At 33.7% G+C, this 72,089-nt stretch overlaps 5 protein-coding genes across 5 annotated transcripts; all 5 read right to left on the minus strand.

Annotated features, from left to right (window-relative positions):
• Positions 1-9,548: 9,548 nt before the first annotated feature.
• Positions 9,549-10,240, minus strand: LOC131864360 (putative germin-like protein 2-2). The gene is made up of 2 exons (XM_059215204.1): positions 10,183-10,240; positions 9,549-10,084 (listed from the first exon to the last, which is right to left on the minus strand). Exons 1-2 carry the CDS (start codon positions 10,238-10,240, stop codon positions 9,549-9,551), a joined length of 594 nt encoding a protein of 197 aa, XP_059071187.1.
• Positions 10,241-22,240: 12,000 nt separating this feature from the next.
• On the minus strand, positions 22,241-22,932 carry LOC131864361 (putative germin-like protein 2-2). The gene is made up of 2 exons (XM_059215205.1): positions 22,875-22,932; positions 22,241-22,776 (listed from the first exon to the last, which is right to left on the minus strand). Exons 1-2 carry the CDS (start codon positions 22,930-22,932, stop codon positions 22,241-22,243), a joined length of 594 nt encoding a protein of 197 aa, XP_059071188.1.
• Positions 22,933-34,932: 12,000 nt separating this feature from the next.
• On the minus strand, positions 34,933-35,624 carry LOC131864362 (putative germin-like protein 2-2). Its single transcript, XM_059215206.1, has 2 exons — positions 35,567-35,624; positions 34,933-35,468 (listed from the first exon to the last, which is right to left on the minus strand). Exons 1-2 carry the CDS (start codon positions 35,622-35,624, stop codon positions 34,933-34,935), a joined length of 594 nt encoding a protein of 197 aa, XP_059071189.1.
• A 12,000-nt stretch (positions 35,625-47,624) lies between these two features.
• LOC131058064 (putative germin-like protein 2-2) lies at positions 47,625-48,316 on the minus strand. The gene is made up of 2 exons (XM_057992098.2): positions 48,259-48,316; positions 47,625-48,160 (listed from the first exon to the last, which is right to left on the minus strand). The coding sequence occupies exons 1-2, from the start codon at positions 48,314-48,316 to the stop codon at positions 47,625-47,627; spliced, it is 594 nt and encodes a 197-aa protein (XP_057848081.2).
• Positions 48,317-60,316: 12,000 nt separating this feature from the next.
• On the minus strand, positions 60,317-61,008 carry LOC131058060 (putative germin-like protein 2-2). Its single transcript, XM_057992096.2, has 2 exons — positions 60,951-61,008; positions 60,317-60,852 (listed from the first exon to the last, which is right to left on the minus strand). The coding sequence occupies exons 1-2, from the start codon at positions 61,006-61,008 to the stop codon at positions 60,317-60,319; spliced, it is 594 nt and encodes a 197-aa protein (XP_057848079.1).
• Positions 61,009-72,089: the final 11,081 nt, after the last annotated feature.

The raw sequence follows: 72,089 nt of genomic DNA on the forward strand, positions 1-72,089 counted from the left end.
TGGTTTTAGGTACTTTTCTATGTGGAGGTGATACAAATAGGCATGGGTAGCCTATGCGGTTACAGATGATTGTGGTTCTTCCATCAACGCTATTCTCTTTTTTATTGAATGATATGGTGTAATAGAAAAGTCAAGAATATACAACTAGCAATTGCACCTTGGTGTGCAATATGTACGCCGAATAGATGTGGAATGATTATTAAAAAAAATTGATCTATTTTTTCATATATTTGTGCAACACGTGAGATAAATTAGCAAACCATTTAGTAAATGATATTATTTATTCAACAAAGGTCTCAACATTTGAAAAAATTATAGATCCAAATCAACTATGCATCTACTTAAACGGACAAATGCAATCAAACAAAACCCTTAAACCGGGAATATAATCGAGTTCCATTACCAATATTCTTATGTTTTGTTTGAAATAGGGAGAGAAGGAGAGAGGGAGATATAGGGATATAAAGAGAGAGATAGAGGAGGAAGAGTGAGGGAAAGATAAAGGAGTGAGGAGATAGAGTTAGGCGATAAATATAGAGAGGAAGATAGAGATCGAGATTGATATAGATATGGAGAAGAATAGGGATATGGATATGAGAGGAAGAGATAAAGAGAGAGGAGAGAGAAATAGATAGAGATAGAAGAGATAAATATATAGAGAGGGGGAGAGAGAATGAGCGAGGGATAACTTTGAATCAATTGTGCATTCATTAATACAAACCAAACATAAGTGAAAGAAAACCTTTCAATCAAAAGATAATTGAACTCCATTACCAATAGGCTCATGTTATGTTTGCAATAGTGAGAGGGGAGAGATGAATAGATAAAGAGAGCGAGACATGTCTGGAGATAGGGTGACAGAGGAAGAGAGAGCTAGAGATGGGAATGAAGAGAGGGAGGTGGCAAAGAAATAGATGGTTAAAGAGAGTGAGACGTGCCTAGATAGAGTGAGAGAGGATGAAAAGGACAAATAAAGAGAGATATAGTTGTAGAGGGATAAGGAGAAATTAAGATAAAGATTAGGAGATAGAAACAGATAGAAAAGAAGAGATACAAAGATACAAAAGGGGAGAGAGAGAGAGAGGGAGGGAGGGATATTTTTGGGCCAATTTGTAATTCAAACTCGTTAATGAAGATGTTAACATAGGTTGACACCTAGTATGGTGGTTATACCTTTTGTAAATCTTTGAACCAATAGTAATAGTATTAACATAGTATTGAATTATTTGTAATTGCCATGTATAACCTCATTTTGTGTGTTTTGTCACGTATGCACTATCCTTTAGTGCATTATCCACTTATACTTCTCAGTACATAATACATCTGAGGAATTTTGTAGATAGAGTGGCAAGGGAAGAAGTTACATAGAAGTTGTATACTTCAACACTTCTCTTGTTTGTATTTATTTCTCACATTTGGGAGTCTTAAATTACACACTATAATTATTTTCTCGATATCCATACTTGCCTTGCTTTAGCTTTACAAACAACCTTATGACCACACATAATAAGGTCAAGTCATCCTAAAGCCCATACAACCTTGCATCCCTCTAATGACATGTGTGGTTAATAATCACATTCTAAACTGAATTAACAATAGCTTCGATTTTATGTCCAACGACCATTAAGTTTAATTTAATCTAAATTGTTCTATTGATCTAGATTCTCCTTTAAATAAGAATAATATTTAAGAAGTCATAAACATATAATTTAATATTAAATTTTTTAAATACATAATTAATTATTTTAATATTATAAACTTTTAAAAGCAATAAATATTAATAGATAAAAATTTCAAAATAAATTAAAACAAATTATTTTTAAAATTCAAAATATAATTTAAAAATAATAATATATAGAACTTTTTACATTTTTAAAAATACTAAAAAATCGAACTATTTCAACAATGAGGTTTAGACCAACCATGCACTACAATTTGCAATCAACAAATAACAAATGGTATGAGCACTAAGTAATTCATCATATATCTTCGCATTTCTCCATCATAATCAGTAAAATTCAATTAACTTTGAGAAGTAACAAGAACCCATGCAAAATGTAGAAAGACAGCACAAACATCCACCATATCTTCAACAAAACTTATGTATTAATTTCAACAAGTCTTGGAAACAATCTCTAGCTTCCTCCTCCTACTCTACTTTCTAACAGTTCTGCTCTACTCTATTATCCACCTATTAACCTTTAAAAATGAGAAGGCAAACCTTATATAGAAGTCTTGATACAAATGAATGTCCGAGATTGATTTGAATTTAATGGCCGAGATTTAACCATGAAACCCTAATTAGGGCTAGTTATAACAACAACCACTTTAACCAATGAGAAAACTACAACACTTTGGGCACATGTCCCTCTTTGAATGTGGATCAATGAGAAATGAGATTAGGTACATTGAATAATATTTGATGTAATGCCATATGTCACTTGCTCCTCCTTTGATGAGTTAGGTTCAATACACCTACAAGAACTGACTTGGCATCACTGAATTGGTCTATGATGATCAAGCACCACCTTAGCTTGCATGTCTCCCTAGCAATATGTCGACACTCAACATCATCCAATTGCTTGATGTGATGGTTCATATTCTCAAATTGCATCCTCTTGAAAATCAAGTTTCTAGCTTTGATTAACTCTTCTAAAACTATTTATAACATGTAATTTTTTTCATATCAGTTATCTTTTTCTTGAATAATATTTTAGGAGATTGACAAAATACCTAGGTTTACATTTATTATACTTTTAGTATTGTTATCTATTCTTTCATTGTGGTAGATGTAAAATGTTTCTATCATAATTTTGTGGGATACATATATGACTAATCCATTACAATACAAGGAACATTTTGGAGCACCAACAACAACTACGTATTTAGACTTTGTTAGTGTATCTGAATGTTCCTTCTAGATAAATTTTAGAGTTGATATTAGCTTGTTAGGATGTTGGTTTCTTGGGATTCTATGCCTGTGTGTGATGACATTTCATTATATTAATTAAAATATTTCTAATTGATAGAGTTTCTATTTTATTTATGATTTTAATATACATATTTATATAATTTATAAAAAACTTTTCAATAAAATATTTAATATATTTATAAAAATCTTTATCATAATAATGTATATTTAATTCAAATAAAAATTTCTATCTTAATTTGTTTTAAATTTAATGAAAAATAAATAAATAAGTATAAATTATTTTGTAATTTATGAAATAGGCTCATGACAATAACTGCATAGTTACTCTCTAGTTGGTATGATGTCAAAAAAATTAGATGCACGTAACATCATTTGGCTACCAGTTGGAGGAATTGTTGAAGAGATTGTATGGTTAATTAGTAACTTATATTTCATAAGTTTTATTTTTCAAAAAGCTTTGAATGAAACCTACACTAGATGTGTGTGCATGTAACCACCCAGATGATGGAACTTTACTACATTTTGTGTAGTATAATTCACGAAATGATACTTCATCATTAAAATATGTGAACAATTTTTAAAATAACCAAATTGGAAAGAGCATAAACAATACGGGGGCAAAAAGAACACAAAATATGCACTAGGAACTATTATTGTCTTCCTCCATAAAAGCCTCCACAAAAAAGTGCTTGTAATAGGAATAAATCTCTGGAAGCAATTATTCTCATCCAAAATTCATGTAACAAAGATTCATAGTTGACAAAGGATCTTTTCATCAGCAATGGAACAAGGGACACTATAGCCTAAAAAGGCAAACGTGACTACCAAAATAAAGTAAAACTAGATGAGGCCATGAGGCAAAACAAAATCTCCACATGCCCTCTAATGCTAGATAACTGGTCTAAGTGGTGCAAAACATGACCTTGAAGAACTCAAGTAACGGTAAAAAAAGGTTAAAAATTAGACCAAGAAGGAGTCTTGCGGCCTTGTAAATAGCCAAAATGACATTCATGCAAGGAAAAATTAATAGAGAAAGACAAAACAGTTTTATTCAAATTGTTCAAAATTCATGCAAAAATAGATAAGCAACATATGCAACTCTAAGATTGACCAAAAATTGATTTGATTTGACAATATTTATGTTAACAACAGCCAAGAGGGAAGAATGAGAGGGGGGTGAATCAGTCTTCACCGGAATAACAAACTTTACCGCAAAACACAGATTTGATAAACTGCAGTAATAAGACAGATAAGAAAATTAATAGCACAACACACAACACTAAGATTTTGATGCGCAAAACCCAGTTAAGCGAAAAACCATGGTGGGAACCTACCCACAGTAAGATGATACTCTACAATAGTATGTGAAAATATTACAATGAGGAATGCACATGCATTCAGGCACACTGCCTAGAGCTCACTGCTCAAATAATATTTGCTCGGAAGGCTACAACCCTTAGGGAAGTCTCACTGACTCGCAATAAGATTTGGACTACAATTCGAAAGAAATGAACGGAAAGAATAGCATCTCCAAATAGAATCTCACCACAAACTCAACATCGAAGGATACATCACATGTTCGCACACAAACCTCTCTCTGATAATGAAGACACAACATCAAACAACCAAATTACATGACTATATCACCTATATATATAATTTATCAACCTTGATAACAAGGTCGGCTAAACCCTCGACCCTCAATTAAAAAATTACATCACACGATACAAACACTGACCACCAGACCAATATAGTGGTTTACATAGCATAGCATGGTTCTAGGTCAAATTCCCAAACACATAACTCCACCGAAAATCACGCAAAGATCAATCGCAACACGCTACACCACCAGAAATGGTGCATAACACACAAATCATCACTGGTTGATAGAAACCACCAAAAACTCACACAACGATAAATACAGATTGCCAAAACAAATAGGACATAATTAAAAAAAATACCAGCAAGCACATTAGAATCATCCACAATAGCTGCACCAACACTACTTTTCAAATCTTCATCGGTCAACGTCTGAAAGCTAAAGAACACAACCAATCAACAACGGCCAGGAAGAAAGATAACTTGCGGAGAACCAAATCATGATTCAACTGAAATTAAGATACACAAGACCTTCCCAAGAAATATCCCAAAATCTCAGCACCAGATCTGATCACACCAAAATATACCAGAGGATATACCGAACTCTGCGAAACAGTGATCAACAAAGCATCGCTACAAACCGGATCAGAAAATCTTCCCAATCTGCAATCACCAGAGAAAATCATAGGAATATGTTGACATCAATGACCACAACATATCCTAGCATGACCAACAATATCCAACAATTTATGCCAAAACAACCACTTTATATCACTAGTTCAAATCAAATATCTATGCCAAAAGATCAGCCTATGCAAATTTTACCACACCAGAAAGTGCCAAAAAGCCAGCACACAAGGATCGGCTTTTTAATAAAATATCCCAAACCTTTACACATGCAGATTGACCATAGTAAAATAATTGATCGTCTTATTAAAATTGAAGACAAATCATCTTTTAGCTAATTAAGCGCTTCCACTATCCACACAATAATGTGTTCCTAAAAAATCGCCCTACAGTAGAGCTTCAAATTTGTCAACTTGGTCTCCATGATCAACAATTTAATAAAAAATATATATAATTTAAAATACACTAATCAACCATGAAATAAAATCTCCTATTTTTATTTTATTATTTATACGATGAATTTTATAAACTTCAATTCATCGGGATTTTTAAAATCACAGTAGAAACACCTTCGGATTATCATGTCCTCACAAGAACACAAAAATATTATGGCACAAATCCACATTCCTTTCAGATGCTCAACCTCAATCAAAACCTCTATAAATCTGCAGTCATAATTAAAATAAATTACAAACATGTGAGTACCAAAAAACTAGTGGAGCTCAAAAAAAGAAAATGCACAGATTGAGATGAATGATAAGCTCTTAATATCTTTGATCAACTTAGGGGTGATTAAAAATACATATCTAATACAGTTCCACCTATAATATCAGATGCTATCTAGAATCATGTAATGTTTCATGGATAAGATTAACATAACCAGGCATTATTCTAACAACTAACCATCTAGCAAACTTACATAGAAGAATATTCTAGTTAGAATATCATACACTAACAACACATAGCTTGAAAAATTGGCGTAGGCTATTTTGGGTTCATGGAGGTGCGAGAAAACGTTAATCTATAGTAAGTGAAATTGCTCAAACCCACAAAAAGGTCATTTGGAGCTCGTCGATTTTGCACAAGTCACGAGTTTTCTCTTGCACAAGTGTTTATCCTTTTGTAGACTACGGTCTTCTTCAGCATGGTTTTCTATGTGGTTTTCTTCTATTTTTTTGTGTGTGCCTGGTTTATTCGTGTGTGTACCTAATGTTCAGATTGCTTTGGAAAACCAGGTTATTTCCCCTGTTGGTGAACTTTTAACTAGCACATTTTTCAAGGACTAGTGCACCCAACACCCCTATTTTGCTAAAATAGGCTCAACTGTTGAGAGATGAAAGTGGACCTTGTAATTTGCATGAATCTAATTTGTTTTGTTGTCCCATCACAACAAAATGTTTCGAAAAGGTGTGAACTTCATATAAACACAACTCCCTTTCCCATTCTAGGAATCAATGTACTCAATATAGAAAACCAAAAAACCTAGTCAATCAAGCATTCAGGGAGCGAAACGATAAAGAAGTCCCAATTTGATTATTCAATCATTGAAATATATGCTATAGCAATTATGATCAAGTGTATTATGTAATTCGTACCTAAGATAAGGTGTCATCATTTCACCATTTATCATTTTCTTAGCCTCTTTTCTTGTGGGGGCATGCATCCTATCTCACCATTATCATTGTTGAAGAGAGAACACTAATACGCGGTTTGGATAAGGTAATCCCTTATATGAAATAACCATTTCTCCCAATTTTCTCTATCTACAGGTCCAAATCCGATAACAAGAAAGTTAAAGAAAAGTAGACCAGACATTAGCAGGCATCACAAAACATTGATTGAACGAAAACCCTAAGAACAGGGCACCCAGCAGTCATTGACCCATATTTTTAAGAGGCAAGTGATCAAATATTGTCGATTTCATTTTCGATCATCTCTCAATTTTCCCTCAACTTTAGACACGGATCTCCAACGTTTCTCTCTAGTACAATTAGCTTCATATTACAGTCCCAATTTCCTCTCTATGTCTCCATCTCAGATATGTCTTACTCTTTCTATATTTCATCTTGTATCTACTACATTCTATAAAACTTAGTCATTTTACCATTGTTAGACTAGTTCATCTATAGACACTTCACTGTCTCCATCTCATGCAACAAAAGGAACAGGAACCTAATTTCGTATCCCTTCCTTAAAGACAACAACTAGTCCTATTCTTATTACTAATTATGTTGTGTCAACTAAGATCTTCTAGCTTACATTGGTCAATCGTAGGATCTTGTTTCCTCCATTTCAAGGTTTACATTGATTTATGAGATGGTATGATTATATATGCTACATAAACCAACATTTTTTAAGGTATGATCCCATATTGTATTGGTATAAAATTGGTGGTACTGAAACCAACATTGATATAGAAAAAAATAGACATTTTTATTTCTAACGTGTTTCCATCTACATCTTTCACTTGTCTTGCAATTGTGTACATTCTCATGTAAATACCAACGATGTTATACTCGCGCCCTTTTATGCTTCATACCATAATGTGACTCCTCTAATTCCATAAGACCAGGAGTGCGCAAGGAGTGTAATGCTTCGTGTGGTTCATGTAACTAAACTCGGCTTCTATTTGTAGATATGAGCAAAGGTTGTGTTTTTATCACTTAAAATGTGCTTTATATGTTTTCTTAAATGCTCACATATACATACTGGTGGCATAAAATGAAAGTAAGCGTGTAGGACTCAATAGAATATAAAATAGTGACTAGTGATTTAGATCTTTCCTTGGTGTAACCCAATAAAAAATATTGAAAAGAATGGAGTTGTACCCTCATCTCTAGTATCAATTAAATGCAAGATTCACAAGCCAACTTCTCAATTTGAGTCTTAAATACAAAGTGGACATTACCTAGCACTTATGTAATTTCGTACAATATTGTATTCTTGTGGAAAGAGCTTGCTTAACAATATGCTCGAGTTCTACGCTCATTGACTACTTCTCTCCAATGACAAAACTTATGTTTCCATGAGTTGAAATCTAGAATCTCCATTTCCAAGTGTTGCACCATCTTATTACTCGACGTTTTTCTTCATCCAAATCTATTGATTGATATCTTCATTATTTTATAGTCTCTCTTTTCAATGTCTTCCCCCAAGCTAAACTATGCAACCAAATAGCGTTCACTTCCTTGTCAACCTCAATCAAAACCTAGAATAAAAAACATGCACCTAGCTATCAAATATGGAATAAAATGCATGCACTTGTCTAAAACAAATTAGCACTTCCCTAAATAAATCATGTAGAAAACTTTCTCCAATACCAACCGATCGATAATCAAATCGAATATTCCATTCTAATCTCACCATCGCTGATTTTTGTTCTCTTCACCTATGTGCCGATCCAATGCACTATGCTACTGATGTGAACATTCAGAAAGCCAAAATTGGTATCTTCTACATCTACACCTTCCACTTGTCTTGAAATTTTGTATGTGGTCAAATTTTGTGCCTACAATGTTATACATAATATTTCGCACCCCTTTGTGATTTATAACAATATGTCACCCCTGTAATACCACAAGACTATTTAATAAAGAGTATGTTGATTGAATAAGATTTATGTATTTGAAATATGCTTCTTTTTTGTTGTGAGCATGTACTATGTTTTTCACCAACTCAAGACATTATTGTTGCAGTTTCTTAAGAATTTGAGTATCTGCAGTAGTTGCATAGAATGAAAATGAGCAAGCTTCAAAGACATAGGTTATATAGACATCGAAGGCATGAAAGAAGAGGTCGTGAAGCTTTAGAATGAACTGATGTATGAAGCTCTATTTTATTAGATCATTTATAAATGCATGGGAAAAGTAGAAGATTATGATATTTGCAGATCTCACTGATAATGTATGAGTTATATCTATTATCTTATTCTTGATGGAAATGCGATTGCCAATTTCTCAATATGACGACACTTTTATCTTCTTCGTATCAATCAACAAATACCTTGAGATATTGGAAATTATATTCAAAATGCGCTTACAACTTACCTTAAAATGTGTTACAGCAAAGTGAAATTTTAATGTTGTCATCAAAGGGACAAAACGACATCAATATTTAATTTTCAATCTTTGGAATATGATGAGGACATACTGATGTCCAAAACAGATGCTATGAATGGCACAAGAGGACGCCAATAACCCTAAAATGATAGTTTTATTCAACGGTTAATTTTCAATCTTTGGAATATGATGAGGACATGCTGATGTCCAAAACAGATGCTATGAATGGCACAAGAGGACGCCAATAACCCTAAAATGATAGTTTTATTCAACGGTGAGAAAAAAGAATTGGGAAAGACGGTCTTCATTGGGAGACCTCTTGTTTGTTTTGTTTAGTATGCGAATTTCTTTTGAATGTAATTCACCAGTTCCTGGGTGATGCGGAAGGCCTTGCTCAAAACGGAATCGGGGAGAGGGGGATTCGCCGCAAACAGAGAATTGGCGATTGTCTGAACTCCGGGAAACTGGCTGCTCAATCCAGCTATGGCCACTGCATTTTCATGCCCCACATTCTGCTGGAAATGAACAAGTGCCTTTGGAAACACAAACACATCTCCCTTCTCCAAAGTTTTGCTGAAAAATTTGTTGCTGGTGTCAATGAAACCCACAAGAAGCTGGCCTTCCAGTAAAACAAGAACTTCGGTGGCTCTTGGGTGTGTGTGAGGAGGATTTATTCCACCCACTGCGTAGTCGATGCGGACCAACGATATTCCAAACGTATTGAGGCCTGGTATCTGTTTAACGTTCGCCATCGTTACGTTGGAGCCCACATCATTGTCGGTGTTCCCTGCCTGCCCAAGTCCCCGGAAGAAGAAATCGTTTGCTGAAACTTGCATTGGGTCTTTGCAAACGAACCCGTTCACCAAAACTGTTTAAAACAAGATCAAATCAATCTGTCTGTTAGTAACTCGACTCGTCTAATAAGCAAATCATTATCATTGTTTATGTATAAATATTCTCACTCACCGTTGCTTTCCTCATCTGCAACGCAGAAATCTTGCAAGGGATCCGGATCCCCTGCCATGACCCTGTCGCTGTAACAGCATATCAACAGAAAAAGTCCCAACGTGAAGTAAATCATGCGGTTAGCCATTGTAATAGAAACGCAGACACAAGAGATCAGGATATGAATGTCTATTACAAACCCATTACACGCTTTATATAGCCCAAACCATAACTCTCCGCAAAGACTAATTCATCTTGACTCCGTATATTTCACGGATCCTTCCAGAGTTGTTGCTCTTTTCCTTACGTCACACTAAGTCTTACTGCATGTGGTTGTCTCGCCTGCTACCGCAGATGTATTCTCACCATCCTTTCATTAACGTTGAAATTTTCTATCTTCTCCCTGCCCTGCTGCGTATGCCTATCTCAAGATCAACTTACCTCCTGCCTTACACGTATTCTCGCCATCGCCATCATTTTAGTAATGTGGAATTGTTTAGACTTAATTGGAACGGTGGGCTTCTTCAAAGGAAACAATATATAAATCTTTCTCCACCGTGGGAGAATCGGTATGAGAGGAAAGTTTCTTTCTTGGAGTTGGATATTGGCCTAAAGACTGTCCATGCTTTGTACCCTTTTTCAATGAGATTTTTATCTCTCGTCATTTAAATTAATTTATGTTATTCAATGTTTATTTCTCAGATTGTCTATGTTCTAGGACAGAAAAACATTGCTCAAAATAACTTATGTTCATTTACTTTACATTGAATGCGTTGATTAGAATATCTATTTCACATCCATCTACAATTTTGAAGTCAAGTAGGTGTATTACTTTTCTTTAGCAGTTTTGGAGACCTAAATTATAGGTTTAAGACAACATATGCAAACATAAGAACCAATTTATGGAGGATAAATGTATAAGAAGATAGATTTTGGAGAGGTATTCTACAAGAAAAAAAACTTTTTGGTGGTGTTGAGAATCCCATCTTGGAAGAGACCATGTTGTCCAAGGGATCTAGTATTTAGAATTATTTAAGATCGTTTTATTTTTCCAAACCCTAGAGGGTAGATGGGTAGCGGAAATAGAATCCGGTTTTGACATTACAATTCACTAGAATCCATCACCTCTATAAGATATAACCTTATTAAGACGTTGATGTCTGATTTTCAGAATGTCATGGGTGAGTAGTTTGAATGCATCTTGAACTACCTTGGGTCAAGGTACAACAGTGACTAAAAATCGTACCGCTTCCAATACTCATAACTATAATGAATGTAAACCGCGATATTTTAGAGAAAAGAGCCTTCATTCTCAAACTGTTGATGGGTGCGAAAACATTGCTCACGTTGCGTTGAGTGCGTTGCTTAGATTGTCTCTTTCACATCCATCTACAGTTGAACTCGGCCAAAATTTAATCTTTAGGTGAGTGTGTTGTTGTAAATGAAGTGCATTGTTGTAAATGAAGTAGGTGTCTTTTCTAGCAGTTTTGGAGATCAAAATTTTACCTTTAGGTGAGTGAATTCTCTTTAATAAAGTAGGTTTACTACTTTTTCTAATGTTTGAGATCTGTCTATTTCCATTTTTCGACACCAAAACTTTTCGTCCAGTTGACTGCATTGTCCTCTCGATTCTCCTTTTAACAAAGTACATACAGTTGATTTAGATGATTTATTTTTTATTATTTTTGTGAGATATATGTTTATTTAATATTTTTTTTAACTTAATGTTTTGATGAATTAGTTGTTTGGGGTAACTAAATAGGAAAATATAATATTAAAGATTATTTTTTTCCTCTTACTTCAATCAAATATATGAGAAAAGTATTTCATATTGATTAGACATTTCATTTTATTTATTTTTATTTATATTGATTGAATTTTCTTTTCTTTTATATCAAATAATATGACAATTATAAATAGTTTATAAAAAATATTCAATTTGAGAAGTAAAAAATGCGTTAAAAGTGATATATTGGGATGATTCTTGGTTGGGAAACGTTTAGTTCCATGATCCCTTGTTTACCTATCAAGAATTATCTTTTTACTCTCTTTGGATAAGGGTGGCTAACTAATGAACTTTTTACAATTAAGAAATCAAAGTGATCAACAATCGAATATAAGGAACAAATAGAGTGAGAGGGGGAATAAAATTCTACACCTGATCGATTCATGATTATAATAAGTGGTTCATATTATAGAAGAGCAAGTCAATAAAACAGTTTGGTCATATTTTACGCTAGTATAATCTCAGTTTTCTTGATAACTACTCGAGTACATTTTTTTTTAATATCTCTCATAGGTTTTACCTTGTCTTTCATACCACACTCACAATCTCCAATTCCCCATTGAGTTTCCACAAATGACTAATACGAAAGGTAAATCTACATCCATGTAAGAGCATGGACACCGGGAGTGATCTAATATTGGATGCAATTAAGTGAGGAATATTTTTTGAATGAATCCCTATACTTTTGGACCCTTTAATGACATGGTTTGCATAAGTAAGAAAATGTTTATTAATGTAGAGAGCATGGTTTTAGGTACTTTTCTATGTGGAGGTGATACAAATAGGCATGGGTAGCCTATGCGGTTACAGATGATTGTGGTTCTTCCATCAACGCTATTCTCTTTTTTATTGAATGATATGGTGTAATAGAAAAGTCAAGAATATACAACTAGCAATTGCACCTTGGTGTGCAATATGTACGCCGAATAGATGTGGAATGATTATTAAAAAAAATTGATCTATTTTTTCATATATTTGTGCAACACGTGAGATAAATTAGCAAACCATTTAGTAAATGATATTATTTATTCAACAAAGGTCTCAACATTTGAAAAAATTATAGATCCAAATCAACTATGCATCTACTTAAACGGACAAATGCAATCAAACAAAACCCTTAAACCGGGAATATAATCGAGTTCCATTACCAATATTCTTATGTTTTGTTTGAAATAGGGAGAGAAGGAGAGAGGGAGATATAGGGATATAAAGAGAGAGATAGAGGAGGAAGAGTGAGGGAAAGATAAAGGAGTGAGGAGATAGAGTTAGGCGATAAATATAGAGAGGAAGATAGAGATCGAGATTGATATAGATATGGAGAAGAATAGGGATATGGATATGAGAGGAAGAGATAAAGAGAGAGGAGAGAGAAATAGATAGAGATAGAAGAGATAAATATATAGAGAGGGGGAGAGAGAATGAGCGAGGGATAACTTTGAATCAATTGTGCATTCATTAATACAAACCAAACATAAGTGAAAGAAAACCTTTCAATCAAAAGATAATTGAACTCCATTACCAATAGGCTCATGTTATGTTTGCAATAGTGAGAGGGGAGAGATGAATAGATAAAGAGAGCGAGACATGTCTGGAGATAGGGTGACAGAGGAAGAGAGAGCTAGAGATGGGAATGAAGAGAGGGAGGTGGCAAAGAAATAGATGGTTAAAGAGAGTGAGACGTGCCTAGATAGAGTGAGAGAGGATGAAAAGGACAAATAAAGAGAGATATAGTTGTAGAGGGATAAGGAGAAATTAAGATAAAGATTAGGAGATAGAAACAGATAGAAAAGAAGAGATACAAAGATACAAAAGGGGAGAGAGAGAGAGAGGGAGGGAGGGATATTTTTGGGCCAATTTGTAATTCAAACTCGTTAATGAAGATGTTAACATAGGTTGACACCTAGTATGGTGGTTATACCTTTTGTAAATCTTTGAACCAATAGTAATAGTATTAACATAGTATTGAATTATTTGTAATTGCCATGTATAACCTCATTTTGTGTGTTTTGTCACGTATGCACTATCCTTTAGTGCATTATCCACTTATACTTCTCAGTACATAATACATCTGAGGAATTTTGTAGATAGAGTGGCAAGGGAAGAAGTTACATAGAAGTTGTATACTTCAACACTTCTCTTGTTTGTATTTATTTCTCACATTTGGGAGTCTTAAATTACACACTATAATTATTTTCTCGATATCCATACTTGCCTTGCTTTAGCTTTACAAACAACCTTATGACCACACATAATAAGGTCAAGTCATCCTAAAGCCCATACAACCTTGCATCCCTCTAATGACATGTGTGGTTAATAATCACATTCTAAACTGAATTAACAATAGCTTCGATTTTATGTCCAACGACCATTAAGTTTAATTTAATCTAAATTGTTCTATTGATCTAGATTCTCCTTTAAATAAGAATAATATTTAAGAAGTCATAAACATATAATTTAATATTAAATTTTTTAAATACATAATTAATTATTTTAATATTATAAACTTTTAAAAGCAATAAATATTAATAGATAAAAATTTCAAAATAAATTAAAACAAATTATTTTTAAAATTCAAAATATAATTTAAAAATAATAATATATAGAACTTTTTACATTTTTAAAAATACTAAAAAATCGAACTATTTCAACAATGAGGTTTAGACCAACCATGCACTACAATTTGCAATCAACAAATAACAAATGGTATGAGCACTAAGTAATTCATCATATATCTTCGCATTTCTCCATCATAATCAGTAAAATTCAATTAACTTTGAGAAGTAACAAGAACCCATGCAAAATGTAGAAAGACAGCACAAACATCCACCATATCTTCAACAAAACTTATGTATTAATTTCAACAAGTCTTGGAAACAATCTCTAGCTTCCTCCTCCTACTCTACTTTCTAACAGTTCTGCTCTACTCTATTATCCACCTATTAACCTTTAAAAATGAGAAGGCAAACCTTATATAGAAGTCTTGATACAAATGAATGTCCGAGATTGATTTGAATTTAATGGCCGAGATTTAACCATGAAACCCTAATTAGGGCTAGTTATAACAACAACCACTTTAACCAATGAGAAAACTACAACACTTTGGGCACATGTCCCTCTTTGAATGTGGATCAATGAGAAATGAGATTAGGTACATTGAATAATATTTGATGTAATGCCATATGTCACTTGCTCCTCCTTTGATGAGTTAGGTTCAATACACCTACAAGAACTGACTTGGCATCACTGAATTGGTCTATGATGATCAAGCACCACCTTAGCTTGCATGTCTCCCTAGCAATATGTCGACACTCAACATCATCCAATTGCTTGATGTGATGGTTCATATTCTCAAATTGCATCCTCTTGAAAATCAAGTTTCTAGCTTTGATTAACTCTTCTAAAACTATTTATAACATGTAATTTTTTTCATATCAGTTATCTTTTTCTTGAATAATATTTTAGGAGATTGACAAAATACCTAGGTTTACATTTATTATACTTTTAGTATTGTTATCTATTCTTTCATTGTGGTAGATGTAAAATGTTTCTATCATAATTTTGTGGGATACATATATGACTAATCCATTACAATACAAGGAACATTTTGGAGCACCAACAACAACTACGTATTTAGACTTTGTTAGTGTATCTGAATGTTCCTTCTAGATAAATTTTAGAGTTGATATTAGCTTGTTAGGATGTTGGTTTCTTGGGATTCTATGCCTGTGTGTGATGACATTTCATTATATTAATTAAAATATTTCTAATTGATAGAGTTTCTATTTTATTTATGATTTTAATATACATATTTATATAATTTATAAAAAACTTTTCAATAAAATATTTAATATATTTATAAAAATCTTTATCATAATAATGTATATTTAATTCAAATAAAAATTTCTATCTTAATTTGTTTTAAATTTAATGAAAAATAAATAAATAAGTATAAATTATTTTGTAATTTATGAAATAGGCTCATGACAATAACTGCATAGTTACTCTCTAGTTGGTATGATGTCAAAAAAATTAGATGCACGTAACATCATTTGGCTACCAGTTGGAGGAATTGTTGAAGAGATTGTATGGTTAATTAGTAACTTATATTTCATAAGTTTTATTTTTCAAAAAGCTTTGAATGAAACCTACACTAGATGTGTGTGCATGTAACCACCCAGATGATGGAACTTTACTACATTTTGTGTAGTATAATTCACGAAATGATACTTCATCATTAAAATATGTGAACAATTTTTAAAATAACCAAATTGGAAAGAGCATAAACAATACGGGGGCAAAAAGAACACAAAATATGCACTAGGAACTATTATTGTCTTCCTCCATAAAAGCCTCCACAAAAAAGTGCTTGTAATAGGAATAAATCTCTGGAAGCAATTATTCTCATCCAAAATTCATGTAACAAAGATTCATAGTTGACAAAGGATCTTTTCATCAGCAATGGAACAAGGGACACTATAGCCTAAAAAGGCAAACGTGACTACCAAAATAAAGTAAAACTAGATGAGGCCATGAGGCAAAACAAAATCTCCACATGCCCTCTAATGCTAGATAACTGGTCTAAGTGGTGCAAAACATGACCTTGAAGAACTCAAGTAACGGTAAAAAAAGGTTAAAAATTAGACCAAGAAGGAGTCTTGCGGCCTTGTAAATAGCCAAAATGACATTCATGCAAGGAAAAATTAATAGAGAAAGACAAAACAGTTTTATTCAAATTGTTCAAAATTCATGCAAAAATAGATAAGCAACATATGCAACTCTAAGATTGACCAAAAATTGATTTGATTTGACAATATTTATGTTAACAACAGCCAAGAGGGAAGAATGAGAGGGGGGTGAATCAGTCTTCACCGGAATAACAAACTTTACCGCAAAACACAGATTTGATAAACTGCAGTAATAAGACAGATAAGAAAATTAATAGCACAACACACAACACTAAGATTTTGATGCGCAAAACCCAGTTAAGCGAAAAACCATGGTGGGAACCTACCCACAGTAAGATGATACTCTACAATAGTATGTGAAAATATTACAATGAGGAATGCACATGCATTCAGGCACACTGCCTAGAGCTCACTGCTCAAATAATATTTGCTCGGAAGGCTACAACCCTTAGGGAAGTCTCACTGACTCGCAATAAGATTTGGACTACAATTCGAAAGAAATGAACGGAAAGAATAGCATCTCCAAATAGAATCTCACCACAAACTCAACATCGAAGGATACATCACATGTTCGCACACAAACCTCTCTCTGATAATGAAGACACAACATCAAACAACCAAATTACATGACTATATCACCTATATATATAATTTATCAACCTTGATAACAAGGTCGGCTAAACCCTCGACCCTCAATTAAAAAATTACATCACACGATACAAACACTGACCACCAGACCAATATAGTGGTTTACATAGCATAGCATGGTTCTAGGTCAAATTCCCAAACACATAACTCCACCGAAAATCACGCAAAGATCAATCGCAACACGCTACACCACCAGAAATGGTGCATAACACACAAATCATCACTGGTTGATAGAAACCACCAAAAACTCACACAACGATAAATACAGATTGCCAAAACAAATAGGACATAATTAAAAAAAATACCAGCAAGCACATTAGAATCATCCACAATAGCTGCACCAACACTACTTTTCAAATCTTCATCGGTCAACGTCTGAAAGCTAAAGAACACAACCAATCAACAACGGCCAGGAAGAAAGATAACTTGCGGAGAACCAAATCATGATTCAACTGAAATTAAGATACACAAGACCTTCCCAAGAAATATCCCAAAATCTCAGCACCAGATCTGATCACACCAAAATATACCAGAGGATATACCGAACTCTGCGAAACAGTGATCAACAAAGCATCGCTACAAACCGGATCAGAAAATCTTCCCAATCTGCAATCACCAGAGAAAATCATAGGAATATGTTGACATCAATGACCACAACATATCCTAGCATGACCAACAATATCCAACAATTTATGCCAAAACAACCACTTTATATCACTAGTTCAAATCAAATATCTATGCCAAAAGATCAGCCTATGCAAATTTTACCACACCAGAAAGTGCCAAAAAGCCAGCACACAAGGATCGGCTTTTTAATAAAATATCCCAAACCTTTACACATGCAGATTGACCATAGTAAAATAATTGATCGTCTTATTAAAATTGAAGACAAATCATCTTTTAGCTAATTAAGCGCTTCCACTATCCACACAATAATGTGTTCCTAAAAAATCGCCCTACAGTAGAGCTTCAAATTTGTCAACTTGGTCTCCATGATCAACAATTTAATAAAAAATATATATAATTTAAAATACACTAATCAACCATGAAATAAAATCTCCTATTTTTATTTTATTATTTATACGATGAATTTTATAAACTTCAATTCATCGGGATTTTTAAAATCACAGTAGAAACACCTTCGGATTATCATGTCCTCACAAGAACACAAAAATATTATGGCACAAATCCACATTCCTTTCAGATGCTCAACCTCAATCAAAACCTCTATAAATCTGCAGTCATAATTAAAATAAATTACAAACATGTGAGTACCAAAAAACTAGTGGAGCTCAAAAAAAGAAAATGCACAGATTGAGATGAATGATAAGCTCTTAATATCTTTGATCAACTTAGGGGTGATTAAAAATACATATCTAATACAGTTCCACCTATAATATCAGATGCTATCTAGAATCATGTAATGTTTCATGGATAAGATTAACATAACCAGGCATTATTCTAACAACTAACCATCTAGCAAACTTACATAGAAGAATATTCTAGTTAGAATATCATACACTAACAACACATAGCTTGAAAAATTGGCGTAGGCTATTTTGGGTTCATGGAGGTGCGAGAAAACGTTAATCTATAGTAAGTGAAATTGCTCAAACCCACAAAAAGGTCATTTGGAGCTCGTCGATTTTGCACAAGTCACGAGTTTTCTCTTGCACAAGTGTTTATCCTTTTGTAGACTACGGTCTTCTTCAGCATGGTTTTCTATGTGGTTTTCTTCTATTTTTTTGTGTGTGCCTGGTTTATTCGTGTGTGTACCTAATGTTCAGATTGCTTTGGAAAACCAGGTTATTTCCCCTGTTGGTGAACTTTTAACTAGCACATTTTTCAAGGACTAGTGCACCCAACACCCCTATTTTGCTAAAATAGGCTCAACTGTTGAGAGATGAAAGTGGACCTTGTAATTTGCATGAATCTAATTTGTTTTGTTGTCCCATCACAACAAAATGTTTCGAAAAGGTGTGAACTTCATATAAACACAACTCCCTTTCCCATTCTAGGAATCAATGTACTCAATATAGAAAACCAAAAAACCTAGTCAATCAAGCATTCAGGGAGCGAAACGATAAAGAAGTCCCAATTTGATTATTCAATCATTGAAATATATGCTATAGCAATTATGATCAAGTGTATTATGTAATTCGTACCTAAGATAAGGTGTCATCATTTCACCATTTATCATTTTCTTAGCCTCTTTTCTTGTGGGGGCATGCATCCTATCTCACCATTATCATTGTTGAAGAGAGAACACTAATACGCGGTTTGGATAAGGTAATCCCTTATATGAAATAACCATTTCTCCCAATTTTCTCTATCTACAGGTCCAAATCCGATAACAAGAAAGTTAAAGAAAAGTAGACCAGACATTAGCAGGCATCACAAAACATTGATTGAACGAAAACCCTAAGAACAGGGCACCCAGCAGTCATTGACCCATATTTTTAAGAGGCAAGTGATCAAATATTGTCGATTTCATTTTCGATCATCTCTCAATTTTCCCTCAACTTTAGACACGGATCTCCAACGTTTCTCTCTAGTACAATTAGCTTCATATTACAGTCCCAATTTCCTCTCTATGTCTCCATCTCAGATATGTCTTACTCTTTCTATATTTCATCTTGTATCTACTACATTCTATAAAACTTAGTCATTTTACCATTGTTAGACTAGTTCATCTATAGACACTTCACTGTCTCCATCTCATGCAACAAAAGGAACAGGAACCTAATTTCGTATCCCTTCCTTAAAGACAACAACTAGTCCTATTCTTATTACTAATTATGTTGTGTCAACTAAGATCTTCTAGCTTACATTGGTCAATCGTAGGATCTTGTTTCCTCCATTTCAAGGTTTACATTGATTTATGAGATGGTATGATTATATATGCTACATAAACCAACATTTTTTAAGGTATGATCCCATATTGTATTGGTATAAAATTGGTGGTACTGAAACCAACATTGATATAGAAAAAAATAGACATTTTTATTTCTAACGTGTTTCCATCTACATCTTTCACTTGTCTTGCAATTGTGTACATTCTCATGTAAATACCAACGATGTTATACTCGCGCCCTTTTATGCTTCATACCATAATGTGACTCCTCTAATTCCATAAGACCAGGAGTGCGCAAGGAGTGTAATGCTTCGTGTGGTTCATGTAACTAAACTCGGCTTCTATTTGTAGATATGAGCAAAGGTTGTGTTTTTATCACTTAAAATGTGCTTTATATGTTTTCTTAAATGCTCACATATACATACTGGTGGCATAAAATGAAAGTAAGCGTGTAGGACTCAATAGAATATAAAATAGTGACTAGTGATTTAGATCTTTCCTTGGTGTAACCCAATAAAAAATATTGAAAAGAATGGAGTTGTACCCTCATCTCTAGTATCAATTAAATGCAAGATTCACAAGCCAACTTCTCAATTTGAGTCTTAAATACAAAGTGGACATTACCTAGCACTTATGTAATTTCGTACAATATTGTATTCTTGTGGAAAGAGCTTGCTTAACAATATGCTCGAGTTCTACGCTCATTGACTACTTCTCTCCAATGACAAAACTTATGTTTCCATGAGTTGAAATCTAGAATCTCCATTTCCAAGTGTTGCACCATCTTATTACTCGACGTTTTTCTTCATCCAAATCTATTGATTGATATCTTCATTATTTTATAGTCTCTCTTTTCAATGTCTTCCCCCAAGCTAAACTATGCAACCAAATAGCGTTCACTTCCTTGTCAACCTCAATCAAAACCTAGAATAAAAAACATGCACCTAGCTATCAAATATGGAATAAAATGCATGCACTTGTCTAAAACAAATTAGCACTTCCCTAAATAAATCATGTAGAAAACTTTCTCCAATACCAACCGATCGATAATCAAATCGAATATTCCATTCTAATCTCACCATCGCTGATTTTTGTTCTCTTCACCTATGTGCCGATCCAATGCACTATGCTACTGATGTGAACATTCAGAAAGCCAAAATTGGTATCTTCTACATCTACACCTTCCACTTGTCTTGAAATTTTGTATGTGGTCAAATTTTGTGCCTACAATGTTATACATAATATTTCGCACCCCTTTGTGATTTATAACAATATGTCACCCCTGTAATACCACAAGACTATTTAATAAAGAGTATGTTGATTGAATAAGATTTATGTATTTGAAATATGCTTCTTTTTTGTTGTGAGCATGTACTATGTTTTTCACCAACTCAAGACATTATTGTTGCAGTTTCTTAAGAATTTGAGTATCTGCAGTAGTTGCATAGAATGAAAATGAGCAAGCTTCAAAGACATAGGTTATATAGACATCGAAGGCATGAAAGAAGAGGTCGTGAAGCTTTAGAATGAACTGATGTATGAAGCTCTATTTTATTAGATCATTTATAAATGCATGGGAAAAGTAGAAGATTATGATATTTGCAGATCTCACTGATAATGTATGAGTTATATCTATTATCTTATTCTTGATGGAAATGCGATTGCCAATTTCTCAATATGACGACACTTTTATCTTCTTCGTATCAATCAACAAATACCTTGAGATATTGGAAATTATATTCAAAATGCGCTTACAACTTACCTTAAAATGTGTTACAGCAAAGTGAAATTTTAATGTTGTCATCAAAGGGACAAAACGACATCAATATTTAATTTTCAATCTTTGGAATATGATGAGGACATACTGATGTCCAAAACAGATGCTATGAATGGCACAAGAGGACGCCAATAACCCTAAAATGATAGTTTTATTCAACGGTTAATTTTCAATCTTTGGAATATGATGAGGACATGCTGATGTCCAAAACAGATGCTATGAATGGCACAAGAGGACGCCAATAACCCTAAAATGATAGTTTTATTCAACGGTGAGAAAAAAGAATTGGGAAAGACGGTCTTCATTGGGAGACCTCTTGTTTGTTTTGTTTAGTATGCGAATTTCTTTTGAATGTAATTCACCAGTTCCTGGGTGATGCGGAAGGCCTTGCTCAAAACGGAATCGGGGAGAGGGGGATTCGCCGCAAACAGAGAATTGGCGATTGTCTGAACTCCGGGAAACTGGCTGCTCAATCCAGCTATGGCCACTGCATTTTCATGCCCCACATTCTGCTGGAAATGAACAAGTGCCTTTGGAAACACAAACACATCTCCCTTCTCCAAAGTTTTGCTGAAAAATTTGTTGCTGGTGTCAATGAAACCCACAAGAAGCTGGCCTTCCAGTAAAACAAGAACTTCGGTGGCTCTTGGGTGTGTGTGAGGAGGATTTATTCCACCCACTGCGTAGTCGATGCGGACCAACGATATTCCAAACGTATTGAGGCCTGGTATCTGTTTAACGTTCGCCATCGTTACGTTGGAGCCCACATCATTGTCGGTGTTCCCTGCCTGCCCAAGTCCCCGGAAGAAGAAATCGTTTGCTGAAACTTGCATTGGGTCTTTGCAAACGAACCCGTTCACCAAAACTGTTTAAAACAAGATCAAATCAATCTGTCTGTTAGTAACTCGACTCGTCTAATAAGCAAATCATTATCATTGTTTATGTATAAATATTCTCACTCACCGTTGCTTTCCTCATCTGCAACGCAGAAATCTTGCAAGGGATCCGGATCCCCTGCCATGACCCTGTCGCTGTAACAGCATATCAACAGAAAAAGTCCCAACGTGAAGTAAATCATGCGGTTAGCCATTGTAATAGAAACGCAGACACAAGAGATCAGGATATGAATGTCTATTACAAACCCATTACACGCTTTATATAGCCCAAACCATAACTCTCCGCAAAGACTAATTCATCTTGACTCCGTATATTTCACGGATCCTTCCAGAGTTGTTGCTCTTTTCCTTACGTCACACTAAGTCTTACTGCATGTGGTTGTCTCGCCTGCTACCGCAGATGTATTCTCACCATCCTTTCATTAACGTTGAAATTTTCTATCTTCTCCCTGCCCTGCTGCGTATGCCTATCTCAAGATCAACTTACCTCCTGCCTTACACGTATTCTCGCCATCGCCATCATTTTAGTAATGTGGAATTGTTTAGACTTAATTGGAACGGTGGGCTTCTTCAAAGGAAACAATATATAAATCTTTCTCCACCGTGGGAGAATCGGTATGAGAGGAAAGTTTCTTTCTTGGAGTTGGATATTGGCCTAAAGACTGTCCATGCTTTGTACCCTTTTTCAATGAGATTTTTATCTCTCGTCATTTAAATTAATTTATGTTATTCAATGTTTATTTCTCAGATTGTCTATGTTCTAGGACAGAAAAACATTGCTCAAAATAACTTATGTTCATTTACTTTACATTGAATGCGTTGATTAGAATATCTATTTCACATCCATCTACAATTTTGAAGTCAAGTAGGTGTATTACTTTTCTTTAGCAGTTTTGGAGACCTAAATTATAGGTTTAAGACAACATATGCAAACATAAGAACCAATTTATGGAGGATAAATGTATAAGAAGATAGATTTTGGAGAGGTATTCTACAAGAAAAAAAACTTTTTGGTGGTGTTGAGAATCCCATCTTGGAAGAGACCATGTTGTCCAAGGGATCTAGTATTTAGAATTATTTAAGATCGTTTTATTTTTCCAAACCCTAGAGGGTAGATGGGTAGCGGAAATAGAATCCGGTTTTGACATTACAATTCACTAGAATCCATCACCTCTATAAGATATAACCTTATTAAGACGTTGATGTCTGATTTTCAGAATGTCATGGGTGAGTAGTTTGAATGCATCTTGAACTACCTTGGGTCAAGGTACAACAGTGACTAAAAATCGTACCGCTTCCAATACTCATAACTATAATGAATGTAAACCGCGATATTTTAGAGAAAAGAGCCTTCATTCTCAAACTGTTGATGGGTGCGAAAACATTGCTCACGTTGCGTTGAGTGCGTTGCTTAGATTGTCTCTTTCACATCCATCTACAGTTGAACTCGGCCAAAATTTAATCTTTAGGTGAGTGTGTTGTTGTAAATGAAGTGCATTGTTGTAAATGAAGTAGGTGTCTTTTCTAGCAGTTTTGGAGATCAAAATTTTACCTTTAGGTGAGTGAATTCTCTTTAATAAAGTAGGTTTACTACTTTTTCTAATGTTTGAGATCTGTCTATTTCCATTTTTCGACACCAAAACTTTTCGTCCAGTTGACTGCATTGTCCTCTCGATTCTCCTTTTAACAAAGTACATACAGTTGATTTAGATGATTTATTTTTTATTATTTTTGTGAGATATATGTTTATTTAATATTTTTTTTAACTTAATGTTTTGATGAATTAGTTGTTTGGGGTAACTAAATAGGAAAATATAATATTAAAGATTATTTTTTTCCTCTTACTTCAATCAAATATATGAGAAAAGTATTTCATATTGATTAGACATTTCATTTTATTTATTTTTATTTATATTGATTGAATTTTCTTTTCTTTTATATCAAATAATATGACAATTATAAATAGTTTATAAAAAATATTCAATTTGAGAAGTAAAAAATGCGTTAAAAGTGATATATTGGGATGATTCTTGGTTGGGAAACGTTTAGTTCCATGATCCCTTGTTTACCTATCAAGAATTATCTTTTTACTCTCTTTGGATAAGGGTGGCTAACTAATGAACTTTTTACAATTAAGAAATCAAAGTGATCAACAATCGAATATAAGGAACAAATAGAGTGAGAGGGGGAATAAAATTCTACACCTGATCGATTCATGATTATAATAAGTGGTTCATATTATAGAAGAGCAAGTCAATAAAACAGTTTGGTCATATTTTACGCTAGTATAATCTCAGTTTTCTTGATAACTACTCGAGTACATTTTTTTTTAATATCTCTCATAGGTTTTACCTTGTCTTTCATACCACACTCACAATCTCCAATTCCCCATTGAGTTTCCACAAATGACTAATACGAAAGGTAAATCTACATCCATGTAAGAGCATGGACACCGGGAGTGATCTAATATTGGATGCAATTAAGTGAGGAATATTTTTTGAATGAATCCCTATACTTTTGGACCCTTTAATGACATGGTTTGCATAAGTAAGAAAATGTTTATTAATGTAGAGAGCATGGTTTTAGGTACTTTTCTATGTGGAGGTGATACAAATAGGCATGGGTAGCCTATGCGGTTACAGATGATTGTGGTTCTTCCATCAACGCTATTCTCTTTTTTATTGAATGATATGGTGTAATAGAAAAGTCAAGAATATACAACTAGCAATTGCACCTTGGTGTGCAATATGTACGCCGAATAGATGTGGAATGATTATTAAAAAAAATTGATCTATTTTTTCATATATTTGTGCAACACGTGAGATAAATTAGCAAACCATTTAGTAAATGATATTATTTATTCAACAAAGGTCTCAACATTTGAAAAAATTATAGATCCAAATCAACTATGCATCTACTTAAACGGACAAATGCAATCAAACAAAACCCTTAAACCGGGAATATAATCGAGTTCCATTACCAATATTCTTATGTTTTGTTTGAAATAGGGAGAGAAGGAGAGAGGGAGATATAGGGATATAAAGAGAGAGATAGAGGAGGAAGAGTGAGGGAAAGATAAAGGAGTGAGGAGATAGAGTTAGGCGATAAATATAGAGAGGAAGATAGAGATCGAGATTGATATAGATATGGAGAAGAATAGGGATATGGATATGAGAGGAAGAGATAAAGAGAGAGGAGAGAGAAATAGATAGAGATAGAAGAGATAAATATATAGAGAGGGGGAGAGAGAATGAGCGAGGGATAACTTTGAATCAATTGTGCATTCATTAATACAAACCAAACATAAGTGAAAGAAAACCTTTCAATCAAAAGATAATTGAACTCCATTACCAATAGGCTCATGTTATGTTTGCAATAGTGAGAGGGGAGAGATGAATAGATAAAGAGAGCGAGACATGTCTGGAGATAGGGTGACAGAGGAAGAGAGAGCTAGAGATGGGAATGAAGAGAGGGAGGTGGCAAAGAAATAGATGGTTAAAGAGAGTGAGACGTGCCTAGATAGAGTGAGAGAGGATGAAAAGGACAAATAAAGAGAGATATAGTTGTAGAGGGATAAGGAGAAATTAAGATAAAGATTAGGAGATAGAAACAGATAGAAAAGAAGAGATACAAAGATACAAAAGGGGAGAGAGAGAGAGAGGGAGGGAGGGATATTTTTGGGCCAATTTGTAATTCAAACTCGTTAATGAAGATGTTAACATAGGTTGACACCTAGTATGGTGGTTATACCTTTTGTAAATCTTTGAACCAATAGTAATAGTATTAACATAGTATTGAATTATTTGTAATTGCCATGTATAACCTCATTTTGTGTGTTTTGTCACGTATGCACTATCCTTTAGTGCATTATCCACTTATACTTCTCAGTACATAATACATCTGAGGAATTTTGTAGATAGAGTGGCAAGGGAAGAAGTTACATAGAAGTTGTATACTTCAACACTTCTCTTGTTTGTATTTATTTCTCACATTTGGGAGTCTTAAATTACACACTATAATTATTTTCTCGATATCCATACTTGCCTTGCTTTAGCTTTACAAACAACCTTATGACCACACATAATAAGGTCAAGTCATCCTAAAGCCCATACAACCTTGCATCCCTCTAATGACATGTGTGGTTAATAATCACATTCTAAACTGAATTAACAATAGCTTCGATTTTATGTCCAACGACCATTAAGTTTAATTTAATCTAAATTGTTCTATTGATCTAGATTCTCCTTTAAATAAGAATAATATTTAAGAAGTCATAAACATATAATTTAATATTAAATTTTTTAAATACATAATTAATTATTTTAATATTATAAACTTTTAAAAGCAATAAATATTAATAGATAAAAATTTCAAAATAAATTAAAACAAATTATTTTTAAAATTCAAAATATAATTTAAAAATAATAATATATAGAACTTTTTACATTTTTAAAAATACTAAAAAATCGAACTATTTCAACAATGAGGTTTAGACCAACCATGCACTACAATTTGCAATCAACAAATAACAAATGGTATGAGCACTAAGTAATTCATCATATATCTTCGCATTTCTCCATCATAATCAGTAAAATTCAATTAACTTTGAGAAGTAACAAGAACCCATGCAAAATGTAGAAAGACAGCACAAACATCCACCATATCTTCAACAAAACTTATGTATTAATTTCAACAAGTCTTGGAAACAATCTCTAGCTTCCTCCTCCTACTCTACTTTCTAACAGTTCTGCTCTACTCTATTATCCACCTATTAACCTTTAAAAATGAGAAGGCAAACCTTATATAGAAGTCTTGATACAAATGAATGTCCGAGATTGATTTGAATTTAATGGCCGAGATTTAACCATGAAACCCTAATTAGGGCTAGTTATAACAACAACCACTTTAACCAATGAGAAAACTACAACACTTTGGGCACATGTCCCTCTTTGAATGTGGATCAATGAGAAATGAGATTAGGTACATTGAATAATATTTGATGTAATGCCATATGTCACTTGCTCCTCCTTTGATGAGTTAGGTTCAATACACCTACAAGAACTGACTTGGCATCACTGAATTGGTCTATGATGATCAAGCACCACCTTAGCTTGCATGTCTCCCTAGCAATATGTCGACACTCAACATCATCCAATTGCTTGATGTGATGGTTCATATTCTCAAATTGCATCCTCTTGAAAATCAAGTTTCTAGCTTTGATTAACTCTTCTAAAACTATTTATAACATGTAATTTTTTTCATATCAGTTATCTTTTTCTTGAATAATATTTTAGGAGATTGACAAAATACCTAGGTTTACATTTATTATACTTTTAGTATTGTTATCTATTCTTTCATTGTGGTAGATGTAAAATGTTTCTATCATAATTTTGTGGGATACATATATGACTAATCCATTACAATACAAGGAACATTTTGGAGCACCAACAACAACTACGTATTTAGACTTTGTTAGTGTATCTGAATGTTCCTTCTAGATAAATTTTAGAGTTGATATTAGCTTGTTAGGATGTTGGTTTCTTGGGATTCTATGCCTGTGTGTGATGACATTTCATTATATTAATTAAAATATTTCTAATTGATAGAGTTTCTATTTTATTTATGATTTTAATATACATATTTATATAATTTATAAAAAACTTTTCAATAAAATATTTAATATATTTATAAAAATCTTTATCATAATAATGTATATTTAATTCAAATAAAAATTTCTATCTTAATTTGTTTTAAATTTAATGAAAAATAAATAAATAAGTATAAATTATTTTGTAATTTATGAAATAGGCTCATGACAATAACTGCATAGTTACTCTCTAGTTGGTATGATGTCAAAAAAATTAGATGCACGTAACATCATTTGGCTACCAGTTGGAGGAATTGTTGAAGAGATTGTATGGTTAATTAGTAACTTATATTTCATAAGTTTTATTTTTCAAAAAGCTTTGAATGAAACCTACACTAGATGTGTGTGCATGTAACCACCCAGATGATGGAACTTTACTACATTTTGTGTAGTATAATTCACGAAATGATACTTCATCATTAAAATATGTGAACAATTTTTAAAATAACCAAATTGGAAAGAGCATAAACAATACGGGGGCAAAAAGAACACAAAATATGCACTAGGAACTATTATTGTCTTCCTCCATAAAAGCCTCCACAAAAAAGTGCTTGTAATAGGAATAAATCTCTGGAAGCAATTATTCTCATCCAAAATTCATGTAACAAAGATTCATAGTTGACAAAGGATCTTTTCATCAGCAATGGAACAAGGGACACTATAGCCTAAAAAGGCAAACGTGACTACCAAAATAAAGTAAAACTAGATGAGGCCATGAGGCAAAACAAAATCTCCACATGCCCTCTAATGCTAGATAACTGGTCTAAGTGGTGCAAAACATGACCTTGAAGAACTCAAGTAACGGTAAAAAAAGGTTAAAAATTAGACCAAGAAGGAGTCTTGCGGCCTTGTAAATAGCCAAAATGACATTCATGCAAGGAAAAATTAATAGAGAAAGACAAAACAGTTTTATTCAAATTGTTCAAAATTCATGCAAAAATAGATAAGCAACATATGCAACTCTAAGATTGACCAAAAATTGATTTGATTTGACAATATTTATGTTAACAACAGCCAAGAGGGAAGAATGAGAGGGGGGTGAATCAGTCTTCACCGGAATAACAAAATTTACCGCAAAACACAGATTTGATAAACTGCAGTAATAAGACAGATAAGAAAATTAATAGCACAACACACAACACTAAGATTTTGATGCGCAAAACCCAGTTAAGCGAAAAACCATGGTGGGAACCTACCCACAGTAAGATGATACTCTACAATAGTATGTGAAAATATTACAATGAGGAATGCACATGCATTCAGGCACACTGCCTAGAGCTCACTGCTCAAATAATATTTGCTCGGAAGGCTACAACCCTTAGGGAAGTCTCACTGACTCGCAATAAGATTTGGACTACAATTCGAAAGAAATGAACGGAAAGAATAGCATCTCCAAATAGAATCTCACCACAAACTCAACATCGAAGGATACATCACATGTTCGCACACAAACCTCTCTCTGATAATGAAGACACAACATCAAACAACCAAATTACATGACTATATCACCTATATATATAATTTATCAACCTTGATAACAAGGTCGGCTAAACCCTCGACCCTCAATTAAAAAATTACATCACACGATACAAACACTGACCACCAGACCAATATAGTGGTTTACATAGCATAGCATGGTTCTAGGTCAAATTCCCAAACACATAACTCCACCGAAAATCATGCAAAGATCAATCGCAACACGCTACACCACCAGAAATGGTGCATAACACACAAATCATCACTGGTTGATAGAAACCACCAAAAACTCACACAACGATAAATACAGATTGCCAAAACAAATAGGACATAATTAAAAAAAATACCAGCAAGCACATTAGAATCATCCACAATAGCTGCACCAACACTACTTTTCAAATCTTCATCGGTCAACGTCTGAAAGCTAAAGAACACAACCAATCAACAACGGCCAGGAAGAAAGATAACTTGCGGAGAACCAAATCATGATTCAACTGAAATTAAGATACACAAGACCTTCCCAAGAAATATCCCAAAATCTCAGCACCAGATCTGATCACACCAAAATATACCAGAGGATATACCGAACTCTGCGAAACAGTGATCAACAAAGCATCGCTACAAACCGGATCAGAAAATCTTCCCAATCTGCAATCACCAGAGAAAATCATAGGAATATGTTGACATCAATGACCACAACATATCCTAGCATGACCAACAATATCCAACAATTTATGCCAAAACAACCACTTTATATCACTAGTTCAAATCAAATATCTATGCCAAAAGATCAGCCTATGCAAATTTTACCACACCAGAAAGTGCCAAAAAGCCAGCACACAAGGATCGGCTTTTTAATAAAATATCCCAAACCTTTACACATGCAGATTGACCATAGTAAAATAATTGATCGTCTTATTAAAATTGAAGACAAATCATCTTTTAGCTAATTAAGCGCTTCCACTATCCACACAATAATGTGTTCCTAAAAAATCGCCCTACAGTAGAGCTTCAAATTTGTCAACTTGGTCTCCATGATCAACAATTTAATAAAAAATATATATAATTTAAAATACACTAATCAACCATGAAATAAAATCTCCTATTTTTATTTTATTATTTATACGATGAATTTTATAAACTTCAATTCATCGGGATTTTTAAAATCACAGTAGAAACACCTTCGGATTATCATGTCCTCACAAGAACACAAAAATATTATGGCACAAATCCACATTCCTTTCAGATGCTCAACCTCAATCAAAACCTCTATAAATCTGCAGTCATAATTAAAATAAATTACAAACATGTGAGTACCAAAAAACTAGTGGAGCTCAAAAAAAGAAAATGCACAGATTGAGATGAATGATAAGCTCTTAATATCTTTGATCAACTTAGGGGTGATTAAAAATACATATCTAATACAGTTCCACCTATAATATCAGATGCTATCTAGAATCATGTAATGTTTCATGGATAAGATTAACATAACCAGGCATTATTCTAACAACTAACCATCTAGCAAACTTACATAGAAGAATATTCTAGTTAGAATATCATACACTAACAACACATAGCTTGAAAAATTGGCGTAGGCTATTTTGGGTTCATGGAGGTGCGAGCAAACGTTAATCTATAGTAAGTGAAATTGCTCAAACCCACAAAAAGGTCATTTGGAGCTCGTCGATTTTGCACAAGTCACGAGTTTTCTCTTGCACAAGTGTTTATCCTTTTGTAGACTACGGTCTTCTTCAGCATGGTTTTCTATGTGGTTTTCTTCTATTTTTTTGTGTGTGCCTGGTTTATTCGTGTGTGTACCTAATGTTCAGATTGCTTTGGAAAACCAGGTTATTTCCCCTGTTGGTGAACTTTTAACTAGCACATTTTTCAAGGACTAGTGCACCCAACACCCCTATTTTGCTAAAATAGGCTCAACTGTTGAGAGATGAAAGTGGACCTTGTAATTTGCATGAATCTAATTTGTTTTGTTGTCCCATCACAACAAAATGTTTCGAAAAGGTGTGAACTTCATATAAACACAACTCCCTTTCCCATTCTAGGAATCAATGTACTCAATATAGAAAACCAAAAAACCTAGTCAATCAAGCATTCAGGGAGCGAAACGATAAAGAAGTCCCAATTTGATTATTCAATCATTGAAATATATGCTATAGCAATTATGATCAAGTGTATTATGTAATTCGTACCTAAGATAAGGTGTCATCATTTCACCATTTATCATTTTCTTAGCCTCTTTTCTTGTGGGGGCATGCATCCTATCTCACCATTATCATTGTTGAAGAGAGAACACTAATACGCGGTTTGGATAAGGTAATCCCTTATATGAAATAACCATTTCTCCCAATTTTCTCTATCTACAGGTCCAAATCCGATAACAAGAAAGTTAAAGAAAAGTAGACCAGACATTAGCAGGCATCACAAAACATTGATTGAACGAAAACCCTAAGAACAGGGCACCCAGCAGTCATTGACCCATATTTTTAAGAGGCAAGTGATCAAATATTGTCGATTTCATTTTCGATCATCTCTCAATTTTCCCTCAACTTTAGACACGGATCTCCAACGTTTCTCTCTAGTACAATTAGCTTCATATTACAGTCCCAATTTCCTCTCTATGTCTCCATCTCAGATATGTCTTACTCTTTCTATATTTCATCTTGTATCTACTACATTCTATAAAACTTAGTCATTTTACCATTGTTAGACTAGTTCATCTATAGACACTTCACTGTCTCCATCTCATGCAACAAAAGGAACAGGAACCTAATTTCGTATCCCTTCCTTAAAGACAACAACTAGTCCTATTCTTATTACTAATTATGTTGTGTCAACTAAGATCTTCTAGCTTACATTGGTCAATCGTAGGATCTTGTTTCCTCCATTTCAAGGTTTACATTGATTTATGAGATGGTATGATTATATATGCTACATAAACCAACATTTTTTAAGGTATGATCCCATATTGTATTGGTATAAAATTGGTGGTACTGAAACCAACATTGATATAGAAAAAAATAGACATTTTTATTTCTAACGTGTTTCCATCTACATCTTTCACTTGTCTTGCAATTGTGTACATTCTCATGTAAATACCAATGATGTTATACTCGCGCCCTTTTATGCTTCATACCATAATGTGACTCCTCTAATTCCATAAGACCAGGAGTGCGCAAGGAGTGTAATGCTTCGTGTGGTTCATGTAACTAAACTCGGCTTCTATTTGTAGATATGAGCAAAGGTTGTGTTTTTATCACTTAAAATGTGCTTTATATGTTTTCTTAAATGCTCACATATACATACTGGTGGCATAAAATGAAAGTAAGCGTGTAGGACTCAATAGAATATAAAATAGTGACTAGTGATTTAGATCTTTCCTTGGTGTAACCCAATAAAAAATATTGAAAAGAATGGAGTTGTACCCTCATCTCTAGTATCAATTAAATGCAAGATTCACAAGCCAACTTCTCAATTTGAGTCTTAAATACAAAGTGGACATTACCTAGCACTTATGTAATTTCGTACAATATTGTATTCTTGTGGAAAGAGCTTGCTTAACAATATGCTCGAGTTCTACGCTCATTGACTAATTCTCTCCAATGACAAAACTTATGTTTCCATGAGTTGAAATCTAGAATCTCCATTTCCAAGTGTTGCACCATCTTATTACTCGACGTTTTTCTTCATCCAAATCTATTGATTGATATCTTCATTATTTTATAGTCTCTCTTTTCAATGTCTTCCCCCAAGCTAAACTATGCAACCAAATAGCGTTCACTTCCTTGTCAACCTCAATCAAAACCTAGAATAAAAAACATGCACCTAGCTATCAAATATGGAATAAAATACATGCACTTGTCTAAAACAAATTAGCACTTCCCTAAATAAATCATGTAGAAAACTTTCTCCAATACCAACCGATCGATAATCAAATCGAATATTCCATTCTAATCTCACCATCGCTGATTTTTGTTCTCTTCACTTATGTGCCGATCCAATGCACTATGCTACTGATGTGAACATTCAGAAAGCCAAAATTGGTATCTTCTACATCTACACCTTCCACTTGTCTTGAAATTTTGTATGTGGTCAAATTTTGTGCCTACAATGTTATACATAATATTTCGCACCCCTTTGTGATTTATAACAATATGTCACCCCTGTAATACCACAAGACTATTTAATAAAGAGTATGTTGATTGAATAAGATTTATGTATTTGAAATATGCTTCTTTTTTGTTGTGAGCATGTACTATGTTTTTCATCAACTCAAGACATTATTGTTGCAGTTTCTTAAGAATTTGAGTATCTGCAGTAGTTGCATAGAATGAAAATGAGCAAGCTTCAAAGACATAGGTTATATAGACATCGAAGGCATGAAAGAAGAGGTCGTGAAGCTTTAGAATGAACTGATGTATGAAGCTCTATTTTATTAGATCATTTATAAATGCATGGGAAAAGTAGAAGATTATGATATTTGCAGATCTCACTGATAATGTATGAGTTATATCTATTATCTTATTCTTGATGGAAATGCGATTGCCAATTTCTCAATATGACGACACTTTTATCTTCTTCGTATCAATCAACAAATACCTTGAGATATTGGAAATTATATTCAAAATGCGCTTACAACTTACCTTAAAATGTGTTACAGCAAAGTGAAATTTTAATGTTGTCATCAAAGGGACAAAACGACATCAATATTTAATTTTCAATCTTTGGAATATGATGAGGACATACTGATGTCCAAAACAGATGCTATGAATGGCACAAGAGGACGCCAATAACCCTAAAATGATAGTTTTATTCAACGGTTAATTTTCAATCTTTGGAATATGATGAGGACATGCTGATGTCCAAAACAGATGCTATGAATGGCACAAGAGGACGCCAATAACCCTAAAATGATAGTTTTATTCAACGGTGAGAAAAAAGAATTGGGAAAGACGGTCTTCATTGGGAGACCTCTTGTTTGTTTTGTTTAGTATGCGAATTTCTTTTGAATGTAATTCACCAGTTCCTGGGTGATGCGGAAGGCCTTGCTCAAAACGGAATCGGGGAGAGGGGGATTCGCCGCAAACAGAGAATTGGCGATTGTCTGAACTCCGGGAAACTGGCTGCTCAATCCAGCTATGGCCACTGCATTTTCATGCCCCACATTCTGCTGGAAATGAACAAGTGCCTTTGGAAACACAAACACATCTCCCTTCTCCAAAGTTTTGCTGAAAAATTTGTTGCTGGTGTCAATGAAACCCACAAGAAGCTGGCCTTCCAGTAAAACAAGAACTTCGGTGGCTCTTGGGTGTGTGTGAGGAGGATTTATTCCACCCACTGCGTAGTCGATGCGGACCAACGATATTCCAAACGTATTGAGGCCTGGTATCTGTTTAACGTTCGCCATCGTTACGTTGGAGCCCACATCATTGTCGGTGTTCCCTGCCTGCCCAAGTCCCCGGAAGAAGAAATCGTTTGCTGAAACTTGCATTGGGTCTTTGCAAACGAACCCGTTCACCAAAACTGTTTAAAACAAGATCAAATCAATCTGTCTGTTAGTAACTCGACTCGTCTAATAAGCAAATCATTATCATTGTTTATGTATAAATATTCTCACTCACCGTTGCTTTCCTCATCTGCAACGCAGAAATCTTGCAAGGGATCCGGATCCCCTGCCATGACCCTGTCGCTGTAACAGCATATCAACAGAAAAAGTCCCAACGTGAAGTAAATCATGCGGTTAGCCATTGTAATAGAAACGCAGACACAAGAGATCAGGATATGAATGTCTATTACAAACCCATTACACGCTTTATATAGCCCAAACCATAACTCTCCGCAAAGACTAATTCATCTTGACTCCGTATATTTCACGGATCCTTCCAGAGTTGTTGCTCTTTTCCTTACGTCACACTAAGTCTTACTGCATGTGGTTGTCTCGCCTGCTACCGCAGATGTATTCTCACCATCCTTTCATTAACGTTGAAATTTTCTATCTTCTCCCTGCCCTGCTGCGTATGCCTATCTCAAGATCAACTTACCTCCTGCCTTACACGTATTCTCGCCATCGCCATCATTTTAGTAATGTGGAATTGTTTAGACTTAATTGGAACGGTGGGCTTCTTCAAAGGAAACAATATATAAATCTTTCTCCACCGTGGGAGAATCGGTATGAGAGGAAAGTTTCTTTCTTGGAGTTGGATATTGGCCTAAAGACTGTCCATGCTTTGTACCCTTTTTCAATGAGATTTTTATCTCTCGTCATTTAAATTAATTTATGTTATTCAATGTTTATTTCTCAGATTGTCTATGTTCTAGGACAGAAAAACATTGCTCAAAATAACTTATGTTCATTTACTTTACATTGAATGCGTTGATTAGAATATCTATTTCACATCCATCTACAATTTTGAAGTCAAGTAGGTGTATTACTTTTCTTTAGCAGTTTTGGAGACCTAAATTATAGGTTTAAGACAACATATGCAAACATAAGAACCAATTTATGGAGGATAAATGTATAAGAAGATAGATTTTGGAGAGGTATTCTACAAGAAAAAAAACTTTTTGGTGGTGTTGAGAATCCCATCTTGGAAGAGACCATGTTGTCCAAGGGATCTAGTATTTAGAATTATTTAAGATCGTTTTATTTTTCCAAACCCTAGAGGGTAGATGGGTAGCGGAAATAGAATCCGGTTTTGACATTACAATTCACTAGAATCCATCACCTCTATAAGATATAACCTTATTAAGACGTTGATGTCTGATTTTCAGAATGTCATGGGTGAGTAGTTTGAATGCATCTTGAACTACCTTGGGTCAAGGTACAACAGTGACTAAAAATCGTACCGCTTCCAATACTCATAACTATAATGAATGTAAACCGCGATATTTTAGAGAAAAGAGCCTTCATTCTCAAACTGTTGATGGGTGCGAAAACATTGCTCACGTTGCGTTGAGTGCGTTGCTTAGATTGTCTCTTTCACATCCATCTACAGTTGAACTCGGCCAAAATTTAATCTTTAGGTGAGTGTGTTGTTGTAAATGAAGTGCATTGTTGTAAATGAAGTAGGTGTCTTTTCTAGCAGTTTTGGAGATCAAAATTTTACCTTTAGGTGAGTGAATTCTCTTTAATAAAGTAGGTTTACTACTTTTTCTAATGTTTGAGATCTGTCTATTTCCATTTTTCGACACCAAAACTTTTCGTCCAGTTGACTGCATTGTCCTCTCGATTCTCCTTTTAACAAAGTACATACAGTTGATTTAGATGATTTATTTTTTATTATTTTTGTGAGATATATGTTTATTTAATATTTTTTTTAACTTAATGTTTTGATGAATTAGTTGTTTGGGGTAACTAAATAGGAAAATATAATATTAAAGATTATTTTTTTCCTCTTACTTCAATCAAATATATGAGAAAAGTATTTCATATTGATTAGACATTTCATTTTATTTATTTTTATTTATATTGATTGAATTTTCTTTTCTTTTATATCAAATAATATGACAATTATAAATAGTTTATAAAAAATATTCAATTTGAGAAGTAAAAAATGCGTTAAAAGTGATATATTGGGATGATTCTTGGTTGGGAAACGTTTAGTTCCATGATCCCTTGTTTACCTATCAAGAATTATCTTTTTACTCTCTTTGGATAAGGGTGGCTAACTAATGAACTTTTTACAATTAAGAAATCAAAGTGATCAACAATCGAATATAAGGAACAAATAGAGTGAGAGGGGGAATAAAATTCTACACCTGATCGATTCATGATTATAATAAGTGGTTCATATTATAGAAGAGCAAGTCAATAAAACAGTTTGGTCATATTTTACGCTAGTATAATCTCAGTTTTCTTGATAACTACTCGAGTACATTTTTTTTTAATATCTCTCATAGGTTTTACCTTGTCTTTCATACCACACTCACAATCTCCAATTCCCCATTGAGTTTCCACAAATGACTAATACGAAAGGTAAATCTACATCCATGTAAGAGCATGGACACCGGGAGTGATCTAATATTGGATGCAATTAAGTGAGGAATATTTTTTGAATGAATCCCTATACTTTTGGACCCTTTAATGACATGGTTTGCATAAGTAAGAAAATGTTTATTAATGTAGAGAGCATGGTTTTAGGTACTTTTCTATGTGGAGGTGATACAAATAGGCATGGGTAGCCTATGCGGTTACAGATGATTGTGGTTCTTCCATCAACGCTATTCTCTTTTTTATTGAATGATATGGTGTAATAGAAAAGTCAAGAATATACAACTAGCAATTGCACCTTGGTGTGCAATATGTACGCCGAATAGATGTGGAATGATTATTAAAAAAAATTGATCTATTTTTTCATATATTTGTGCAACACGTGAGATAAATTAGCAAACCATTTAGTAAATGATATTATTTATTCAACAAAGGTCTCAACATTTGAAAAAATTATAGATCCAAATCAACTATGCATCTACTTAAACGGACAAATGCAATCAAACAAAACCCTTAAACCGGGAATATAATCGAGTTCCATTACCAATATTCTTATGTTTTGTTTGAAATAGGGAGAGAAGGAGAGAGGGAGATATAGGGATATAAAGAGAGAGATAGAGGAGGAAGAGTGAGGGAAAGATAAAGGAGTGAGGAGATAGAGTTAGGCGATAAATATAGAGAGGAAGATAGAGATCGAGATTGATATAGATATGGAGAAGAATAGGGATATGGATATGAGAGGAAGAGATAAAGAGAGAGGAGAGAGAAATAGATAGAGATAGAAGAGATAAATATATAGAGAGGGGGAGAGAGAATGAGCGAGGGATAACTTTGAATCAATTGTGCATTCATTAATACAAACCAAACATAAGTGAAAGAAAACCTTTCAATCAAAAGATAATTGAACTCCATTACCAATAGGCTCATGTTATGTTTGCAATAGTGAGAGGGGAGAGATGAATAGATAAAGAGAGCGAGACATGTCTGGAGATAGGGTGACAGAGGAAGAGAGAGCTAGAGATGGGAATGAAGAGAGGGAGGTGGCAAAGAAATAGATGGTTAAAGAGAGTGAGACGTGCCTAGATAGAGTGAGAGAGGATGAAAAGGACAAATAAAGAGAGATATAGTTGTAGAGGGATAAGGAGAAATTAAGATAAAGATTAGGAGATAGAAACAGATAGAAAAGAAGAGATACAAAGATACAAAAGGGGAGAGAGAGAGAGAGGGAGGGAGGGATATTTTTGGGCCAATTTGTAATTCAAACTCGTTAATGAAGATGTTAACATAGGTTGACACCTAGTATGGTGGTTATACCTTTTGTAAATCTTTGAACCAATAGTAATAGTATTAACATAGTATTGAATTATTTGTAATTGCCATGTATAACCTCATTTTGTGTGTTTTGTCACGTATGCACTATCCTTTAGTGCATTATCCACTTATACTTCTCAGTACATAATACATCTGAGGAATTTTGTAGATAGAGTGGCAAGGGAAGAAGTTACATAGAAGTTGTATACTTCAACACTTCTCTTGTTTGTATTTATTTCTCACATTTGGGAGTCTTAAATTACACACTATAATTATTTTCTCGATATCCATACTTGCCTTGCTTTAGCTTTACAAACAACCTTATGACCACACATAATAAGGTCAAGTCATCCTAAAGCCCATACAACCTTGCATCCCTCTAATGACATGTGTGGTTAATAATCACATTCTAAACTGAATTAACAATAGCTTCGATTTTATGTCCAACGACCATTAAGTTTAATTTAATCTAAATTGTTCTATTGATCTAGATTCTCCTTTAAATAAGAATAATATTTAAGAAGTCATAAACATATAATTTAATATTAAATTTTTTAAATACATAATTAATTATTTTAATATTATAAACTTTTAAAAGCAATAAATATTAATAGATAAAAATTTCAAAATAAATTAAAACAAATTATTTTTAAAATTCAAAATATAATTTAAAAATAATAATATATAGAACTTTTTACATTTTTAAAAATACTAAAAAATCGAACTATTTCAACAATGAGGTTTAGACCAACCATGCACTACAATTTGCAATCAACAAATAACAAATGGTATGAGCACTAAGTAATTCATCATATATCTTCGCATTTCTCCATCATAATCAGTAAAATTCAATTAACTTTGAGAAGTAACAAGAACCCATGCAAAATGTAGAAAGACAGCACAAACATCCACCATATCTTCAACAAAACTTATGTATTAATTTCAACAAGTCTTGGAAACAATCTCTAGCTTCCTCCTCCTACTCTACTTTCTAACAGTTCTGCTCTACTCTATTATCCACCTATTAACCTTTAAAAATGAGAAGGCAAACCTTATATAGAAGTCTTGATACAAATGAATGTCCGAGATTGATTTGAATTTAATGGCCGAGATTTAACCATGAAACCCTAATTAGGGCTAGTTATAACAACAACCACTTTAACCAATGAGAAAACTACAACACTTTGGGCACATGTCCCTCTTTGAATGTGGATCAATGAGAAATGAGATTAGGTACATTGAATAATATTTGATGTAATGCCATATGTCACTTGCTCCTCCTTTGATGAGTTAGGTTCAATACACCTACAAGAACTGACTTGGCATCACTGAATTGGTCTATGATGATCAAGCACCACCTTAGCTTGCATGTCTCCCTAGCAATATGTCGACACTCAACATCATCCAATTGCTTGATGTGATGGTTCATATTCTCAAATTGCATCCTCTTGAAAATCAAGTTTCTAGCTTTGATTAACTCTTCTAAAACTATTTATAACATGTAATTTTTTTCATATCAGTTATCTTTTTCTTGAATAATATTTTAGGAGATTGACAAAATACCTAGGTTTACATTTATTATACTTTTAGTATTGTTATCTATTCTTTCATTGTGGTAGATGTAAAATGTTTCTATCATAATTTTGTGGGATACATATATGACTAATCCATTACAATACAAGGAACATTTTGGAGCACCAACAACAACTACGTATTTAGACTTTGTTAGTGTATCTGAATGTTCCTTCTAGATAAATTTTAGAGTTGATATTAGCTTGTTAGGATGTTGGTTTCTTGGGATTCTATGCCTGTGTGTGATGACATTTCATTATATTAATTAAAATATTTCTAATTGATAGAGTTTCTATTTTATTTATGATTTTAATATACATATTTATATAATTTATAAAAAACTTTTCAATAAAATATTTAATATATTTATAAAAATCTTTATCATAATAATGTATATTTAATTCAAATAAAAATTTCTATCTTAATTTGTTTTAAATTTAATGAAAAATAAATAAATAAGTATAAATTATTTTGTAATTTATGAAATAGGCTCATGACAATAACTGCATAGTTACTCTCTAGTTGGTATGATGTCAAAAAAATTAGATGCACGTAACATCATTTGGCTACCAGTTGGAGGAATTGTTGAAGAGATTGTATGGTTAATTAGTAACTTATATTTCATAAGTTTTATTTTTCAAAAAGCTTTGAATGAAACCTACACTAGATGTGTGTGCATGTAACCACCCAGATGATGGAACTTTACTACATTTTGTGTAGTATAATTCACGAAATGATACTTCATCATTAAAATATGTGAACAATTTTTAAAATAACCAAATTGGAAAGAGCATAAACAATACGGGGGCAAAAAGAACACAAAATATGCACTAGGAACTATTATTGTCTTCCTCCATAAAAGCCTCCACAAAAAAGTGCTTGTAATAGGAATAAATCTCTGGAAGCAATTATTCTCATCCAAAATTCATGTAACAAAGATTCATAGTTGACAAAGGATCTTTTCATCAGCAATGGAACAAGGGACACTATAGCCTAAAAAGGCAAACGTGACTACCAAAATAAAGTAAAACTAGATGAGGCCATGAGGCAAAACAAAATCTCCACATGCCCTCTAATGCTAGATAACTGGTCTAAGTGGTGCAAAACATGACCTTGAAGAACTCAAGTAACGGTAAAAAAAGGTTAAAAATTAGACCAAGAAGGAGTCTTGCGGCCTTGTAAATAGCCAAAATGACATTCATGCAAGGAAAAATTAATAGAGAAAGACAAAACAGTTTTATTCAAATTGTTCAAAATTCATGCAAAAATAGATAAGCAACATATGCAACTCTAAGATTGACCAAAAATTGATTTGATTTGACAATATTTATGTTAACAACAGCCAAGAGGGAAGAATGAGAGGGGGGTGAATCAGTCTTCACCGGAATAACAAACTTTACCGCAAAACACAGATTTGATAAACTGCAGTAATAAGACAGATAAGAAAATTAATAGCACAACACACAACACTAAGATTTTGATGCGCAAAACCCAGTTAAGCGAAAAACCATGGTGGGAACCTACCCACAGTAAGATGATACTCTACAATAGTATGTGAAAATATTACAATGAGGAATGCACATGCATTCAGGCACACTGCCTAGAGCTCACTGCTCAAATAATATTTGCTCGGAAGGCTACAACCCTTAGGGAAGTCTCACTGACTCGCAATAAGATTTGGACTACAATTCGAAAGAAATGAACGGAAAGAATAGCATCTCCAAATAGAATCTCACCACAAACTCAACATCGAAGGATACATCACATGTTCGCACACAAACCTCTCTCTGATAATGAAGACACAACATCAAACAACCAAATTACATGACTATATCACCTATATATATAATTTATCAACCTTGATAACAAGGTCGGCTAAACCCTCGACCCTCAATTAAAAAATTACATCACACGATACAAACACTGACCACCAGACCAATATAGTGGTTTACATAGCATAGCATGGTTCTAGGTCAAATTCCCAAACACATAACTCCACCGAAAATCACGCAAAGATCAATCGCAACACGCTACACCACCAGAAATGGTGCATAACACACAAATCATCACTGGTTGATAGAAACCACCAAAAACTCACACAACGATAAATACAGATTGCCAAAACAAATAGGACATAATTAAAAAAAATACCAGCAAGCACATTAGAATCATCCACAATAGCTGCACCAACACTACTTTTCAAATCTTCATCGGTCAACGTCTGAAAGCTAAAGAACACAACCAATCAACAACGGCCAGGAAGAAAGATAACTTGCGGAGAACCAAATCATGATTCAACTGAAATTAAGATACACAAGACCTTCCCAAGAAATATCCCAAAATCTCAGCACCAGATCTGATCACACCAAAATATACCAGAGGATATACCGAACTCTGCGAAACAGTGATCAACAAAGCATCGCTACAAACCGGATCAGAAAATCTTCCCAATCTGCAATCACCAGAGAAAATCATAGGAATATGTTGACATCAATGACCACAACATATCCTAGCATGACCAACAATATCCAACAATTTATGCCAAAACAACCACTTTATATCACTAGTTCAAATCAAATATCTATGCCAAAAGATCAGCCTATGCAAATTTTACCACACCAGAAAGTGCCAAAAAGCCAGCACACAAGGATCGGCTTTTTAATAAAATATCCCAAACCTTTACACATGCAGATTGACCATAGTAAAATAATTGATCGTCTTATTAAAATTGAAGACAAATCATCTTTTAGCTAATTAAGCGCTTCCACTATCCACACAATAATGTGTTCCTAAAAAATCGCCCTACAGTAGAGCTTCAAATTTGTCAACTTGGTCTCCATGATCAACAATTTAATAAAAAATATATATAATTTAAAATACACTAATCAACCATGAAATAAAATCTCCTATTTTTATTTTATTATTTATACGATGAATTTTATAAACTTCAATTCATCGGGATTTTTAAAATCACAGTAGAAACACCTTCGGATTATCATGTCCTCACAAGAACACAAAAATATTATGGCACAAATCCACATTCCTTTCAGATGCTCAACCTCAATCAAAACCTCTATAAATCTGCAGTCATAATTAAAATAAATTACAAACATGTGAGTACCAAAAAACTAGTGGAGCTCAAAAAAAGAAAATGCACAGATTGAGATGAATGATAAGCTCTTAATATCTTTGATCAACTTAGGGGTGATTAAAAATACATATCTAATACAGTTCCACCTATAATATCAGATGCTATCTAGAATCATGTAATGTTTCATGGATAAGATTAACATAACCAGGCATTATTCTAACAACTAACCATCTAGCAAACTTACATAGAAGAATATTCTAGTTAGAATATCATACACTAACAACACATAGCTTGAAAAATTGGCGTAGGCTATTTTGGGTTCATGGAGGTGCGAGCAAACGTTAATCTATAGTAAGTGAAATTGCTCAAACCCACAAAAAGGTCATTTGGAGCTCGTCGATTTTGCACAAGTCACGAGTTTTCTCTTGCACAAGTGTTTATCCTTTTGTAGACTACGGTCTTCTTCAGCATGGTTTTCTATGTGGTTTTCTTCTATTTTTTTGTGTGTGCCTGGTTTATTCGTGTGTGTACCTAATGTTCAGATTGCTTTGGAAAACCAGGTTATTTCCCCTGTTGGTGAACTTTTAACTAGCACATTTTTCAAGGACTAGTGCACCCAACACCCCTATTTTGCTAAAATAGGCTCAACTGTTGAGAGATGAAAGTGGACCTTGTAATTTGCATGAATCTAATTTGTTTTGTTGTCCCATCACAACAAAATGTTTCGAAAAGGTGTGAACTTCATATAAACACAACTCCCTTTCCCATTCTAGGAATCAATGTACTCAATATAGAAAACCAAAAAACCTAGTCAATCAAGCATTCAGGGAGCGAAACGATAAAGAAGTCCCAATTTGATTATTCAATCATTGAAATATATGCTATAGCAATTATGATCAAGTGTATTATGTAATTCGTACCTAAGATAAGGTGTCATCATTTCACCATTTATCATTTGCTTAGCCTCTTTTCTTGTGGGGGCATGCATCCTATCTCATCATTATCATTGTTGAAGAGAGAACACTAATACGCGGTTTGGATAAGGTAATCCCTTATATGAAATAACCATTTCTCCCAATTTTCTCTATCTACAGGTCCAAATCCGATAACAAGAAAGTTAAAGAAAAGTAGACCAGACATTAGCAGGCATCACAAAACATTGATTGAACGAAAACCCTAAGAACAGGGCACCCAGCAGTCATTGACCCATATTTTTAAGAGGCAAGTGATCAAATATTGTCGATTTCATTTTCGATCATCTCTCAATTTTCCCTCAACTTTAGACACGGATCTCCAACGTTTCTCTCTAGTACAATTAGCTTCATATTACAGTCCCAATTTCCTCTCTATGTCTCCATCTCAGATATGTCTTACTCTTTCTATATTTCATCTTGTATCTACTACATTCTATAAAACTTAGTCATTTTACCATTGTTAGACTAGTTCATCTATAGACACTTCACTGTCTCCATCTCATGCAACAAAAGGAACAGGAACCTAATTTCGTATCCCTTCCTTAAAGACAACAACTAGTCCTATTCTTATTACTAATTATGTTGTGTCAACTAAGATCTTCTAGCTTACATTGGTCAATCGTAGGATCTTGTTTCCTCCATTTCAAGGTTTACATTGATTTATGAGATGGTATGATTATATATGCTACATAAACCAACATTTTTTAAGGTATGATCCCATATTGTATTGGTATAAAATTGGTGGTACTGAAACCAACATTGATATAGAAAAAAATAGACATTTTTATTTCTAACGTGTTTCCATCTACATCTTTCACTTGTCTTGCAATTGTGTACATTCTCATGTAAATACCAACGATGTTATACTCGCGCCCTTTTATGCTTCATACCATAATGTGACTCCTCTAATTCCATAAGACCAGGAGTGCGCAAGGAGTGTAATGCTTCGTGTGGTTCATGTAACTAAACTCGGCTTCTATTTGTAGATATGAGCAAAGGTTGTGTTTTTATCACTTAAAATGTGCTTTATATGTTTTCTTAAATGCTCACATATACATACTGGTGGCATAAAATGAAAGTAAGCGTGTAGGACTCAATAGAATATAAAATAGTGACTAGTGATTTAGAACTTTCCTTGGTGTAACCCAATAAAAAATATTGAAAAGAATGGAGTTGTACCCTCATCTCTAGTATCAATTAAATGCAAGATTCACAAGCCAACTTCTCAATTTGAGTCTTAAATACAAAGTGGACATTACCTAGCACTTATGTAATTTCGTACAATATTGTATTCTTGTGGAAAGAGCTTGCTTAACAATATGCTCGAGTTCTACGCTCATTGACTAATTCTCTCCAATGACAAAACTTATGTTTCCATGAGTTGAAATCTAGAATCTCCATTTCCAAGTGTTGCACCATCTTATTACTCGACGTTTTTCTTCATCCAAATCTATTGATTGATATCTTCATTATTTTATAGTCTCTCTTTTCAATGTCTTCCCCCAAGCTAAACTATGCAACCAAATAGCGTTCACTTCCTTGTCAACCTCAATCAAAACCTAGAATAAAAAACATGCACCTAGCTATCAAATATGGAATAAAATACATGCACTTGTCTAAAACAAATTAGCACTTCCCTAAATAAATCATGTAGAAAACTTTCTCCAATACCAACCGATCGATAATCAAATCGAATATTCCATTCTAATCTCACCATCGCTGATTTTTGTTCTCTTCACTTATGTGCCGATCCAATGCACTATGCTACTGATGTGAACATTCAGAAAGCCAAAATTGGTATCTTCTACATCTACACCTTCCACTTGTCTTGAAATTTTGTATGTGGTCAAATTTTGTGCCTACAATGTTATACATAATATTTCGCACCCCTTTGTGATTTATAACAATATGTCACCCCTGTAATACCACAAGACTATTTAATAAAGAGTATGTTGATTGAATAAGATTTATGTATTTGAAATATGCTTCTTTTTTGTTGTGAGCATGTACTATGTTTTTCATCAACTCAAGACATTATTGTTGCAGTTTCTTAAGAATTTGAGTATCTGCAGTAGTTGCATAGAATGAAAATGAGCAAGCTTCAAAGACATAGGTTATATAGACATCGAAGGCATGAAAGAAGAGGTCGTGAAGCTTTAGAATGAACTGATGTATGAAGCTCTATTTTATTAGATCATTTATAAATGCATGGGAAAAGTAGAAGATTATGATATTTGCAGATCTCACTGATAATGTATGAGTTATATCTATTATCTTATTCTTGATGGAAATGCGATTGCCAATTTCTCAATATGACGACACTTTTATCTTCTTCGTATCAATCAACAAATACCTTGAGATATTGGAAATTATATTCAAAATGCGCTTACAACTTACCTTAAAATGTGTTACAGCAAAGTGAAATTTTAATGTTGTCATCAAAGGGACAAAACGACATCAATATTTAATTTTCAATCTTTGGAATATGATGAGGACATACTGATGTCCAAAACAGATGCTATGAATGGCACAAGAGGACGCCAATAACCCTAAAATGATAGTTTTATTCAACGGTTAATTTTCAATCTTTGGAATATGATGAGGACATGCTGATGTCCAAAACAGATGCTATGAATGGCACAAGAGGACGCCAATAACCCTAAAATGATAGTTTTATTCAACGGTGAGAAAAAAGAATTGGGAAAGACGGTCTTCATTGGGAGACCTCTTGTTTGTTTTGTTTAGTATGCGAATTTCTTTTGAATGTAATTCACCAGTTCCTGGGTGATGCGGAAGGCCTTGCTCAAAACGGAATCGGGGAGAGGGGGATTCGCCGCAAACAGAGAATTGGCGATTGTCTGAACTCCGGGAAACTGGCTGCTCAATCCAGCTATGGCCACTGCATTTTCATGCCCCACATTCTGCTGGAAATGAACAAGTGCCTTTGGAAACACAAACACATCTCCCTTCTCCAAAGTTTTGCTGAAAAATTTGTTGCTGGTGTCAATGAAACCCACAAGAAGCTGGCCTTCCAGTAAAACAAGAACTTCGGTGGCTCTTGGGTGTGTGTGAGGAGGATTTATTCCACCCACTGCGTAGTCGATGCGGACCAACGATATTCCAAACGTATTGAGGCCTGGTATCTGTTTAACGTTCGCCATCGTTACGTTGGAGCCCACATCATTGTCGGTGTTCCCTGCCTGCCCAAGTCCCCGGAAGAAGAAATCGTTTGCTGAAACTTGCATTGGGTCTTTGCAAACGAACCCGTTCACCAAAACTGTTTAAAACAAGATCAAATCAATCTGTCTGTTAGTAACTCGACTCGTCTAATAAGCAAATCATTATCATTGTTTATGTATAAATATTCTCACTCACCGTTGCTTTCCTCATCTGCAACGCAGAAATCTTGCAAGGGATCCGGATCCCCTGCCATGACCCTGTCGCTGTAACAGCATATCAACAGAAAAAGTCCCAACGTGAAGTAAATCATGCGGTTAGCCATTGTAATAGAAACGCAGACACAAGAGATCAGGATATGAATGTCTATTACAAACCCATTACACGCTTTATATAGCCCAAACCATAACTCTCCGCAAAGACTAATTCATCTTGACTCCGTATATTTCACGGATCCTTCCAGAGTTGTTGCTCTTTTCCTTACGTCACACTAAGTCTTACTGCATGTGGTTGTCTCGCCTGCTACCGCAGATGTATTCTCACCATCCTTTCATTAACGTTGAAATTTTCTATCTTCTCCCTGCCCTGCTGCGTATGCCTATCTCAAGATCAACTTACCTCCTGCCTTACACGTATTCTCGCCATCGCCATCATTTTAGTAATGTGGAATTGTTTAGACTTAATTGGAACGGTGGGCTTCTTCAAAGGAAACAATATATAAATCTTTCTCCACCGTGGGAGAATCGGTATGAGAGGAAAGTTTCTTTCTTGGAGTTGGATATTGGCCTAAAGACTGTCCATGCTTTGTACCCTTTTTCAATGAGATTTTTATCTCTCGTCATTTAAATTAATTTATGTTATTCAATGTTTATTTCTCAGATTGTCTATGTTCTAGGACAGAAAAACATTGCTCAAAATAACTTATGTTCATTTACTTTACATTGAATGCGTTGATTAGAATATCTATTTCACATCCATCTACAATTTTGAAGTCAAGTAGGTGTATTACTTTTCTTTAGCAGTTTTGGAGACCTAAATTATAGGTTTAAGACAACATATGCAAACATAAGAACCAATTTATGGAGGATAAATGTATAAGAAGATAGATTTTGGAGAGGTATTCTACAAGAAAAAAAACTTTTTGGTGGTGTTGAGAATCCCATCTTGGAAGAGACCATGTTGTCCAAGGGATCTAGTATTTAGAATTATTTAAGATCGTTTTATTTTTCCAAACCCTAGAGGGTAGATGGGTAGCGGAAATAGAATCCGGTTTTGACATTACAATTCACTAGAATCCATCACCTCTATAAGATATAACCTTATTAAGACGTTGATGTCTGATTTTCAGAATGTCATGGGTGAGTAGTTTGAATGCATCTTGAACTACCTTGGGTCAAGGTACAACAGTGACTAAAAATCGTACCGCTTCCAATACTCATAACTATAATGAATGTAAACCGCGATATTTTAGAGAAAAGAGCCTTCATTCTCAAACTGTTGATGGGTGCGAAAACATTGCTCACGTTGCGTTGAGTGCGTTGCTTAGATTGTCTCTTTCACATCCATCTACAGTTGAACTCGGCCAAAATTTAATCTTTAGGTGAGTGTGTTGTTGTAAATGAAGTGCATTGTTGTAAATGAAGTAGGTGTCTTTTCTAGCAGTTTTGGAGATCAAAATTTTACCTTTAGGTGAGTGAATTCTCTTTAATAAAGTAGGTTTACTACTTTTTCTAATGTTTGAGATCTGTCTATTTCCATTTTTCGACACCAAAACTTTTCGTCCAGTTGACTGCATTGTCCTCTCGATTCTCCTTTTAACAAAGTACATACAGTTGATTTAGATGATTTATTTTTTATTATTTTTGTGAGATATATGTTTATTTAATATTTTTTTTAACTTAATGTTTTGATGAATTAGTTGTTTGGGGTAACTAAATAGGAAAATATAATATTAAAGATTATTTTTTTCCTCTTACTTCAATCAAATATATGAGAAAAGTATTTCATATTGATTAGACATTTCATTTTATTTATTTTTATTTATATTGATTGAATTTTCTTTTCTTTTATATCAAATAATATGACAATTATAAATAGTTTATAAAAAATATTCAATTTGAGAAGTAAAAAATGCGTTAAAAGTGATATATTGGGATGATTCTTGGTTGGGAAACGTTTAGTTCCATGATCCCTTGTTTACCTATCAAGAATTATCTTTTTACTCTCTTTGGATAAGGGTGGCTAACTAATGAACTTTTTACAATTAAGAAATCAAAGTGATCAACAATCGAATATAAGGAACAAATAGAGTGAGAGGGGGAATAAAATTCTACACCTGATCGATTCATGATTATAATAAGTGGTTCATATTATAGAAGAGCAAGTCAATAAAACAGTTTGGTCATATTTTACGCTAGTATAATCTCAGTTTTCTTGATAACTACTCGAGTACATTTTTTTTTAATATCTCTCATAGGTTTTACCTTGTCTTTCATACCACACTCACAATCTCCAATTCCCCATTGAGTTTCCACAAATGACTAATACGAAAGGTAAATCTACATCCATGTAAGAGCATGGACACCGGGAGTGATCTAATATTGGATGCAATTAAGTGAGGAATATTTTTTGAATGAATCCCTATACTTTTGGACCCTTTAATGACATGGTTTGCATAAGTAAGAAAATGTTTATTAATGTAGAGAGCATGGTTTTAGGTACTTTTCTATGTGGAGGTGATACAAATAGGCATGGGTAGCCTATGCGGTTACAGATGATTGTGGTTCTTCCATCAACGCTATTCTCTTTTTTATTGAATGATATGGTGTAATAGAAAAGTCAAGAATATACAACTAGCAATTGCACCTTGGTGTGCAATATGTACGCCGAATAGATGTGGAATGATTATTAAAAAAAATTGATCTATTTTTTCATATATTTGTGCAACACGTGAGATAAATTAGCAAACCATTTAGTAAATGATATTATTTATTCAACAAAGGTCTCAACATTTGAAAAAATTATAGATCCAAATCAACTATGCATCTACTTAAACGGACAAATGCAATCAAACAAAACCCTTAAACCGGGAATATAATCGAGTTCCATTACCAATATTCTTATGTTTTGTTTGAAATAGGGAGAGAAGGAGAGAGGGAGATATAGGGATATAAAGAGAGAGATAGAGGAGGAAGAGTGAGGGAAAGATAAAGGAGTGAGGAGATAGAGTTAGGCGATAAATATAGAGAGGAAGATAGAGATCGAGATTGATATAGATATGGAGAAGAATAGGGATATGGATATGAGAGGAAGAGATAAAGAGAGAGGAGAGAGAAATAGATAGAGATAGAAGAGATAAATATATAGAGAGGGGGAGAGAGAATGAGCGAGGGATAACTTTGAATCAATTGTGCATTCATTAATACAAACCAAACATAAGTGAAAGAAAACCTTTCAATCAAAAGATAATTGAACTCCATTACCAATAGGCTCATGTTATGTTTGCAATAGTGAGAGGGGAGAGATGAATAGATAAAGAGAGCGAGACATGTCTGGAGATAGGGTGACAGAGGAAGAGAGAGCTAGAGATGGGAATGAAGAGAGGGAGGTGGCAAAGAAATAGATGGTTAAAGAGAGTGAGACGTGCCTAGATAGAGTGAGAGAGGATGAAAAGGACAAATAAAGAGAGATATAGTTGTAGAGGGATAAGGAGAAATTAAGATAAAGATTAGGAGATAGAAACAGATAGAAAAGAAGAGATACAAAGATACAAAAGGGGAGAGAGAGAGAGAGGGAGGGAGGGATATTTTTGGGCCAATTTGTAATTCAAACTCGTTAATGAAGATGTTAACATAGGTTGACACCTAGTATGGTGGTTATACCTTTTGTAAATCTTTGAACCAATAGTAATAGTATTAACATAGTATTGAATTATTTGTAATTGCCATGTATAACCTCATTTTGTGTGTTTTGTCACGTATGCACTATCCTTTAGTGCATTATCCACTTATACTTCTCAGTACATAATACATCTGAGGAATTTTGTAGATAGAGTGGCAAGGGAAGAAGTTACATAGAAGTTGTATACTTCAACACTTCTCTTGTTTGTATTTATTTCTCACATTTGGGAGTCTTAAATTACACACTATAATTATTTTCTCGATATCCATACTTGCCTTGCTTTAGCTTTACAAACAACCTTATGACCACACATAATAAGGTCAAGTCATCCTAAAGCCCATACAACCTTGCATCCCTCTAATGACATGTGTGGTTAATAATCACATTCTAAACTGAATTAACAATAGCTTCGATTTTATGTCCAACGACCATTAAGTTTAATTTAATCTAAATTGTTCTATTGATCTAGATTCTCCTTTAAATAAGAATAATATTTAAGAAGTCATAAACATATAATTTAATATTAAATTTTTTAAATACATAATTAATTATTTTAATATTATAAACTTTTAAAAGCAATAAATATTAATAGATAAAAATTTCAAAATAAATTAAAACAAATTATTTTTAAAATTCAAAATATAATTTAAAAATAATAATATATAGAACTTTTTACATTTTTAAAAATACTAAAAAATCGAACTATTTCAACAATGAGGTTTAGACCAACCATGCACTACAATTTGCAATCAACAAATAACAAATGGTATGAGCACTAAGTAATTCATCATATATCTTCGCATTTCTCCATCATAATCAGTAAAATTCAATTAACTTTGAGAAGTAACAAGAACCCATGCAAAATGTAGAAAGACAGCACAAACATCCACCATATCTTCAACAAAACTTATGTATTAATTTCAACAAGTCTTGGAAACAATCTCTAGCTTCCTCCTCCTACTCTACTTTCTAACAGTTCTGCTCTACTCTATTATCCACCTATTAACCTTTAAAAATGAGAAGGCAAACCTTATATAGAAGTCTTGATACAAATGAATGTCCGAGATTGATTTGAATTTAATGGCCGAGATTTAACCATGAAACCCTAATTAGGGCTAGTTATAACAACAACCACTTTAACCAATGAGAAAACTACAACACTTTGGGCACATGTCCCTCTTTGAATGTGGATCAATGAGAAATGAGATTAGGTACATTGAATAATATTTGATGTAATGCCATATGTCACTTGCTCCTCCTTTGATGAGTTAGGTTCAATACACCTACAAGAACTGACTTGGCATCACTGAATTGGTCTATGATGATCAAGCACCACCTTAGCTTGCATGTCTCCCTAGCAATATGTCGACACTCAACATCATCCAATTGCTTGATGTGATGGTTCATATTCTCAAATTGCATCCTCTTGAAAATCAAGTTTCTAGCTTTGATTAACTCTTCTAAAACTATTTATAACATGTAATTTTTTTCATATCAGTTATCTTTTTCTTGAATAATATTTTAGGAGATTGACAAAATACCTAGGTTTACATTTATTATACTTTTAGTATTGTTATCTATTCTTTCATTGTGGTAGATGTAAAATGTTTCTATCATAATTTTGTGGGATACATATATGACTAATCCATTACAATACAAGGAACATTTTGGAGCACCAACAACAACTACGTATTTAGACTTTGTTAGTGTATCTGAATGTTCCTTCTAGATAAATTTTAGAGTTGATATTAGCTTGTTAGGATGTTGGTTTCTTGGGATTCTATGCCTGTGTGTGATGACATTTCATTATATTAATTAAAATATTTCTAATTGATAGAGTTTCTATTTTATTTATGATTTTAATATACATATTTATATAATTTATAAAAAACTTTTCAATAAAATATTTAATATATTTATAAAAATCTTTATCATAATAATGTATATTTAATTCAAATAAAAATTTCTATCTTAATTTGTTTTAAATTTAATGAAAAATAAATAAATAAGTATAAATTATTTTGTAATTTATGAAATAGGCTCATGACAATAACTGCATAGTTACTCTCTAGTTGGTATGATGTCAAAAAAATTAGATGCACGTAACATCATTTGGCTACCAGTTGGAGGAATTGTTGAAGAGATTGTATGGTTAATTAGTAACTTATATTTCATAAGTTTTATTTTTCAAAAAGCTTTGAATGAAACCTACACTAGATGTGTGTGCATGTAACCACCCAGATGATGGAACTTTACTACATTTTGTGTAGTATAATTCACGAAATGATACTTCATCATTAAAATATGTGAACAATTTTTAAAATAACCAAATTGGAAAGAGCATAAACAATACGGGGGCAAAAAGAACACAAAATATGCACTAGGAACTATTATTGTCTTCCTCCATAAAAGCCTCCACAAAAAAGTGCTTGTAATAGGAATAAATCTCTGGAAGCAATTATTCTCATCCAAAATTCATGTAACAAAGATTCATAGTTGACAAAGGATCTTTTCATCAGCAATGGAACAAGGGACACTATAGCCTAAAAAGGCAAACGTGACTACCAAAATAAAGTAAAACTAGATGAGGCCATGAGGCAAAACAAAATCTCCACATGCCCTCTAATGCTAGATAACTGGTCTAAGTGGTGCAAAACATGACCTTGAAGAACTCAAGTAACGGTAAAAAAAGGTTAAAAATTAGACCAAGAAGGAGTCTTGCGGCCTTGTAAATAGCCAAAATGACATTCATGCAAGGAAAAATTAATAGAGAAAGACAAAACAGTTTTATTCAAATTGTTCAAAATTCATGCAAAAATAGATAAGCAACATATGCAACTCTAAGATTGACCAAAAATTGATTTGATTTGACAATATTTATGTTAACAACAGCCAAGAGGGAAGAATGAGAGGGGGGTGAATCAGTCTTCACCGGAATAACAAACTTTACCGCAAAACACAGATTTGATAAACTGCAGTAATAAGACAGATAAGAAAATTAATAGCACAACACACAACACTAAGATTTTGATGCGCAAAACCCAGTTAAGCGAAAAACCATGGTGGGAACCTACCCACAGTAAGATGATACTCTACAATAGTATGTGAAAATATTACAATGAGGAATGCACATGCATTCAGGCACACTGCCTAGAGCTCACTGCTCAAATAATATTTGCTCGGAAGGCTACAACCCTTAGGGAAGTCTCACTGACTCGCAATAAGATTTGGACTACAATTCGAAAGAAATGAACGGAAAGAATAGCATCTCCAAATAGAATCTCACCACAAACTCAACATCGAAGGATACATCACATGTTCGCACACAAACCTCTCTCTGATAATGAAGACACAACATCAAACAACCAAATTACATGACTATATCACCTATATATATAATTTATCAACCTTGATAACAAGGTCGGCTAAACCCTCGACCCTCAATTAAAAAATTACATCACACGATACAAACACTGACCACCAGACCAATATAGTGGTTTACATAGCATAGCATGGTTCTAGGTCAAATTCCCAAACACATAACTCCACCGAAAATCACGCAAAGATCAATCGCAACACGCTACACCACCAGAAATGGTGCATAACACACAAATCATCACTGGTTGATAGAAACCACCAAAAACTCACACAACGATAAATACAGATTGCCAAAACAAATAGGACATAATTAAAAAAAATACCAGCAAGCACATTAGAATCATCCACAATAGCTGCACCAACACTACTTTTCAAATCTTCATCGGTCAACGTCTGAAAGCTAAAGAACACAACCAATCAACAACGGCCAGGAAGAAAGATAACTTGCGGAGAACCAAATCATGATTCAACTGAAATTAAGATACACAAGACCTTCCCAAGAAATATCCCAAAATCTCAGCACCAGATCTGATCACACCAAAATATACCAGAGGATATACCGAACTCTGCGAAACAGTGATCAACAAAGCATCGCTACAAACCGGATCAGAAAATCTTCCCAATCTGCAATCACCAGAGAAAATCATAGGAATATGTTGACATCAATGACCACAACATATCCTAGCATGACCAACAATATCCAACAATTTATGCCAAAACAACCACTTTATATCACTAGTTCAAATCAAATATCTATGCCAAAAGATCAGCCTATGCAAATTTTACCACACCAGAAAGTGCCAAAAAGCCAGCACACAAGGATCGGCTTTTTAATAAAATATCCCAAACCTTTACACATGCAGATTGACCATAGTAAAATAATTGATCGTCTTATTAAAATTGAAGACAAATCATCTTTTAGCTAATTAAGCGCTTCCACTATCCACACAATAATGTGTTCCTAAAAAATCGCCCTACAGTAGAGCTTCAAATTTGTCAACTTGGTCTCCATGATCAACAATTTAATAAAAAATATATATAATTTAAAATACACTAATCAACCATGAAATAAAATCTCCTATTTTTATTTTATTATTTATACGATGAATTTTATAAACTTCAATTCATCGGGATTTTTAAAATCACAGTAGAAACACCTTCGGATTATCATGTCCTCACAAGAACACAAAAATATTATGGCACAAATCCACATTCCTTTCAGATGCTCAACCTCAATCAAAACCTCTATAAATCTGCAGTCATAATTAAAATAAATTACAAACATGTGAGTACCAAAAAACTAGTGGAGCTCAAAAAAAGAAAATGCACAGATTGAGATGAATGATAAGCTCTTAATATCTTTGATCAACTTAGGGGTGATTAAAAATACATATCTAATACAGTTCCACCTATAATATCAGATGCTATCTAGAATCATGTAATGTTTCATGGATAAGATTAACATAACCAGGCATTATTCTAACAACTAACCATCTAGCAAACTTACATAGAAGAATATTCTAGTTAGAATATCATACACTAACAACACATAGCTTGAAAAATTGGCGTAGGCTATTTTGGGTTCATGGAGGTGCGAGCAAACGTTAATCTATAGTAAGTGAAATTGCTCAAACCCACAAAAAGGTCATTTGGAGCTCGTCGATTTTGCACAAGTCACGAGTTTTCTCTTGCACAAGTGTTTATCCTTTTGTAGACTACGGTCTTCTTCAGCATGGTTTTCTATGTGGTTTTCTTCTATTTTTTTGTGTGTGCCTGGTTTATTCGTGTGTGTACCTAATGTTCAGATTGCTTTGGAAAACCAGGTTATTTCCCCTGTTGGTGAACTTTTAACTAGCACATTTTTCAAGGACTAGTGCACCCAACACCCCTATTTTGCTAAAATAGGCTCAACTGTTGAGAGATGAAAGTGGACCTTGTAATTTGCATGAATCTAATTTGTTTTGTTGTCCCATCACAACAAAATGTTTCGAAAAGGTGTGAACTTCATATAAACACAACTCCCTTTCCCATTCTAGGAATCAATGTACTCAATATAGAAAACCAAAAAACCTAGTCAATCAAGCATTCAGGGAGCGAAACGATAAAGAAGTCCCAATTTGATTATTCAATCATTGAAATATATGCTATAGCAATTATGATCAAGTGTATTATGTAATTCGTACCTAAGATAAGGTGTCATCATTTCACCATTTATCATTTGCTTAGCCTCTTTTCTTGTGGGGGCATGCATCCTATCTCATCATTATCATTGTTGAAGAGAGAACACTAATACGCGGTTTGGATAAGGTAATCCCTTATATGAAATAACCATTTCTCCCAATTTTCTCTATCTACAGGTCCAAATCCGATAACAAGAAAGTTAAAGAAAAGTAGACCAGACATTAGCAGGCATCACAAAACATTGATTGAACGAAAACCCTAAGAACAGGGCACCCAGCAGTCATTGACCCATATTTTTAAGAGGCAAGTGATCAAATATTGTCGATTTCATTTTCGATCATCTCTCAATTTTCCCTCAACTTTAGACACGGATCTCCAACGTTTCTCTCTAGTACAATTAGCTTCATATTACAGTCCCAATTTCCTCTCTATGTCTCCATCTCAGATATGTCTTACTCTTTCTATATTTCATCTTGTATCTACTACATTCTATAAAACTTAGTCATTTTACCATTGTTAGACTAGTTCATCTATAGACACTTCACTGTCTCCATCTCATGCAACAAAAGGAACAGGAACCTAATTTCGTATCCCTTCCTTAAAGACAACAACTAGTCCTATTCTTATTACTAATTATGTTGTGTCAACTAAGATCTTCTAGCTTACATTGGTCAATCGTAGGATCTTGTTTCCTCCATTTCAAGGTTTACATTGATTTATGAGATGGTATGATTATATATGCTACATAAACCAACATTTTTTAAGGTATGATCCCATATTGTATTGGTATAAAATTGGTGGTACTGAAACCAACATTGATATAGAAAAAAATAGACATTTTTATTTCTAACGTGTTTCCATCTACATCTTTCACTTGTCTTGCAATTGTGTACATTCTCATGTAAATACCAACGATGTTATACTCGCGCCCTTTTATGCTTCATACCATAATGTGACTCCTCTAATTCCATAAGACCAGGAGTGCGCAAGGAGTGTAATGCTTCGTGTGGTTCATGTAACTAAACTCGGCTTCTATTTGTAGATATGAGCAAAGGTTGTGTTTTTATCACTTAAAATGTGCTTTATATGTTTTCTTAAATGCTCACATATACATACTGGTGGCATAAAATGAAAGTAAGCGTGTAGGACTCAATAGAATATAAAATAGTGACTAGTGATTTAGAACTTTCCTTGGTGTAACCCAATAAAAAATATTGAAAAGAATGGAGTTGTACCCTCATCTCTAGTATCAATTAAATGCAAGATTCACAAGCCAACTTCTCAATTTGAGTCTTAAATACAAAGTGGACATTACCTAGCACTTATGTAATTTCGTACAATATTGTATTCTTGTGGAAAGAGCTTGCTTAACAATATGCTCGAGTTCTACGCTCATTGACTAATTCTCTCCAATGACAAAACTTATGTTTCCATGAGTTGAAATCTAGAATCTCCATTTCCAAGTGTTGCACCATCTTATTACTCGACGTTTTTCTTCATCCAAATCTATTGATTGATATCTTCATTATTTTATAGTCTCTCTTTTCAATGTCTTCCCCCAAGCTAAACTATGCAACCAAATAGCGTTCACTTCCTTGTCAACCTCAATCAAAACCTAGAATAAAAAACATGCACCTAGCTATCAAATATGGAATAAAATACATGCACTTGTCTAAAACAAATTAGCACTTCCCTAAATAAATCATGTAGAAAACTTTCTCCAATACCAACCGATCGATAATCAAATCGAATATTCCATTCTAATCTCACCATCGCTGATTTTTGTTCTCTTCACTTATGTGCCGATCCAATGCACTATGCTACTGATGTGAACATTCAGAAAGCCAAAATTGGTATCTTCTACATCTACACCTTCCACTTGTCTTGAAATTTTGTATGTGGTCAAATTTTGTGCCTACAATGTTATACATAATATTTCGCACCCCTTTGTGATTTATAACAATATGTCACCCCTGTAATACCACAAGACTATTTAATAAAGAGTATGTTGATTGAATAAGATTTATGTATTTGAAATATGCTTCTTTTTTGTTGTGAGCATGTACTATGTTTTTCATCAACTCAAGACATTATTGTTGCAGTTTCTTAAGAATTTGAGTATCTGCAGTAGTTGCATAGAATGAAAATGAGCAAGCTTCAAAGACATAGGTTATATAGACATCGAAGGCATGAAAGAAGAGGTCGTGAAGCTTTAGAATGAACTGATGTATGAAGCTCTATTTTATTAGATCATTTATAAATGCATGGGAAAAGTAGAAGATTATGATATTTGCAGATCTCACTGATAATGTATGAGTTATATCTATTATCTTATTCTTGATGGAAATGCGATTGCCAATTTCTCAATATGACGACACTTTTATCTTCTTCGTATCAATCAACAAATACCTTGAGATATTGGAAATTATATTCAAAATGCGCTTACAACTTACCTTAAAATGTGTTACAGCAAAGTGAAATTTTAATGTTGTCATCAAAGGGACAAAACGACATCAATATTTAATTTTCAATCTTTGGAATATGATGAGGACATACTGATGTCCAAAACAGATGCTATGAATGGCACAAGAGGACGCCAATAACCCTAAAATGATAGTTTTATTCAACGGTTAATTTTCAATCTTTGGAATATGATGAGGACATGCTGATGTCCAAAACAGATGCTATGAATGGCACAAGAGGACGCCAATAACCCTAAAATGATAGTTTTATTCAACGGTGAGAAAAAAGAATTGGGAAAGACGGTCTTCATTGGGAGACCTCTTGTTTGTTTTGTTTAGTATGCGAATTTCTTTTGAATGTAATTCACCAGTTCCTGGGTGATGCGGAAGGCCTTGCTCAAAACGGAATCGGGGAGAGGGGGATTCGCCGCAAACAGAGAATTGGCGATTGTCTGAACTCCGGGAAACTGGCTGCTCAATCCAGCTATGGCCACTGCATTTTCATGCCCCACATTCTGCTGGAAATGAACAAGTGCCTTTGGAAACACAAACACATCTCCCTTCTCCAAAGTTTTGCTGAAAAATTTGTTGCTGGTGTCAATGAAACCCACAAGAAGCTGGCCTTCCAGTAAAACAAGAACTTCGGTGGCTCTTGGGTGTGTGTGAGGAGGATTTATTCCACCCACTGCGTAGTCGATGCGGACCAACGATATTCCAAACGTATTGAGGCCTGGTATCTGTTTAACGTTCGCCATCGTTACGTTGGAGCCCACATCATTGTCGGTGTTCCCTGCCTGCCCAAGTCCCCGGAAGAAGAAATCGTTTGCTGAAACTTGCATTGGGTCTTTGCAAACGAACCCGTTCACCAAAACTGTTTAAAACAAGATCAAATCAATCTGTCTGTTAGTAACTCGACTCGTCTAATAAGCAAATCATTATCATTGTTTATGTATAAATATTCTCACTCACCGTTGCTTTCCTCATCTGCAACGCAGAAATCTTGCAAGGGATCCGGATCCCCTGCCATGACCCTGTCGCTGTAACAGCATATCAACAGAAAAAGTCCCAACGTGAAGTAAATCATGCGGTTAGCCATTGTAATAGAAACGCAGACACAAGAGATCAGGATATGAATGTCTATTACAAACCCATTACACGCTTTATATAGCCCAAACCATAACTCTCCGCAAAGACTAATTCATCTTGACTCCGTATATTTCACGGATCCTTCCAGAGTTGTTGCTCTTTTCCTTACGTCACACTAAGTCTTACTGCATGTGGTTGTCTCGCCTGCTACCGCAGATGTATTCTCACCATCCTTTCATTAACGTTGAAATTTTCTATCTTCTCCCTGCCCTGCTGCGTATGCCTATCTCAAGATCAACTTACCTCCTGCCTTACACGTATTCTCGCCATCGCCATCATTTTAGTAATGTGGAATTGTTTAGACTTAATTGGAACGGTGGGCTTCTTCAAAGGAAACAATATATAAATCTTTCTCCACCGTGGGAGAATCGGTATGAGAGGAAAGTTTCTTTCTTGGAGTTGGATATTGGCCTAAAGACTGTCCATGCTTTGTACCCTTTTTCAATGAGATTTTTATCTCTCGTCATTTAAATTAATTTATGTTATTCAATGTTTATTTCTCAGATTGTCTATGTTCTAGGACAGAAAAACATTGCTCAAAATAACTTATGTTCATTTACTTTACATTGAATGCGTTGATTAGAATATCTATTTCACATCCATCTACAATTTTGAAGTCAAGTAGGTGTATTACTTTTCTTTAGCAGTTTTGGAGACCTAAATTATAGGTTTAAGACAACATATGCAAACATAAGAACCAATTTATGGAGGATAAATGTATAAGAAGATAGATTTTGGAGAGGTATTCTACAAGAAAAAAAACTTTTTGGTGGTGTTGAGAATCCCATCTTGGAAGAGACCATGTTGTCCAAGGGATCTAGTATTTAGAATTATTTAAGATCGTTTTATTTTTCCAAACCCTAGAGGGTAGATGGGTAGCGGAAATAGAATCCGGTTTTGACATTACAATTCACTAGAATCCATCACCTCTATAAGATATAACCTTATTAAGACGTTGATGTCTGATTTTCAGAATGTCATGGGTGAGTAGTTTGAATGCATCTTGAACTACCTTGGGTCAAGGTACAACAGTGACTAAAAATCGTACCGCTTCCAATACTCATAACTATAATGAATGTAAACCGCGATATTTTAGAGAAAAGAGCCTTCATTCTCAAACTGTTGATGGGTGCGAAAACATTGCTCACGTTGCGTTGAGTGCGTTGCTTAGATTGTCTCTTTCACATCCATCTACAGTTGAACTCGGCCAAAATTTAATCTTTAGGTGAGTGTGTTGTTGTAAATGAAGTGCATTGTTGTAAATGAAGTAGGTGTCTTTTCTAGCAGTTTTGGAGATCAAAATTTTACCTTTAGGTGAGTGAATTCTCTTTAATAAAGTAGGTTTACTACTTTTTCTAATGTTTGAGATCTGTCTATTTCCATTTTTCGACACCAAAACTTTTCGTCCAGTTGACTGCATTGTCCTCTCGATTCTCCTTTTAACAAAGTACATACAGTTGATTTAGATGATTTATTTTTTATTATTTTTGTGAGATATATGTTTATTTAATATTTTTTTTAACTTAATGTTTTGATGAATTAGTTGTTTGGGGTAACTAAATAGGAAAATATAATATTAAAGATTATTTTTTTCCTCTTACTTCAATCAAATATATGAGAAAAGTATTTCATATTGATTAGACATTTCATTTTATTTATTTTTATTTATATTGATTGAATTTTCTTTTCTTTTATATCAAATAATATGACAATTATAAATAGTTTATAAAAAATATTCAATTTGAGAAGTAAAAAATGCGTTAAAAGTGATATATTGGGATGATTCTTGGTTGGGAAACGTTTAGTTCCATGATCCCTTGTTTACCTATCAAGAATTATCTTTTTACTCTCTTTGGATAAGGGTGGCTAACTAATGAACTTTTTACAATTAAGAAATCAAAGTGATCAACAATCGAATATAAGGAACAAATAGAGTGAGAGGGGGAATAAAATTCTACACCTGATCGATTCATGATTATAATAAGTGGTTCATATTATAGAAGAGCAAGTCAATAAAACAGTTTGGTCATATTTTACGCTAGTATAATCTCAGTTTTCTTGATAACTACTCGAGTACATTTTTTTTTAATATCTCTCATAGGTTTTACCTTGTCTTTCATACCACACTCACAATCTCCAATTCCCCATTGAGTTTCCACAAATGACTAATACGAAAGGTAAATCTACATCCATGTAAGAGCATGGACACCGGGAGTGATCTAATATTGGATGCAATTAAGTGAGGAATATTTTTTGAATGAATCCCTATACTTTTGGACCCTTTAATGACATGGTTTGCATAAGTAAGAAAATGTTTATTAATGTAGAGAGCATGGTTTTAGGTACTTTTCTATGTGGAGGTGATACAAATAGGCATGGGTAGCCTATGCGGTTACAGATGATTGTGGTTCTTCCATCAACGCTATTCTCTTTTTTATTGAATGATATGGTGTAATAGAAAAGTCAAGAATATACAACTAGCAATTGCACCTTGGTGTGCAATATGTACGCCGAATAGATGTGGAATGATTATTAAAAAAAATTGATCTATTTTTTCATATATTTGTGCAACACGTGAGATAAATTAGCAAACCATTTGGTAAATGATATTATTTATTCAACAAAGGTCTCAACATTTGAAAAAATTATAGATCCAAATCAACTATGCATCTACTTAAACGGACAAATGCAATCAAACAAAACCCTTAAACCGGGAATATAATCGAGTTCCATTACCAATATTCTTATGTTTTGTTTGAAATAGGGAGAGAAGGAGAGAGGGAGATATAGGGATATAAAGAGAGAGATAGAGGAGGAAGAGTGAGGGAAAGATAAAGGAGTGAGGAGATAGAGTTAGGCGATAAATATAGAGAGGAAGATAGAGATCGAGATTGATATAGATATGGAGAAGAATAGGGATATGGATATGAGAGGAAGAGATAAAGAGAGAGGAGAGAGAAATAGATAGAGATAGAAGAGATAAATATATAGAGAGGGGGAGAGAGAATGAGCGAGGGATAACTTTGAATCAATTGTGCATTCATTAATACAAACCAAACATAAGTGAAAGAAAACCTTTCAATCAAAAGATAATTGAACTCCATTACCAATAGGCTCATGTTATGTTTGCAATAGTGAGAGGGGAGAGATGAATAGATAAAGAGAGCGAGACATGTCTGGAGATAGGGTGACAGAGGAAGAGAGAGCTAGAGATGGGAATGAAGAGAGGGAGGTGGCAAAGAAATAGATGGTTAAAGAGAGTGAGACGTGCCTAGATAGAGTGAGAGAGGATGAAAAGGACAAATAAAGAGAGATATAGTTGTAGAGGGATAAGGAGAAATTAAGATAAAGATTAGGAGATAGAAACGGATAGAAAAGAAGAGATACAAAGATACAAAAGGGGAGAGAGAGAGAGAGGGAGGGAGGGATATTTTTGGGCCAATTTGTAATTCAAACTCGTTAATGAAGATGTTAACATAGGTTGACACCTAGTATGGTGGTTATACCTTTTGTAAATCTTTGAACCAATAGTAATAGTATTAACATAGTATTGAATTATTTGTAATTGCCATGTATAACCTCATTTTGTGTGTTTTGTCACGTATGCACTATCCTTTAGTGCATTATCCACTTATACTTCTCAGTACATAATACATCTGAGGAATTTTGTAGATAGAGTGGCAAGGGAAGAAGTTACATAGAAGTTGTATACTTCAACACTTCTCTTGTTTGTATTTATTTCTCACATTTGGGAGTCTTAAATTACACACTATAATTATTTTCTCGATATCCATACTTGCCTTGCTTTAGCTTTACAAACAACCTTATGACCACACATAATAAGGTCAAGTCATCCTAAAGCCCATACAACCTTGCATCCCTCTAATGACATGTGTGGTTAATAATCACATTCTAAACTGAATTAACAATAGCTTCGATTTTATGTCCAACGACCATTAAGTTTAATTTAATCTAAATTGTTCTATTGATCTAGATTCTCCTTTAAATAAGAATAATATTTAAGAAGTCATAAACATATAATTTAATATTAAATTTTTTAAATACATAATTAATTATTTTAATATTATAAACTTTTAAAAGCAATAAATATTAATAGATAAAAATTTCAAAATAAATTAAAACAAATTATTTTTAAAATTCAAAATATAATTTAAAAATAATAATATATAGAACTTTTTACATTTTTAAAAATACTAAAAAATCGAACTATTTCAACAATGAGGTTTAGACCAACCATGCACTACAATTTGCAATCAACAAATAACAAATGGTATGAGCACTAAGTAATTCATCATATATCTTCGCATTTCTCCATCATAATCAGTAAAATTCAATTAACTTTGAGAAGTAACAAGAACCCATGCAAAATGTAGAAAGACAGCACAAACATCCACCATATCTTCAACAAAACTTATGTATTAATTTCAACAAGTCTTGGAAACAATCTCTAGCTTCCTCCTCCTACTCTACTTTCTAACAGTTCTGCTCTACTCTATTATCCACCTATTAACCTTTAAAAATGAGAAGGCAAACCTTATATAGAAGTCTTGATACAAATGAATGTCCGAGATTGATTTGAATTTAATGGCCGAGATTTAACCATGAAACCCTAATTAGGGCTAGTTATAACAACAACCACTTTAACCAATGAGAAAACTACAACACTTTGGGCACATGTCCCTCTTTGAATGTGGATCAATGAGAAATGAGATTAGGTACATTGAATAATATTTGATGTAATGCCATATGTCACTTGCTCCTCCTTTGATGAGTTAGGTTCAATACACCTACAAGAACTGACTTGGCATCACTGAATTGGTCTATGATGATCAAGCACCACCTTAGCTTGCATGTCTCCCTAGCAATATGTCGACACTCAACATCATCCAATTGCTTGATGTGATGGTTCATATTCTCAAATTGCATCCTCTTGAAAATCAAGTTTCTAGCTTTGATTAACTCTTCTAAAACTATTTATAACATGTAATTTTTTTCATATCAGTTATCTTTTTCTTGAATAATATTTTAGGAGATTGACAAAATACCTAGGTTTACATTTATTATACTTTTAGTATTGTTATCTATTCTTTCATTGTGGTAGATGTAAAATGTTTCTATCATAATTTTGTGGGATACATATATGACTAATCCATTACAATACAAGGAACATTTTGGAGCACCAACAACAACTACGTATTTAGACTTTGTTAGTGTATCTGAATGTTCCTTCTAGATAAATTTTAGAGTTGATATTAGCTTGTTAGGATGTTGGTTTCTTGGGATTCTATGCCTGTGTGTGATGACATTTCATTATATTAATTAAAATATTTCTAATTGATAGAGTTTCTATTTTATTTATGATTTTAATATACATATTTATATAATTTATAAAAAACTTTTCAATAAAATATTTAATATATTTATAAAAATCTTTATCATAATAATGTATATTTAATTCAAATAAAAATTTCTATCTTAATTTGTTTTAAATTTAATGAAAAATAAATAAATAAGTATAAATTATTTTGTAATTTATGAAATAGGCTCATGACAATAACTGTATAGTTACTCTCTAGTTGGTATGATGTCAAAAAAATTAGATGCACGTAACATCATTTGGCTACCAGTTGGAGGAATTGTTGAAGAGATTGTATGGTTAATTAGTAACTTATATTTCATAAGTTTTATTTTTCAAAAAGCTTTGAATGAAACCTACACTAGATGTGTGTGCATGTAACCACCCAGATGATGGAACTTTACTACATTTTGTGTAGTATAATTCACGAAATGATACTTCATCATTAAAATATGTGAACAATTTTTAAAATAACCAAATTGGAAAGAGCATAAACAATACGGGGGCAAAAAGAACACAAAATATGCACTAGGAACTATTATTGTCTTCCTCCATAAAAGCCTCCACAAAAAAGTGCTTGTAATAGGAATAAATCTCTGGAAGCAATTATTCTCATCCAAAATTCATGTAACAAAGATTCATAGTTGACAAAGGATCTTTTCATCAGCAATGGAACAAGGGACACTATAGCCTAAAAAGGCAAACGTGACTACCAAAATAAAGTAAAACTAGATGAGGCCATGAGGCAAAACAAAATCTCCACATGCCCTCTAATGCTAGATAACTGGTCTAAGTGGTGCAAAACATGACCTTGAAGAACTCAAGTAACGGTAAAAAAAGGTTAAAAATTAGACCAAGAAGGAGTCTTGCGGCCTTGTAAATAGCCAAAATGACATTCATGCAAGGAAAAATTAATAGAGAAAGACAAAACAGTTTTATTCAAATTGTTCAAAATTCATGCAAAAATAGATAAGCAACATATGCAACTCTAAGATTGACCAAAAATTGATTTGATTTGACAATATTTATGTTAACAACAGCCAAGAGGGAAGAATGAGAGGGGGGTGAATCAGTCTTCACCGGAATAACAAACTTTACCGCAAAACACAGATTTGATAAACTGCAGTAATAAGACAGATAAGAAAATTAATAGCACAACACACAACACTAAGATTTTGATGCGCAAAACCCAGTTAAGCGAAAAACCATGGTGGGAACCTACCCACAGTAAGATGATACTCTACAATAGTATGTGAAAATATTACAATGAGGAATGCACATGCATTCAGGCACACTGCCTAGAGCTCACTGCTCAAATAATATTTGCTCGGAAGGCTACAACCCTTAGGGAAGTCTCACTGACTCGCAATAAGATTTGGACTACAATTCGAAAGAAATGAACGGAAAGAATAGCATCTCCAAATAGAATCTCACCACAAACTCAACATCGAAGGATACATCACATGTTCGCACACAAACCTCTCTCTGATAATGAAGACACAACATCAAACAACCAAATTACATGACTATATCACCTATATATATAATTTATCAACCTTGATAACAAGGTCGGCTAAACCCTCGACCCTCAATTAAAAAATTACATCACACGATACAAACACTGACCACCAGACCAATATAGTGGTTTACATAGCATAGCATGGTTCTAGGTCAAATTCCCAAACACATAACTCCACCGAAAATCACGCAAAGATCAATCGCAACACGCTACACCACCAGAAATGGTGCATAACACACAAATCATCACTGGTTGATAGAAACCACCAAAAACTCACACAACGATAAATACAGATTGCCAAAACAAATAGGACATAATTAAAAAAAATACCAGCAAGCACATTAGAATCATCCACAATAGCTGCACCAACACTACTTTTCAAATCTTCATCGGTCAACGTCTGAAAGCTAAAGAACACAACCAATCAACAACGGCCAGGAAGAAAGATAACTTGCGGAGAACCAAATCATGATTCAACTGAAATTAAGATACACAAGACCTTCCCAAGAAATATCCCAAAATCTCAGCACCAGATCTGATCACACCAAAATATACCAGAGGATATACCGAACTCTGCGAAACAGTGATCAACAAAGCATCGCTACAAACCGGATCAGAAAATCTTCCCAATCTGCAATCACCAGAGAAAATCATAGGAATATGTTGACATCAATGACCACAACATATCCTAGCATGACCAACAATATCCAACAATTTATGCCAAAACAACCACTTTATATCACTAGTTCAAATCAAATATCTATGCCAAAAGATCAGCCTATGCAAATTTTACCACACCAGAAAGTGCCAAAAAGCCAGCACACAAGGATCGGCTTTTTAATAAAATATCCCAAACCTTTACACATGCAGATTGACCATAGTAAAATAATTGATCGTCTTATTAAAATTGAAGACAAATCATCTTTTAGCTAATTAAGCGCTTCCACTATCCACACAATAATGTGTTCCTAAAAAATCGCCCTACAGTAGAGCTTCAAATTTGTCAACTTGGTCTCCATGATCAACAATTTAATAAAAAATATATATAATTTAAAATACACTAATCAACCATGAAATAAAATCTCCTATTTTTATTTTATTATTTATACGATGAATTTTATAAACTTCAATTCATCGGGATTTTTAAAATCACAGTAGAAACACCTTCGGATTATCATGTCCTCACAAGAACACAAAAATATTATGGCACAAATCCACATTCCTTTCAGATGCTCAACCTCAATCAAAACCTCTATAAATCTGCAGTCATAATTAAAATAAATTACAAACATGTGAGTACCAAAAAACTAGTGGAGCTCAAAAAAAGAAAATGCACAGATTGAGATGAATGATAAGCTCTTAATATCTTTGATCAACTTAGGGGTGATTAAAAATACATATCTAATACAGTTCCACCTATAATATCAGATGCTATCTAGAATCATGTAATGTTTCATGGATAAGATTAACATAACCAGGCATTATTCTAACAACTAACCATCTAGCAAACTTACATAGAAGAATATTCTAGTTAGAATATCATACACTAACAACACATAGCTTGAAAAATTGGCGTAGGCTATTTTGGGTTCATGGAGGTGCGAGCAAACGTTAATCTATAGTAAGTGAAATTGCTCAAACCCACAAAAAGGTCATTTGGAGCTCGTCGATTTTGCACAAGTCACGAGTTTTCTCTTGCACAAGTGTTTATCCTTTTGTAGACTACGGTCTTCTTCAGCATGGTTTTCTATGTGGTTTTCTTCTATTTTTTTGTGTGTGCCTGGTTTATTCGTGTGTGTACCTAATGTTCAGATTGCTTTGGAAAACCAGGTTATTTCCCCTGTTGGTGAACTTTTAACTAGCACATTTTTCAAGGACTAGTGCACCCAACACCCCTATTTTGTTAAAATAGGCTCAACTGTTGAGAGATGAAAGTGGACCTTGTAATTTGCATGAATCTAATTTGTTTTGTTGTCCCATCACAACAAAATGTTTCGAAAAGGTGTGAACTTCATATAAACACAACTCCCTTTCCCATTCTAGGAATCAATGTACTCAATATAGAAAACCAAAAAACCTAGTCAATCAAGCATTCAGGGAGCGAAACGATAAAGAAGTCCCAATTTGATTATTCAATCATTGAAATATATGCTATAGCAATTATGATCAAGTGTATTATGTAATTCGTACCTAAGATAAGGTGTCATCATTTCACCATTTATCATTTTCTTAGCCTCTTTTCTTGTGGGGGCATGCATCCTATCTCATCATTATCATTGTTGAAGAGAGAACACTAATACGCGGTTTGGATAAGGTAATCCCTTATATGAAATAACCATTTCTCCCAATTTTCTCTATCTACAGGTCCAAATCCGATAACAAGAAAGTTAAAGAAAAGTAGACCAGACATTAGCAGGCATCACAAAACATTGATTGAACGAAAACCCTAAGAACAGGGCACCCAGCAGTCATTGACCCATATTTTTAAGAGGCAAGTGATCAAATATTGTCGATTTCATTTTCGATCATCTCTCAATTTTCCCTCAACTTTAGACACGGATCTCCAACGTTTCTCTCTAGTACAATTAGCTTCATATTACAGTCCCAATTTCCTCTCTATGTCTCCATCTCAGATATGTCTTACTCTTTCTATATTTCATCTTGTATCTACTACATTCTATAAAACTTAGTCATTTTACCATTGTTAGACTAGTTCATCTATAGACACTTCACTGTCTCCATCTCATGCAACAAAAGGAACAGGAACCTAATTTCGTATCCCTTCCTTAAAGACAACAACTAGTCCTATTCTTATTACTAATTATGTTGTGTCAACTAAGATCTTCTAGCTTACATTGGTCAATCGTAGGATCTTGTTTCCTCCATTTCAAGGTTTACATTGATTTATGAGATGGTATGATTATATATGCTACATAAACCAACATTTTTTAAGGTATGATCCCATATTGTATTGGTATAAAATTGGTGGTACTGAAACCAACATTGATATAGAAAAAAATAGACATTTTTATTTCTAACGTGTTTCCATCTACATCTTTCACTTGTCTTGCAATTGTGTACATTCTCATGTAAATACCAACGATGTTATACTCGCGCCCTTTTATGCTTCATACCATAATGTGACTCCTCTAATTCCATAAGACCAGGAGTGCGCAAGGAGTGTAATGCTTCGTGTGGTTCATGTAACTAAACTCGGCTTCTATTTGTAGATATGAGCAAAGGTTGTGTTTTTATCACTTAAAATGTGCTTTATATGTTTTCTTAAATGCTCACATATACATACTGGTGGCATAAAATGAAAGTAAGCGTGTAGGACTCAATAGAATATAAAATAGTGACTAGTGATTTAGATCTTTCCTTGGTGTAACCCAATAAAAAATATTGAAAAGAATGGAGTTGTACCCTCATCTCTAGTATCAATTAAATGCAAGATTCACAAGCCAACTTCTCAATTTGAGTCTTAAATACAAAGTGGACATTACCTAGCACTTATGTAATTTCGTACAATATTGTATTCTTGTGGAAAGAGCTTGCTTAACAATATGCTCGAGTTCTACGCTCATTGACTAATTCTCTCCAATGACAAAACTTATGTTTCCATGAGTTGAAATCTAGAATCTCCATTTCCAAGTGTTGCACCATCTTATTACTCGACGTTTTTCTTCATCCAAATCTATTGATTGATATCTTCATTATTTTATAGTCTCTCTTTTCAATGTCTTCCCCCAAGCTAAACTATGCAACCAAATAGCGTTCACTTCCTTGTCAACCTCAATCAAAACCTAGAATAAAAAACATGCACCTAGCTATCAAATATGGAATAAAATACATGCACTTGTCTAAAACAAATTAGCACTTCCCTAAATAAATCATGTAGAAAACTTTCTCCAATACCAACCGATCGATAATCAAATCGAATATTCCATTCTAATCTCACCATCGCTGATTTTTGTTCTCTTCACTTATGTGCCGATCCAATGCACTATGCTACTGATGTGAACATTCAGAAAGCCAAAATTGGTATCTTCTACATCTACACCTTCCA

Source organism: Cryptomeria japonica, unplaced genomic scaffold (assembly GCF_030272615.1).
Source record: "Cryptomeria japonica unplaced genomic scaffold, Sugi_1.0 HiC_scaffold_84, whole genome shotgun sequence".
In the NCBI taxonomy this organism is placed as follows: Eukaryota; Viridiplantae; Streptophyta; class Pinopsida; order Cupressales; family Cupressaceae; genus Cryptomeria; species Cryptomeria japonica.

Coding starts and splice junctions, on each gene's coding strand:
- LOC131864361 (XM_059215205.1), bottom strand. CDS start 22,932: ATGGCAGGGGATCCGGATCCCTTGCAAGATTTCTGCGTTGCAGATGAG. Junction 22,777..22,874: donor TGCAGATGAGGAAAGCAACG/GTGAGTGAGAAT, acceptor TGTTTTAAACAG/TTTTGGTGAACGGGTTCGTT.
- LOC131864360 (XM_059215204.1), bottom strand. CDS start 10,240: ATGGCAGGGGATCCGGATCCCTTGCAAGATTTCTGCGTTGCAGATGAG. Junction 10,085..10,182: donor TGCAGATGAGGAAAGCAACG/GTGAGTGAGAAT, acceptor TGTTTTAAACAG/TTTTGGTGAACGGGTTCGTT.
- LOC131864362 (XM_059215206.1), bottom strand. CDS start 35,624: ATGGCAGGGGATCCGGATCCCTTGCAAGATTTCTGCGTTGCAGATGAG. Junction 35,469..35,566: donor TGCAGATGAGGAAAGCAACG/GTGAGTGAGAAT, acceptor TGTTTTAAACAG/TTTTGGTGAACGGGTTCGTT.
- LOC131058064 (XM_057992098.2), bottom strand. CDS start 48,316: ATGGCAGGGGATCCGGATCCCTTGCAAGATTTCTGCGTTGCAGATGAG. Junction 48,161..48,258: donor TGCAGATGAGGAAAGCAACG/GTGAGTGAGAAT, acceptor TGTTTTAAACAG/TTTTGGTGAACGGGTTCGTT.
- LOC131058060 (XM_057992096.2), bottom strand. CDS start 61,008: ATGGCAGGGGATCCGGATCCCTTGCAAGATTTCTGCGTTGCAGATGAG. Junction 60,853..60,950: donor TGCAGATGAGGAAAGCAACG/GTGAGTGAGAAT, acceptor TGTTTTAAACAG/TTTTGGTGAACGGGTTCGTT.